The 54,702-nt window shown below is 40.0% G+C and overlaps 2 protein-coding genes across 4 annotated transcripts; both read left to right on the top strand.

Moving 5' to 3' along the window:
- The first annotated feature begins 205 nt into the window (after positions 1–205).
- Positions 206–814, top strand: CETN1 (centrin 1). Its single transcript, XM_045527905.1, has one exon. The coding sequence runs from the start codon at positions 208–210 to the stop codon at positions 724–726; it is 519 nt and encodes a 172-aa protein (XP_045383861.1). The 5' UTR covers positions 206–207; the 3' UTR covers positions 727–814.
- Positions 815–12,842: 12,028 nt separating this feature from the next.
- Positions 12,843–54,350, top strand: CLUL1 (clusterin like 1). 3 transcript variants are annotated; one of them, XM_045527901.1, is made up of 11 exons: positions 12,843–12,981; positions 14,945–14,949; positions 18,263–18,380; positions 28,002–28,120; positions 29,517–29,665; positions 33,984–34,151; positions 36,018–36,450; positions 40,730–40,867; positions 45,806–46,020; positions 49,621–49,805; positions 53,959–54,350. In XM_045527901.1, exons 1-11 carry the CDS (start codon positions 12,908–12,910, stop codon positions 53,960–53,962), a joined length of 1,608 nt encoding a protein of 535 aa, XP_045383857.1. In that variant the 5' UTR covers positions 12,843–12,907; the 3' UTR covers positions 53,963–54,350. The 3 variants fall into 3 exon arrangements, with proteins under 3 accessions (XP_045383857.1, XP_045383860.1, XP_045383859.1); XM_045527904.1 differs by lacking the exons at positions 14,945–14,949; positions 18,263–18,380; XM_045527903.1 differs by lacking the exons at positions 12,843–12,981; positions 14,945–14,949; positions 18,263–18,380 and adding an exon at positions 27,014–27,093.
- The last annotated feature ends 352 nt before the right edge of the window (positions 54,351–54,702 follow it).

Here is a 54,702-nt window from a genome sequence, read left to right as displayed (position 1 = left end):
TCCCACAGATATGCTGGCCGAGCGAGGAGAGGCTCCCCGGGCCAGCTCCAGGAAGCGGCCTGGCCTGGCGTGGCGGTGGGCGTGGCCGTGGCGGTGGGCGTGGCCGTGGCCATGGGCTTGGGGAGGCCCCGCGCGGCTCCGGGCGGGGGCGCCCGCGCGCGTGCGCAGTGGCAACGGAGCCATTCTGGTAACAGTCGCGGCGGCAGGATGGCCTCCAGCTTTAAGAAGTCAAACGTAGCGTCCACCAGCCAGAAGAAAAGGGTGGGTCCTAAGCCTGAACTCACTGAAGAGCAGAAGCAAGAAGTCCGGGAAGCGTTCGACCTCTTCGACTCGGACGGCAGCGGGACCATCGACGTGAAGGAGCTGAAGGTGGCCATGAGGGCGCTGGGCTTCGAACCCCGGAAGGAGGAGCTGAAGAAGATGATCGCCGACGTGGACAAGGAGGGCACCGGGAAGATCAGCTTCAACGACTTCCTGGCCGTGATGACGCAGAAGATGGCCGAGAAGGACACCAGAGAAGAAATCTTGAAGGCTTTCAAGCTCTTTGATGACGACGAAACTGGGAAGATCTCTTTCAGGAACCTGAAGCGTGTGGCCAACGAGCTGGGCGAGAACCTCACGGACGAGGAGCTGCAAGAGATGATCGATGAGGCTGATCGCGACGGAGACGGCGAGGTGAACGAGGAGGAGTTCCTTCGGATCATGAAGAAGACCAGCCTTTACTAAAGTCAGCTGAGAGAGAGGTTAAAGTGACTCGCAGGCTTCCCCGCTTCCGTTTTGGGCCACCTGAACTTAGAGGACAGCGGCTGTCGGTTTCTTCTCTACCTATTCTCTTCTCTATTTGTCTAGATCTATTTCCAAATCTCTAACTCAATTATAGTATTTGAAAGATGCTTGTAACTGAGTTTTGTTTTTTAATTCTCAAGAGCAGACCTGGAGCGCACGAAGTTAAACAAAGGGCTCTGAAGCTTGAGTCCACTCACCATTTGCCCTGCACTGGACTTGCAGTGACATCCACTGAACTGGATGCAGGACAGCCTCTTGGGACAAACAAAAATGTGGTTCCCTTGTCACTTCTTTGGTCGTCTTAAATTATCTTGCTTTATATATCATTCCTTAAATTCTAGTCATTTCTCCAGCCTAGTGAGGTGGGATCTGCCTTCAGGTCCCCCTAGCTGGTTTGCTTAATTGATTATCGGTTTGAAGGAAAACAGTGTGGCCATTTACAAACTTATTGGGCTCGAGACTGATACCGTCTAAAGTTTAGGCTTGCCTTAGGTGGTGGAAAATTGTGCAATTTAGACTATTCTCTGGCTTCATACATGCAAATGATTCTTCATTTGTGTGTAAATTATCTATTGGGGGTTACCCAGAGCCAATATGCATACCTAGGCTACAGAATAAAAGTAAATTTTTTATTGGCTGAAGCAAAGTGAAATTGGCTTCAGAGATTATGCTAACTAATAACTTTGAGTAAAGATTTACAAATGTAAGATCTTAGTTTAGGAAATTATAACAAATATCGTAATATTAATAACATTATAAGCTACTTGTCAGTCATTGGAAAGATCAAGTAATATTTTAGTTATTAGGCTACTGTAACATAACCTTTGTCATCTTATTACTGCTTAATTACAAGCCACTATCTCCCTGCTAATTCTTAGAACTTGGTTCTCGGTACTTGATTTTTTTCACCTCTGATACGGAGTTGATGTCAGCGGCTCTGGCATATAAGAAGTTCTCTATTTTAAATCTCAGTAAACTGTTTCACTGCAGCTTGTGTATGTGCTAACAAGACTTGTTTTCTGTTATAAATTAAGCCTTTCTTGCTTTGAAATAAAAGGAGATATTGAATATCTTTTGAATATCCCTTTTGAATATCTACAAATCTGAAATTAGAGAAAATTTAAATAACGTAATTGTGTGAACATAATATAAATCTATCCACTGAGATGGAAGCTTTGACTAATGTTTTGACAATAGGCAACAAAACTATTAAAGAGGCAAGATATTTTGGTCACAAGAAAACCTAAATTAAATCATCATACAAAGTCCCATTAAGATAAAAGCTCAAATTCTGGAAAATTTTTCACTTGCTTTGCCAGCAATTTTACCCTTCAGAGGGTGGTGGATGTAATCAGGGAAAGTACTACTCTGAGCTTAATTCTCATTAACGGGGACTAATTTGTCAAAGCAGTGGTGCTAGCTAGCTGAAGTGATGGGTGTATAAGCATTTGCTGTGAGAGAGGATTTTGCCAAGATGGCTGGCACGGGGCAGGGGAACTCACCCAGGCTGCAGATGCTAACAGTTCAGGTTCAAGGTCTTAGCGTGGACTCAGGTCCAGTCACAGTGGGAACAGATGCAACCTGAGCAACCATCAGCCTGAAGACAAGGGGAGGAGTGGGGCATTTTGGGAAGCAAGAGTTCCTGGCATCCTGGTGACCAATCTTGGCCCAAGGATTGATGTATGAATTAAAGTAGAAATACCAGAAACAAAGAAAGTTGGCAGAAACTAGGAGAAGCAGTCAGAGTCTCAGCCAACTGGACTGGACTCAGCCTTGGCTCCTGGCCCAGAAGAGGATAGAAAAGAAAACCAGGAACCTGAGCTGAAGCCCTGCAGTCAGGCTGGCCACACACCATGGGGTCTGCAGCATAGTAATTAAAGGAGTACCCTGAGGGCAAAATCCATCCCAAACAAGGAAAGGAGGCTCCGGAATATTTCTGAATCCCACTCACTGATAAGGAAGAGCCTCCCAAAGCACTTAATGGTGCATTTATCTGCTTCCCAATTGGCTCATACTCTGGAGAAGGAGAGGGTCAAGGGTGGAGAGTAGGATGGACAGAACAAGCCTAAACTGGCATGAAAGGTTGGGAAGAACTAAAAATGTAATTTTCACAGGGCTATCAAAACTGGTCCCAATAAAGAAGAATCAGGAAACATATCAAAGAAACCCATGGGATGTGTAGGGACCTCATGGAAGAGTTCTTGCTTTCTAATGATCTATGTGACAGATGAAAAGCAGACCATAGGGTTAAGGGTGAAATTGTATGACAGTATCAAGGTTGTACTAATAAATTATTAAGAAGGCTAGGCCGGGCGTGGTGCCTCACGCCTGTAATCCTAGCACTCTGGGAGGCGGAGGCGGGCGGATCGTTGAGCTCAGGAGTTCGAGACCAGCCTGAGCAAGAGCGAGACCCTGTCTCTACTAAAAATAGAAAGAAATTATATGGACAGCTAAAAATATATGTAGAAAAAATTAGCCGGGCATGGTGGCGCATGCCTGTAGTCCCAGCTACTCGGGAGGCTGAGGGAGAAGGATCGCTTGAGCCCAGGAGTTAGAGGTTGCTGTGAGCTAGGCTGATGCCACGGCACTCATTCTAGCCTGGGCAACAGAGTGAGACTCTGTCTCAAAAAAAAAAAAAAGCTAATGCCCCAAATAAGAAGAGGACATTAAAGGGAATTTTTCCCCCTAAGGATATCTTAGTTACATTTAAAATAAGAAGATACAGGGAAGGGATAGGTCCAACTGTTGAGATTGTTGCAGGTGGGTTTCATGGGAAGCAGACTCTTAGTCTGAGACTCGTATGCAAGAATTAATTTGAGTGTGGTTTTCAGATCACCCGGTGGAGGAGGGAAGAAACCAGGACTGGGTGGAGAGAGAAGTTGGGCTAGGACCAAGTTACAACAAAGGCCTCAGCTGATTCCATGGGGAGCTCTGGAGCTAGGATGGCTTGCCCCAAGGAGATGTCCTAAATTGGGACAAGGAAGTTGGGCCTTTAAAACTTCTCACAGACTGTCATCGGGCATGAGCTGTCCCCAGGAAAGGGGGATGACCTCCAGCAAGGTGGCCCTCTTTGGCAATCACTGGGAGGGTGGACCCAGCTGCAAAGGGCCAGGTGTCCACACTCCCAGCACCTGGGGGCGTGAGTGCTTCGGTTCTAAAGTGCAGGGCCAGGAGGCGGGGGTGTGGGCAGCGGAATCTGAGCAGTGCCCACAGCTTCCACTACAGTCCACCTCTTGTACCACTTGGATCCACTGGCTTTGTATAACCTCTGGGAGAAGCTAATGCAGGATTCTAATGAACCTCTCTCTCTTCCTGAGGGAAGGTTTTGAAAGGAAAGTTAGAGGGACAAACTACATCCCCTGCCATAGCAACTGGTCTCTGGGACACAAACAGTGCTCATCATCTCCCACAGCTACCTGGCAGCTTACCAGGTGGGATGACCCAGAGCCCCCAGGCACCCTACCCTCTCAGGCTGCAGCTGCTGCACTTGTTCCCTTTGCCCTGAAAATTGAGGGAAGGTGTACCAGAGACACTCGAGTGTATTACCTGGGTGCCAAACGTGCTCTTCCCATGCCCTGCCTGCAGCTCCACCCCTCCTGATTTTGGGTGTAAGCTTGGGTGTAAGCTTTCCTTAACTGTTGCTCTCTCAGGCGTAAGAAACCTATTAATATGATTGGGTGGGACACAGTTTGAAATTTAATTAGAATCTTCTTGTCCCCACTGGTGGTAGTATTCTCACCCTGGGGCCAAGATCTCTAAATGCACAGAGTCTGAAGTTGTGGGCATGGAAAGCCCAAATTAAAGAGTAAATGACTGGGAGTTATGGTAAGAACCATTTCCACCCCTGGTTTGCCGGACTCATGTGTTCTACCTAAGAGATCTCACACCATGAAACAGTCATTGATTTAGAGTGTATGCTACATCCTGGAGTATTGGCACCACGCGCTCACTGGTTGTCATGTGAAACCTGGCGCCTCAGGAGCATGTTCAACAGGCTTTTCCATTGCTCTATCAACATGGTATAGGATCGGTGGATTTCATGGTCATATGCCCATGTGAAGTGCTGCATACTTTACACTTTTCTGTAAAGTGGGTCCTTTGGGCCAATGCAAAGTTATATTAGAGCTTTTGTCAATAGAATAAATACTCAGATAAGGTGCTGGCTGAAGCTCTGCAAGCAGAAAAGGCAAGCCTGTGACTGCAATAAGTGTCAAGTTCAGTCAAGATGAGTCACTGCTCTTTCCAGGATAGAAGGGATCCAGTGAAGACCACTTGACACTAAGAGGCCAGTTGGTCTCCTCGAGGGACATACTGTTCTGCATTCATCGTCCTTGCTGAATAAGAGCCCCTGCTGTTGGGCTCACACACAGCCTTGGTCTCTGCCACAATGGCTACTCCATTCATGTGCCTATTGTGTCCATGCTAGGGTGGCCATAATCACTGAATACATTGTTGCTATTATTATTTTGAATAATCTAGTATCTATTAGAGCAATTAAAATTAAGAAAAAATAAAAGATTTCATTTTTCTTTTATTCCATTTCTAATGCTATTCTTTAGGTAGATCTGAGTTTCTGACATATATTAATATAATTTGCCTTCTCTCTTGAAGAATTTCTTTTAACATTTCTTGCAAGGCAGGAAATTCCCCTAGTTTTTGCTTGTCTGAGAAAGTCTTTGTTTCTTTTTCACTTGGAAGGATAATTTCATTGGATACAGAATCCTAGGTTGGTGTTTTTCTCTTTCAACACTTTAAATATTTCACTCTACTTTCTTCTTGCTTGCGTGGTTTCTGAAGAGAAGTCTGATGTAAATCTCATCCTTGTCTCCCTACAGGTAAGGTGTTTGCACACCCCTGGCTCCCTTCAAGAATTTCTCTTTGTCTTGATTTTCTACAGTTTGAATATGACATAACTATGTGGAGATTTTTGGGTATTTATCCTGCCAGGTGTTGCCTAAGCTTCTTGGATCTGTGGTATGTGTCTGTCATTAATTTGGGAAAATTCTCAGCCATTATTACTTCAACTATTTCTTCCATTCCTTTTTCTTTTTTGTATTGTGCCAACTTTTTTATTGATACATAATATTTGTGCGTATTTTTGAAGTACACGTGATATTTTGTTACATGTATATAATGTGTAATGATCAAGTCAGGATATTTAGTATATCCATCTCCTCAAGTGTCTATCATTTCTATGTGTCGGGAACATTTCAAATCCTCTCTTCTAGGTATTTTGAAATATACAACACATCGTTGTTAACTATAGTAACCCTACTCTGCTATCAAACATTAAAACTTATTGCTTCTATCTAACTGTATGTTTGCACCCATTAACCTATCTCTCTTCATCCCTCCCCCACTCACCCACCCTTCCCAGCCTCTGGCATCTATCATTCTACTCTCTTCCTTAATGAGATCAACTTTTTCTCACTCCCACATATGAGTGAGAACTTACAATACTTGTCTTTCTGTGTTTGGCTTATTTCACTTAACATAAGGACTTTCACTTCCATCCATGTTGCTGCAAATGGCATGATTTCCTTCTTTTTATGGCTCAATAGTATTCCATTGTGTATATATACCACATTCTCTTTATCTATTCATCTGTTGATGGACACAGGTGGATTCTGCGTCTGTTACTGTGAATAGTGCTGCAGTAAACATGGCGGTGCAGGTATCTCCCTTTGATACACTGAGTTCCTTTCCTTTGAGTAAACACCCAGTAGTGGAAATGCTGGATTATATGGTGATTCTATTTTTAGCTTTTTGAGAAACCACCATACTGTTTTCCATAGTGGCTATACTAATTTACATTCCCACCAACAATGTACAGGTATTTCCTTTCCTCCATATCGTTGCAACATTGTTATTTTTTTGTCTTTTTAGTAATAGCCCTTCTAACTGGGGTAACATCATATCTGACTGTGGTTGTGATTTGCATTTCCCTGATGATTAGTGATGTCGGAGAGTATTTTTTCATATACCTGTTGGCCATTTACCTATCTTCTTTTGAGAACTGTCTGTTCATATCCTTTGCCCACTTTTTATGTTCTTTTGTCTTTTTCTTCTCCCTCTGGTCTTCCCCTCACACATATGTTACAACTTTTGTAATTGTTCCATGGTTCTTGCACATTCTGTTCTTTTTCATTCTTTCTTCTCTTTGCATTCAGTTTTGGAAATTTCTGTTGACATGTTCAAGCTCATTGATTCCTCCTCTGGCTACGTTCGTCTATTAATGATCCCATCAAAGGCAGTCTTCATTCTGTTGCAGTGTTTTTTATTTCTAGTATTTCCTTTTAATTCTTTCCTAGAGTTTCCATCTTTGCTTTTGTACACATCTGTTCTTTCATGTTGTCCACTTTTTCCATTACAGCCCTAGGCATATTAATCAGTTATTTTAAATTCCTGGCCTGCTAATTTCAAAACCTCTGTCATATCTGAATCTGGTTCTATGCTTGGTTTGTCTCCTCAGACCATGTTTTTGTCTTTTAATAGGCCTTATAATTTTTTGTTGAAAGCCAGACATGATATATCAGATAAAAGTAACTGAGGGAAAGAGGCCTTTAATATGAGGGTTTATGTTTATCTGGCTTGCACTTAGGCTGTGATTACTGTTTACTGTAGCTCTGGTATCAGAGATTAACTTTCCTCTGGTGTCCTTGTTTTTTTCTCCCCTGTTATATTTAGGTTTTCCTAGAGTTTCCTTAAATAGGGTGCCAGGCTTGCAGTTCTCTTAGCTGCAGTTATACAGGAGCCCTTTGATGCGGTGGGAAGGTGGGGGGAAAAGTAAGTATTCAATAGTCCCTTAATTGAATCTCAGTCTTATAGTGAGTGTGAGTTGGATACTTCCCTTTTCCTTTCCCCACAGTACAGCAGCCTGGAGTTGAGTGTATCCATTTGCCCAGGTTGACCAGGCTTTGGTAAAACCCAGTCTACTGACCACTGGTGAAATGGTTTCCCTGGGGTCAGGCCTTGTTAAGGAGAAGAGGGAGCTTTGGGGGTATTTAAAAATGGTTATCTTTTCAGTCAGGCGCTGAAAAGAGGCCGAGATGGGTGGATCATTTGAGCTCAGGAGTTCGAGACCAGCCTGAGCAAGAGTGAGACTCTGTCTCTACTAAAAATAGAAAGAAATTATATGGACAACTAAAATATATGTAGAAAAAATGAGCCAGGCATGGTAGCGCATGCCTGTAGTCCCAGCTACTCAGGAGGCTGAGGCAGGAGGATCGCTTGAGCCCAGGAGTTTGAGGTTGCTGTGAGCTAGGCTGACGCCACGGCACTCTAGCCTGGGCAACAGAGTGAGGCTCTCTGTCTCAAAAAAAAAAGAAGAAGAAGAAAAGAAAATGGCTGTCTTCCCCTCCCTCTATTGGAAGCATAGGAGAATTTTTTTTGATCTTCACCCTAAGAATCAGGTGACGTTCCTGAAGGTAAAACTCAGCAAACTCTGAGGACATCCCCACACAGGGTCCCCTGGATTTTTTTTTTTAACTCTCAAGCTAGTGCACACTGAGCCTTTAAAAATTTGTCAGTTATAGTTTAAAGTGTTTCTACCTAGGCGGGCTGCGGCTACAGGTGTCTCCTCCTGGGCTTCTGCTCCCAGTAAGCTGTGATCCCCCCATGCGCCTTGTCTATATCGTTATATTGAAGTGATTTTCTTGTAGACAGCATGTGGTAGGTCATATTTTTAATCCACTCTGTCAATCTCAGTCTTTTCATTGGTGTCCTTAGACCATATATATTCAATGTAGATATTGATATGTAACGGCTTAAATCTGCTATTTTATTTTTTTCTTTCTCTTTGTTCTCTCCATTTTTCATTTTTCTATTTTCTTTTTCCTGCCTTCATATTGGCTACATGAACACTTTTTATCATTTTTTTTTATTTCTCTATAGTGTTTTTGAGTTATTTGTATAGCTTTTTAGTGGTTGCTCTAAGTGCTTCATTATATGTATCTAACTTACACAGTACACTGGTGTCATCATTTTACCAGGTCATGTGAAGTATAGAAATCTTTCTTCTCTTTACATCCCTTTACACCATTTATAGAACCAGATTAGTGTTATAATTTTTGCTTTATCCATAAAATAATTTAGAAAACTCAAAAGGAGAAGGAAAGCTTGTTGTATTTACCCATATTTTTGCCTACCAAGTTATTTCTTCCTTCTTAATGTCCCATAGTTCCTTCTTTTATCATATTATTTTTGTTTGGAGAACTTCCTTCCCTTACCATTCTTTTAGGGCGGATATGCTAGTGACAAATTCTCTTAGCTTTCTTTCCTCTGAGACTGTTTTCATTTCCCCTTTTATTCTTGAAATTCACTGGATATAGGAGTCTGGGCTAATATTTCTTTCCTTTTGTCACTTTTGTAAGTGTGCAATGTGCTACCAAAATAAAAACTCTGCTGGGCGTGGTAGCTCACACCTGTAATCCTACCACTCTGGGAGGCTGAAGCGGGATTGCTTGAGCTCAGGAGTTCGAAACCAGCCTGAGTAAGAGTGAGAGCCTGTCTCTACCAAAAAGAAAAAAAATCAGCCGGGCAATGCAGTGCATGCCTGTAGTCCCAGCTACTCAGGAGGCTGAGGCAGGAGGATCACTTGAGCCCAGGAGTTGGAGGTTGCAGTGAGCTATGATGCTGACACTGCACTCTACTCAGGACAGCAGAGTATGACTCTCTCAACAACAGCAACAACATAAATGGACTGTGCTTCATAGGATTATGTTCCCATCATTAAGGGTGCAGAGGCATGGATTAGATGAACATTTTGCCAAAATGCCATAGGTACTTCAGGCATTGATGCTGTGATGCCATGCCAGGCAACTCCATTTCAACATGGGTTTCTAAGGATGTAAAGTGAAATAGAATGTATTTAGATAAAGAGTCTTTAGAGCCAGATTTCATTTTGATGTTAACAATCACACAAAATTACTTTTCCTACATAAGAACACTTTATTACTACAGTTGATGATGGCTACTTATAGGAAATGTGTCTGCCTTGTTAGTTTCTTTCCGGATAGATCTATAATTCAAGGTGGTACTATAAAGTGATATATGTGATTTTAACAATAACACTTACAATAGCAATTATTCTGCCATACCATGCACTATCTAGGAGCTCCTACATATTCTATTATCTCCATTTTACAAAAGGGGAAACTGACGCATGGGTAAATTAAGTAATTTGTTCAAGGTCACATAGCTAGTGTGTGCTAAAGGAAGAGTTTGAACCTGGTCTGTCTGGCTCCAGGGTCCAGGCTCAAAACCAATATACTGGGCCGGACGTGGTGGCTCACGCCTGTAATCCTAGCACTCTGGGAGGCCGAGGCGGGCAGATCGTTTGAGCTCAAGAGTTTGAGACCAGCCTGAGCAAGAGTGAGACCCCGTCTCTACTAAAAATAGAAAGAAATTATCTGGCCAACTAAAAATATATATATAAAAAAAATTAGCCGGGCATGGTGGTGCATGCCTGTAGTCCCAGCTACTCGGGAGGCTGAGGCAGGAGGATTGCTTGAGCCCAGGAGTTTGAGGTTGCTGTGAGCTAGGCTGATGCCACTCTACTCAGGGCAACGGAGTGAGACTCTGTCTCAAAAAAAAAAAAACCCAATATACTGAGCTGAGCAAGGTGGCTCATGCCTATATCCTAGCACTTTGGGAGGCCGAGGAAGGAGGATCACTTGAGACCAGGAGTTCAAGACCAGCCTGAGCTAGAGTGAGATCCCTGTCTCTACAAAAAATAGAAAAACTTAGCTGGGCATGGTGACACATGCTTGTAGTCCCAGCTACTCAGGAGGCTGAGGAAGGAGGGTCCCTTGAGGCCAGGAGTCTGAGGTTGCAGTGAGCTGTGATGATGCCACTGTACTGTAGAACTGCCAGCAGAGTGAGATTCGACTCAAAAAAAAAAAAAAAAAAGCAACCAAAAAACCCAATGAACAAAAAAACCACTACCCTAATTATTTAACTTAACCAACTTGTCAGACCCATCTAATTCAATAAATATCCCCTTCAAAGTTCATACACTTAACCAATGGTATTGCTGGTCTCAGAACATTTTTGGAAGTCTTCTTTTGGAGACAACCTGAAAACTTCCAGTACATTCTTCTGAACATTCTCAAGAGGCAAATCTTTCTCCATTGAGACTGGACTTAATTTTTTGAAATAGCTTCAAGTTGTTTGTAGTCAAATCTGATAAAGTGTCTGGAAAAGTTAGGTATTGTCATTTGTGGTTTAAAACAGTAAATGGCACCTGAATGATTAGCCTAATTTCTTTGAGTGGTTTGTAAACTGACTTTGAAGGCACTTCCAAAAGAGAAGTACCAGAAAGGTGGTGGCTGGGAACAGCATCGTTGGAATAAGGCTCCTTTTTTTTTTTTTTTTTTTTTTGAGACAGAGTCTTACTCTGTTGCCTGGGCTAGAGTGAGTGCTGTAGTGTCAGCCTAGCTCACAGCAACCTCAAACTCCTGGGCTCAAGCAATCCTCCTGCCTCAGCCTCCCGAGTAGCTGGGACTATAGGCATGCACCACCATGTCTGGCTAATTTTTTCTGTATATATTTTTAGTTGTCCATATAATTTCTTTCTATTTTTAGTAGAGACCGGATCTCGCTCTTGCTCAGGCTGGTCTCAAACTCCTGACCTCAAGTGATCCTCCTGCCTCAGCCTCCCAGAGTGCTAGGATTACAGGCGTGAGCCACTGCGCCCAGCCTGGAATAAGTCTCTAATCACCAAAGCTACCCAGTATTTTGAAGGAACCACATTCACTTGATGTGTGCATCTGGTGATGTTATTTTCAAAGTTATATACTACACAGATGCATTATTTGCTGTAAGAGAACTGTTCTCACATTTATTAAGACATAAAAAGGGGAGAGAAAAGGCACCGAATAGAGATTCTCATGCATCAAGGGCTCAAATAGCATAGACCTTCATTAGGTGACATTAGGGAGAAAAGACACAGGCTTTGTCCTCTCAGGTAAAAGTAACAAAGTCATCAGCTTCCTAGTGAGACAGACCTGGGTTTGAGGCTCCGCACAACCATTTCCTGGCTTGTCTTGGGAAAAATGACTTCTCTGAGCCTCAGTGCCTTCATCTGTGAAATAGGAGGAATTATATTTCCTTGTCAGGATGTTGTCAGAATCAGAAATAATTTATATAAAGTAATCCAACACACAGCAGGTCGATAAAGGGAAGATATTAAAAATAATAATAGGTAAAGTGAACCAAAAAAAGATAAAGCAGGTAAGTAAATACATCTTTCTCACATGTAAAGTATAATAATCTCAGGAAAACATGCCGGCGGATCCAACATCCACCATCCAGGACTACTGGATAGGAGGTTGGGGACCCAGCAGGGGGAAAATATTTAAAAATTTTATGGCCCCTTAGCGAGGGTGGACTTGCAATTCATACTGGCTTCCTGCCGTCTAGCGGCCTCTTCCATCATCCAGCGTTTATAAACCTTTGGCCCAGGACCAGAGTCTGGCGTGTACAGTTACCCTGATTTGATTAATTCACATTGTATGCCTGTATCAAAACATCACACGTATCCTAGAAATATATACAACCACTAACTGCCCAAAATAATTTTTTAAAAAGAAACTGGCATGTACAGATGCGCTTGGCGGCTCCATCACAGCACCACACAAAGGACTGGGCAGCTGGCACGTGACACTGAAATCCGGCCACCGCCCATGCATTAAGCCCAGTGCCAGGCACAGGGAGCAACTGCTCAGAGGTACCTTTTACTTGGCACATAGACACCAACTGCTTTTTTCCCCTCTTGCTTTACCTAACGTGCACAAGTCGTTGTATATATTACCTGTTGTCCTGCCATAGCAATGTGTTTTTGCTTGTTTTTATTTTTTAAGTGCGTTAGGTGGGCAAGTTTGAAAAATCAGGCATTTCACATAAGCATCCATATTTCTGGCTGCTTTTGAAAAAACTGCATGTTCTTTCCACAGTAAGTTCACATTCCTTCCTGACAACCATCAACATTTAGCTGAAGCGCGAGGGCCTCTGCTCACTTCAGACAGTGCAGGTTCTCCGCAAGCCTTCGCCACTCTGTCACCTGCTGGGACCTGACCACGAATTGGGTTTCCCAACCTGGGTGTTGCTAATACCCAGAGCTATGGGCTCTGACTTCCAGCTGGTGGCATCGATGCCTCCAGGGGGCAGCACTCAAGTGCATCTTACGAATGACAGGTGGGGGACAACATCCTTCGGGACACAGAGATTTCCCCTTACCATTGTGGGCGATTTCTCCAGAAAGGCAGAGAACCCCACTCTCAAGGCAGGCAGGGCACGCTCCACATGCCCGGCCTCCCCGGCGTGGGCAGAAGAGTGTCACACACACACATACACACACCCCGCCACCCCCTCCCCATTCTTGCCAGGGAGAGTGGAAATACCGTTGGCAGCTTCAGAGGCTGCCAGCAAAACTCAGGCAATCTCCTGGGCTATTCCAATCCACTTCTCTTTTTCTAAACAGCCAGGAGGAGGAGGTAGAGGCAGGGAGACATACCATCCCTACTGAACCACTGGCAAAAAAACAAGCCGAAAAAGAATCACTCTGACATCCAAGTATCAATGCTCGGGAAGTTCACAGAATTCTCAGCCCAACTTGATAAACTCAGCATTCACAGAAACCGTGATGGGCCCCCTGATTTCTTTCCACGTCCTGCTGGGTCCTGGTTAACCCGGGTTAATGGAGTGAAGAGCTGCATACACTATTCACGGCTATGTTAAGCCGATTACTCTAGCTTAGCCTACTTTTAACACACAGATCTCTCCAGCGGACAACGTGATGCTGCTATCTGTTTTTCTCTCCCTGGAACTTTTCTCTGGACACCGAAAACAGAAATACTAATAAAGCCACTTTTACCTGTCTCATGCAAGGACAGGATTTTCAAACTCAACACTGATGCAACCCCTCAGTCCTGACAGTGAAGGGTGAGGAAGTCTCTAAAAATATGCGGCAGCACAATTACCAAGAAGAGATGAGATGTTGTTACCTAATAAAAATGCCATAAATATGGAATGATGAACTACCATGGGACATGAATCCATAGAAAAGGACACGTTGGAATGTGGGATAGTAAAAATCACTTAAACTTTGTGTGACCTTGAAGAAAGTCACGATGATCTGTTTTTCGAGGTCCCTCAAATAGTGCATGAGGCATGGCTGTTTCCTAAGTCTTACTATTGAACTGAATTTAGACACTTGCCAGCTCTTCCTTTCTTGGACAGCCTAGAGCCTCTCTTGAGTCCAAAGGTTGCCCGAGTTCCCTTATACTCAACATCCTTTAGGCAGTATCAGCTAATGAAACAATTAATTCCATGGAGGCATCTTGCTTGTGGCAGTGGTACAGACGTCCCTCTCTCTTTGATAATTTAGAACAGTGGTGAGCAGAGGGTCAGATCACCCTGGGGTGGTGTCACAGCTGAAAGAGTGGCTGTGGCACTGAGTTCTTGGATGGCTTTCTACAGCTGGTGCAGATTTTCCATGGGCTCACCTTTAAATTAAAAGAATTTCTGCACTTTCAAGAATTTGAAAACAAAGCCATGTGTGAGAATTATGAGATCCACTCATATGCCCTTGCAAGAAATAGGTTGCATTCCTTCTTTTGCACTTAAAAAAGAGCACCTCCTTTTTTTTCCAGAACGCCATATATGTAAATGATCCCAAATTAATCTTTAGCATGTGCCCATGTTGTTCCGATTTACTATACTTCAAAAATATGTCCACTGTTTTCTTTTTAACAGCTTTTGGAAACTTTTTCAGAAATTGAAATATATGAGCAAATTAGCAAAATGAGTACAATGATTAGCAAGTACCATTCAACAAGCACTAATAGTTTAACTACTTCTACAACACACAAAAAGTATGATTACAATAGATTTTATAATGCTACATAAAGTTTCTTATTTAACTTCACTTTTAATTAGCAAAACACAATTGAATTACCTATAGAGAAGCAAACTAATATAGTTGCCAGAATAGTATTTTTATAGGTCTTTAAGTGTTTTGCTTTTAAGGTAATTATGTGATACAGTAGAAAGAATAAAGAGACTTGGATTAGATAGAATTCTGGGTTTCTCATAGCTTTGTGATATAGGGCAAATTACTTAACATCTCTGATCCTTGTTTTATTTACCTATAAAATAGGGTTGGTAATGCTCATATTATAGGGCTGAAAGGATTAACTGAGGTTCTATGCAAAACGTCTAACATGGTACCTGATACAGTATAAGGTGCTCAATAAAGGTAGTTCTCATTATTAGTAGTTTTTTTCAGGTGATGGTCATTTAAAATGTTTAGGTAATTTTTTAAATTTTAGAAATAGTTGATTTTCAAATGATTAAAATGAGCTGGGCAAGATGGCATGTGCCTGTAGTCCCAGCTACTTGGGAGGCTGAGGTGGGAGGATTGCTTGAGCCCAGGAGTTCAAGACCAGCCTGGGCAACATAGCAAGACCCCATCTCAAAAACAAAAAAATGGTCAAATGCTTTATTTTAATAATGTATTTTTATCACCAAATTTATTTTTATCATCAAAAATATCAGTGACTCTCAGGGGGATGGAGGGGGCATGGGCAATATATATAACCTGAACTTTTGTGCCCCCATAATAAGCTGAAATAAAAACAAAAGAAACTTGATCATAAAAAAAAATCAGTGACTACCATAAACATAAAATATATAATGATTTAAATCATAAGTATTTACTAAATTATTTCCCTTAATATCACATCACATAGACAACTCTTAATTTGGGGGGCTAGTTTGTCTATTCTTCTTCAGCACAAACTGTTATTTGGTGGATTATCATTTGCATGTTGTCACTGAACCCAGTAGTTGGATTTTATTTTTTAATTTTCTACAGTAGCATTAGCCTTTCCTAGCAAGCATCAAGGAATCCGTTTGTCCATTTGTTTTCTAGAATCTCTCACTAATTATAAATACTATATACTGCTAAATATTTCTGGACTTACTTAAAAGAATACATAAATCAGTCTCTACATGATGTTTCTTGCTGTAAAAGGAGCTTATCTGGTTGAAGAACCAGGCAGTTGTATTGCATATCAAGTTTCCATAGTTCAGCTGCAAAAAGTCTTATGTTCTTCTCAACCATTTTCTTGCTTAACGTATGCAGAGATTTAAAATGGTCAGTGGTGCAATACTTGTGTCTGTATATTTCTCATGTAGATTATGAGAACGAGGGACTTGGAGTTTACAGAGGAGAAGGCCGACAAGGTATTTGGAACTATATCCAGAAACCTGAGGAAATTTGTGGCAAGACAGGCTTGTTATTTCTAGAAATACGCTACAGTACGTTTTGATTTTATACCTGAGGAACTAATTAGATTAAGTATTTTTATAAGGATTGGGATTAAGAGAAAACTGGCAGTGAAGGGTTTGTCTTAGGACTTCTTCATTGGTTCATCAGTGAAGTTACCAGATCCCAGTTAGAAAAGGTTTCAAGTTTTACAAAACTCAAGATAACTGTCAAAGAGCTATAATAACTTAATCATCTTGGAATAATACCTCTCAATGAGGCTATATCGTAAAGAATCAAAATCTACATTTTCCAGTTAACACTAATCATAGGGTGACCAACTGCCCCAGTTTACTTGGGACTAAGCGTTTCTCTGGCTGAGGGGTTATCAGTGCTAAAATCAGGACAGTCCTAGGCAAACCAGGACAGTTGGTCACCCTACTCAATGGCCTCATCTGTCTCATTAAAGTTACCTCGTGCCTCAAAAAAATTGCCTGGCTTGCCTGACTCCAGACAGTCAATGAGCTTTTATTAATTGCCTACTGTGTGCCAGGATCTGGAGACGATGTTGTTCAACTGCTAGACAAGCATCACTAATTGAAATATTTTATGGTTCTCAAGTTTTGTGTCTGGTGCTGATAGTTCCACATGGATGCTTTTATTTCCAGGTTTCTGTTGCTTCTGGAGCTATTAGCCTGAATGCAGCAAGACAGGATGATTGAAATTAACCTTTTCAGTTAATTTTGTCCTGGTTGTGCTATTGTCATCTACATTAGATAGATCAAGAAATGTATAAAAACAATTGTGAGCTGGGCACAGTGGCTCACGCCTGTAATCCCAAGGCTTTGGGAGGCCAAGACAGGGTGATCGCTTGAGCCCAGGAGTTCAGGACCAGCCTGGGCAACATAGTAAGACCCCCATCTTTAAAAAAATAAAATTAGCCAGGTATGGTGGCATGTGCCTGTAGGTCTAGCTACTCAAGAGGCTAAGTAAGGCAGGAGGATTGCTTAAGCCCAGGAGTTCTAAGCTGAAGTGAGCTATGATTATGCAACTGCACTCCAGAGGGAGACCTTGTACCACAAAAAAAAATTGTGCATGACTGTGAATGAAAATAGGGCAAAGATAGCTAATAAACAGCTTACCTGCCTGCCTGTCTTCTCTCAAATACTAAGTTAAATGTAGTATATGCCCTAACATTGTAGCTCACTCTTCCACAAAGATTTATTGAATGCTTACTCTGGACCAAACCCTGTGCTAGGTGCTGGGGCTACAAGGATGAGTGAAAAATGGTCCTGCCCTCAAGAACATTCCATTTAGCAGGGAGATAAACATTTGTGCTAGCTGATCTCTGTTTGTCACCCTCTCCCCCAGATCTATTCTCCACCATTCTCTGCCCTGCTCTGTGCCCCAAGGATTGGATCTCTGTGAGCTGCGTCACTGAACTCCATGCTCCTTGGCTGCCGATCGAGTTCAGCCAACGGGATGTATTGGTTTGGCATGGCAGCTCTGGCAGTCCCTCTGCAATTGCAATTTCCTTCTCCAAGGCTCCAGCACTCACTGGGCTCTGGTATCTAACAATTGATTTCCTTAATTCTGCCCACTTCTGAAAACAGTCCCTTCATATTATAAAATTATTGTCATAATTTTCTCTGAGTGTCCTTCTGTTTCCTGTGCAGACCCCAACTGATTCAACAGGAAAACAAACTATTGAAATAAAAAAGGTGAGTGCAATAATAGAGGTATACACAAATATTAATAGAATGGTGCAATTAATGGTGCCCAGAGAGTGGAGAGAAGGAAATGCCTTTTGAGCTGAACACTGATAAGTAAGAAGTAGGAGAAAGACCTGGAAGGGGCAATGTAGGGCATGGAGAGAAAATAAACCATGGTGCAGTCACGCAACGTTCGCAGTTAGGGCATCTGCAGCTCAAAGTGTGCGGAAGGAAGTAGCCGGAGATCGTGCAGAGAGATAGGCCAGGGTCAGGCTGTGTCAGTATGGTAAGCAACTTCGTTCATTACACACACATAAAACAATAATTTAATATGCGAACTATGAACTTAAAATCTAAAGTAAAACTTGACAACATGGATAAAGATGATTGGTCTCAGTACAATCATTTGAAATACTTATGTTAATTTAGAATGATCTTTGTTTTGGCTTTTAAAAAATATTGATGTTTTACAAATTTTTTTTTTTTTTTGAGACAGCGTCTTACTCTGTTGCCCGGACTAGAGTGCTGTGGCGTCAGCCTAGCTCACAGCAACCTCACACTCCTGGGCTCAAGCAATCCTCCTGCCTCAGCCTTCCAAGTAGCTGGGACTACAGGCATGCGCCACCATGCCCAGCTAATTTTTTCTATATATTTTTAGTTGTCCAGTTAATTTCTTTCTATTTTTTAGTAGAGACGGGGTCTCGCTCTTGCTCAGGCTGGTCTCGAACTCCTGAGCTCAAAGGATCCTCCTGCCTCAGCTTCCCAGAGAGCTAGGATTACAGGCCTGAGCCACCGTGCCCGGCCTACAAATTCTGTTATATTAGTTGCTTGAGCTCCCATTTTGTAATGTGCTATTATTATTAAGCATTATTACATCACGGCATTCCTCAAATAGTTTTTATAAATGAGTTTTAATTTGAAGAAAGAACATTCTACACAGTCATGGAAAGTGTCAAAAATGAGGACAGAGCACACATATGAGGAAAATGTGCATGGTATCCCCCCAACCCCCGCCCGCCGCCCGCGCACGGTGTTTTACATCGTGTACTTTCGAATAATAATTCCAGGGTACTGTCCTTTTATTTTCTTTCTTATTCTGTGTTTTAATGAATTTCAACGGAACCCAAATGTCCCCTAGTTTTTCTGCCTTCCAGGATCACACTGCCCTTTAATACTCAAGCAAGAACAATTCAAGTCCTTACCCTGTGGATCATTGGAGGGACAGTCCCCTTCCCCAGCTGGCACGTGGCACCTCCGTGAACTGCTTCCCGGGCGCTCCGGGATCGGGGTGCTGCCTTGGAATGTGCTACCACCAAGGTACAGGCCCAAGGGCCAGGAGGAAGGCCACAGTCCCCTACCCCTCCGTCCCCAGGGTGTGCCCAGCCTGACGTCTAAGCCCCCACCACAGGGCTCGGCTCTAGGGGCAAAGTAGCAGGGAGGAAACGACGCCCTTTGGCACCCTCTCTCCGAGGGAACCCGGGACCACCCCGCTCCGGGGCCCCAGCGCACCTCACAGCCCGGGAGTCCAGCTTCTCCTCAGGTGGGAGTCCTTGCTTCGCGGCCTTTCTCCCCGGGTCCCCGGGCCCAGCTCTGACCCTCCGGTCGCCCCGCGCCAACCCCTCACTCCCCCTCAGCCTCCCCAGCCGCAGCCGACACCGCAGTCACCGCCACGGGAACCCGCGCCCTCGGCCTTCTGCCCCGGCTCTCTCCACACTGACCACTGGCCTCCTTTGGGGGCAGGCTTTTCTCAAATGAAAGCGATTTCATCAAAGATTTAGAGATGAAAAGAAAAATATATTACAATAAAAAATAAAACACCGAGGCGGGCGGATCGCTCGAGGTCAGGAGTTCGAGACCAGCCTGAGCAAGAGTGAGATCCCCGTCTCTACTAAAAAACAGAAAGAAATTATCTGGCCAACTAAAATTATATAGAAAAAATTAGCCGGGCATATGGTGGCGCATGCCTGTAGTCCCAGCTACTCGGGAGGCTGAGGCAGGAGGATCGCTTGAGCCCAGGAGTTTGAGGTTGCTGTGAGCTAGGCTGACGCCACGGCACTCACTCTAGCCCGGGCAACACAGCGAGACTCTGTCTCAAAATACATACATACATAAATAAATAAATGAATGAATGAATGAATGAAAGAAACACGCACACACACAAACAAAAATAAATTAAAGTGAGGTGTGATTGCTCCCAGCGTGTTTAGAGCAGAAATGTTCTCGGGCCTCTCTTTAGCCTTCCCCCCATTTAAACCCCCACCATGGCAAGGCCAGTTCACCTTCAGTTCCCACCACTTTGCCGTGTTAATGGACTATTCGTAATCATTTAAATAGGTCTTCCTAAAACCTCTTTTGTACCCTTTGTGCACTTTACCCAATTGCCCCTTCATCTGTGGAAGATAACTAGATGTCAGGAAAAAAGAAAGCAAGTCTACAGTCATACCCAGTCCTTGAACTGTCATGTGCACCTGAGTAGTTTGTCAACTGCGCAGTGCAGAATGAGGACCTGCAGCCCCTGCACCTAGAAAACACTGGTGAGGACTGGGAGCCGCTGCATGGGTGCCAGCCCAAAGCACAGTGAGGTATTCTGTTTGAGGCTGCCCCTTGCCCCTGTGTCTTGCCCTGTGCCCTGGGGAGGTTGACCCTTGAGTCACCTCAGCCTGCTGGCTTCCTGGCGTCCCCCTAGAGTCCTGGCTCTGGCACTCCCTGGGCTCCAGAATCACCATTTCCTTCCCTTGCCCTCTCATAGCTAGTAAGCCCCATCCTTAATGTCTCTTCATTTGAACCATAGGAGATGAATTCTGTTTTATTCTGGGACCCCAACAAATGCACAGGCCAAAGTAGGTGATGCAAAAATCCCCTAGGGATTATCTGATCTTGGTGATCCAGGAGGTGTTTTCTTGTTGGTTTGTTTTTTAATGTAGACATGTAATTTTAAAAATTATTCACTTTCACCTACTATAAGAAAGTCATATTAATTCAAAATTCTGATTTAAAAAAAAAACAAAACTTCCATGACATTTTGGCTACCAAGCTACCCAGTACTAAAGCTTTGTCAAGCATGGTGAGTTATCTGTCCCTGTTAACCTGAGCAAGTCTCTCGCCTCCTTTCAGATGAAAATCTGGCAATCACCAAAGAGCTTTCGTAAGGCCTCTTGATCTGCTTATAAGATATGCATGTAATTTCTTAGGCCAATATAATAATCTAAGTCTGTTGTCCTCATCTTCCAAAAACCTACAGTCAGTACACAAGAAGAATTTTTTTTCCAGATATAGGTTGACATCCCTTATCTGAAATGCTTGAAACCAGAAGTGTTTTGGATTATAGATTTTTTTTCAGATTTTGGAATATTTGCATATACATAATGAGATATCTTGGGGGTGGGACCCAAGACTAAACATGAAGTTAATTTATGTTTCATAGATACCTTTATATACGTAGCATGAAGGTAACTTTATACCATAATTTTAATAATTTTGTGCATGAAACAAAGTTTGTGTGCATTGAACCATCAGAAAGCAAAGTGTCCCTATCTCAGCCACCCATGTGAACAATCTGGGGTTGTTTGGCATCACCATCATTTCTGATTTTACATGTTATCAATAAGCAATCATTTTCTTACATTTATTCACACATAAGCAGTTAAGAATAAAAAATATGACATATATATCCAGCAAGTGTAGAAAAGTTATATTGCAGCTGAAGGGGGCTAGGAGGGTTTTTTTCCCCTTGGGGATGCAACTGAACTGTGTTATGTGCCTGTGTTTTGACTGTGACCCATCACATGTGGTCAGGTGTGGGATTTTCCACTTTATGGTGTCATGTTAGCACTCAAAAAGTTTTGGATTTTAGGCCAGGCATGGTGGCTCACACCTGTAATCCTAGCACTGTGGGAGGCTGAGGCAGGAGGATTGCTTAAGCTCAGGAGTTCGAGACCAGCCTGAGAAAGAGCGAGACCCCCTCTCTACTAAAAATAGAAAAATTACCTGGGCGTCATGGTGCACACCTGTAGTCCCAGCTACTCGGGAGGCTGAGGCAGGAGGATTGCTTAAGCACAGGAATTTGAGGCTGTCGTGAGCTATGATGAAATGGTTGCACTCTACCCAGGGCAACAGAGCAAGACTCTCTAAAAATAAGGTTTTGGAAAAAAAGATTTCAGATTTCTGTATTAGGGATGCTCCACCTGAATAGAAAATCTGATTTGCTGAGGATAAATTTCACAAGTCAAGTGATATATTCTGACATTATTTGTATGCTCCTGTTTGTATTTTCTTAGTTAACTTGACTTGCAACTACTTAGCCAATTATGGATGAAAAGATGCAACTTAAATGTTACCGTACAACTGATAGTATAATTCCTCTCTCCATCGGTCACTGGGATGGGCTACAGTTATCATCAGATGCTTACAGTATTTTACACATCCTATTGTCATGGAGATCAAAACCCAAATTAAAATGCATTTGCCAGAGTCGTAATAATGTAGCCAGAATTTAAAGAAAAAATTGATTTTTAACTATGTATCATTCCACTTGTTTAATCTACCGATTTCTACATACTGTAGCTTGCTCAATAACAAAGCTCAGCACTTCTGAAGCTACTGACTCACATGGGCCTGTATATTGCACAGGCCCAGATGCAACACATCTGGCAGTCAGCTTGGGTTGGCCACTGGGTTGAAGATACAAGTCTGGGATAATTCCCAAATGTCTAGATCTGGTGACAGGGAGATAGGGCAGGGTGAGCTTGAGGAGAAAAAGCTGGATTAGGAGCTGTTGAACCTGGAATCCCTGCGGGTCACGCCAGCAGAGAGACAGCAGTAGAAGGTTGGCCCTGTCTGTCTGTAGCTCTGGGTAACATCATCCAAAGAGGGTGAGAGGCAGTGAAAAGAGGCTCAAAGCTGATCCCATCTCACTTTCAAATAAAAAAATCCTGACTTCTTACCCTGCCTCCTACACAGTCTGTGCTTTTCCGCCTAACATAGCACTTCTCCCCTCCCTGCACTCTGCCGCACTGGCCTCTTTTCTGAACCTTAAACTTGCCACGTTGGTTCCCGCCCTTGCACTTGCTCTTCTGTCTGCGAGGAACGCTCTTCCTCAGATCCTGGGAGAGGTGCGGCGTCTTTCCGGCAGGGCCAGCTTCATGCTCGTGCGGCCTGCACCCCTCACTCAGAAGGGCTCTGTACTTGGTGCAGGGCTCTGCTGTTGCCATCTTGAAATTCTTAATAATCTTTGAACACCGGGCCTGCATTTTCACTTTGTGCTGGGCCCTGAAAATTCCTAGTTCTGCTTTCAGGGACCATATTGGAAGTCCTCTCCTCAGGGGGTCCTCTCTTGGCCACCTACTCTAAAGAAACCCCTCCCCTGCTAAGTTACTCGCTAGCACATTACTCCCATTTAATTTTCTTTATAACAGTTTTCATTCTTTCATACATTCTCACTTACGTATTCAGTTGTGTATTGTCTAGTCCCCTCTCGTTGGAGTGCAACGTGAGCACTCAGAAAGCAGAGACCACTGTGTCCTCAGTGTGTGACACATCATAGACGCCCGATGATCTGAGAGCAAAAATTGTTGGAAGCAGGATGGTCACTCTGCTGGGTATAATGGAAATTTAGAATGTATTTGATATTGATATACCTCCTGATCAATAATTAAATTTGTGTGGTGCTGATTTAAACAAATAAATTCTGGCTTCACAATGAGGTTAAGTGGAATACAATTTCCTCATATTATAGTCAAAATTTGATCTTTTCCATGAAAGATTTTGAAGTCTGGATTCAACGCCTACTTTTGCTACCTATGTTATATGAGTCTAAAATAATAATTTTAGTTTAGTCTGAATTTTTTAAAGAGGTTATTGATCTACCTTCCAACTACATTGTACTCTATGGCTCCATGAAACATTTTCATTTGTATGAACCGGTTTGACTTGCTCAGCAGCTCTATCCCAGACATACCGTAGCTGTAATTTCTCATTTTACAGATCTCTTCAACTCAGTGCGCTCCAGCTATCTGGAAGCTTGGCGAGAATAAGCGAATGATAATCACAGAACTTCAGAGCTGAGAGCTACAGTGGAGATTATTTCTTTCAACACTGTCATTTTTAGATGAGGACACTGAGGTCTGAGAACACAGGGCAATGAGACGACAGTGTGGTAGGGATTTTGCTGGAACTTGATCCCTTAGATCAGTGATCTTTCTACTCTGCCATTGGACCTTTCTAGCAAGTGAGTTATCCAACTTTTTTTTGCAAAAAGGGCCATTTTTAAGTGAGGATTTACACTCTACTTCTAAAATTTTGCTTATTATTGTAAATCGTCTCCTTTACTAAATGAATTGCTGAATGAGTGAGGATAAGGAAAGAAGGAATTAAAAAGGAAGGGAGGAAGGGACGGAGGAAAGAAGGAAGGGAGTCAGGAAAGGAGGGAGGGAGAGAGGAAATGTCAGATGAAATGAATTACTATTATAATCTACATGAATAATTTGTTTAGATCTTTATGTGTCTGTCTTTCATTTTGCTTCTCATATGCACATGCTCCTCGACTTTCCCCCCCATGGGCTGGGGGAGGAGGACTGCCTCTTGCTACTGTGGAGCGACTTCCACCAGCGGAACACTCCTGGCCTCTCGCCCTTGCATTTCTCACTCTACAAAGCAGAAGTATCATTTGATTCATATTATTAGTCCGTGGATCTCAGTTATGCAGAACTCATTAGGGATTTGCTCTCTTTCCCTACCTTTCTTTCTTTTTTTTTAATTTTTATTCTTTTTTTTTTTTTTTGGTCAAGTGAAGCAGTGGGAGTGGAGAAGGAACAAAGGAATCTGTAACTGGTTGTGATCAATTAGTTGTAAACACCACTGCACTCGGACCAACCTTTCCCTCTCTGAACTTACTGGTACAAGATAGCAAAACCTAACTTGTCTACAGGTCACGTGCAGGACTCGTGGGTTGCACGACTGCAGGGACCATTGACATGAAGTTGGCCCCATATAGGACACAACATGAGCAGGTTCCTGGTCTGCTCCCAGCCACGCGCCCAGTGGGAACCCTAGACGTTGTCTGGCTATGCCAGTGGCAGGGTAGGCAAATCTAATTTAGAGGAGACATACTAGTGAGTCTGTTATGGCCACACATCTAAGACACTCTGTCCAAGCCTGAGCTTAGCAACAATAAACTTGACATTTTGAAGTCCATCTGTCTGACTGCTCTGTTTCGCAGCTGATACCACAGGCAACCTCTTGCCATCTTTCTTAATTAAGATGTCCTTGCTTCTAGGTCTCCCTAATTACCAACCAGCTATCTATAATATTTTATAACCCACTTAAATCTTGAGCATAATGATGTCATAATTATGGAAGTGACCGGATTTGCATGAAGTATTGCTTATTCTTAAGAACAAAATAGCAACTGTGAAAACAGATGAAGTAATCAGAGGAAAAACCTTTTTGGAAGCTTCAAAACATTTTAAAAGCAATTAGGACTAGTTAGCAATGAAGTTCTGTTCTCAGAAATTGCACTTAAAGGAGGAACATGGATTAAAGAAAAAAATCTGCTACTAGAGGGTGAGCCACTGGACTTCCTAAAAACTGGTTCTATTTTCAATGAAATTTGGGTGTGTTGAAAATGAATGTGCAGATGGCAACCATGACTTCAAACAGACCCCAACTTGGACAGCAGCACACTAATGAGCAAGGGTGCATGGAGTCAGAGTAGAGCTGGACGATTTCTTACGACTGACTTTTCCAGAACTCTGCTCTTCTCTTCGTGAGAAAAAGACCCAAAATTCTGCTTCCTCCACTGACCAACCAGGCATCTTGCAGGATAGGACACATCTGTTTAGAGGTGTGGATTGTAGTTGCTCAAAAGCGACATTAGGCTACTTAAAATAATAATAGTACAAGTTTTCCTTTGAGCTGGTCTGTTTTCCAACACAGCTAAGAGGTTTCCAGCTGAAACAGAGAAGTCGTGGAGAATGAAGACAGCTGAAATGGGGTGTGGGCTGGACCTGCAGTGTGTCCTGGAATTGCTCTCTGTGCCCGAGTGTCACAGAGAGACACTCCAGACTGCATATTGCCCAGGGACAAGGACCAACTTCTAAGGGCCCTGGAAAGGCAGGTGGATCAGTTCAGAATTGTCAAGGTCGGACTCACTTAGAAAAGTACTGAGCACATAATAACTATTGATTGGCTAATTCCTCAAAGCCTTCAAATGGGGTCCAGGATGATCTCGAAACTTCAGTGACCAGAAAAACATCATCACTGTAGATTCTAGAGCTGGCTATCATGACTAACAGCTCTCCAAGTTGTTTTTATTTTTTATTTATTTTTTATTTTTGGAGCCAGTGGGGAATTACAAAATAATTTTTTACAAAATAATTTTTTCAACATAATTTTTTACAAAATAATTTCTTTACAAAATAATTTTTTACAAAATAAATTTGTGAAATTTTGTAATGAATATTTTGTAAATAAAGTTATGTTTGCTACAATTTTCCATTTCCCCTATGACTTTTGGGATGCCCTGTATATCTTAAATGGAAACATCTTTTTTTTAAATTTTAAGGCTTTAATGAGTCCTTTCTTTTTCTTTTTCTTTTGATACCAGCTTATTATAAGTAACATGATAATCTATATTATTGTTGTCCCACACTAACTATATATTTTTATTAAATACCAGCTAAATATGTGGTTTTAAAAAAGACATAGTTTAAAAAAAGACTTTCATTTTTAGCCAATCTTGGCAAAGTATTTTTAAATAAACAATTACCTTTGATGTCAGTGTCATTTTTATTATTTATGTACTTAATATTATCATAAGAATTAGTTATTTGTAAATAATGTAAACTTTATCTCTGGAAAAATACTTGAAAATATTAAACTCTCTTGGAATTACTAGGTAAGACTTAAACTGAAAATGAATCACTGGGAAATTTTAAGTGTTGATTCCTAAATAAAATAAAAATACCCTTTTCTAATTATATCTTATGATACCTTTATTGTATCTTACAACATTTAAAATATATTACTTTTTTATTTCAAAATACTAGAGGGGTAATGAGTACTTTCAAAACATGTTTGGGTAAAATAAGGAAGCCCAAGGTCATTGTTCCTGATCATGTACACAGCCTGCCCTCTAGTGTTTCTTTCTGAAACCCTGACAAATTGTAGACCATACTCTTAATCTCAAAATGTTGGGTTAATAGGATTAGGAACTGTGTCATCAAATTAATAGAACAAGGCTAAATCCCTGACACGGATGAAAATTAAAGCAGAGAAAAGTGAAGGTTCTTCCAGAAGCTGGTGGCAACTTCACCGGGGATATATTGCAAAGTTAGTGGTAAATACACTGTATTAAAAAGTTTAATTTGATAAGTAGGGTATTAATAGAGAGGGAAGTTGAAATGATGTATGTAAAATGTGATAACTATGTAACTACTAGTACAGTTGTTATTTTATTATAGTATTAGAAAGATGTTCTAAGTGTTGATTAAATAATGGAGATTTTTGGTTTTTAAAAAAATAGCAAATATACATAAAGCAAATAAATATCCCTGTTGGGGGAAATTAAGATCATCTCTCTTATATTATGGATTTAACTTTATTAAAGTATACAGTTGTTCTCATTTATGTAACATTTCTTTGTAGAGTTTTAAACCTTTGTATCTGGAATATTTTAAACTAATATATATCACATTAAACTTAGAGGGAAATTTATCTGAGAAGAAAAACATGTGTACACTATATAGTGTGATGGGTTTTATAAGAAGTATCAGAAAAATGTGTGAAGCTGTTTCTGCTCTCATGAAAAAATAAGCAGTGAATCACCCTAGGTAAAAACTCACTTGAAGACTAAGAATTTTGGAGGAAAAAAAAATCCCTCTAACATATTCTAATTAATTCTGTGTTTAGAGATGTTTACTGTTGGCGGGGAAATAAAATGCAGTTTGGGCTCTATGGGGCTGTGATGCACGCTCTCCGTTGCCTTGGATTTCAAGTACTTCAGATGATGACCTTATTTAACTGTCAAGAAGAATGTAAACTAATAGGGACTGGGGTTTGTTTGTTTTTAACTTATATTTCAAGCTTCCTTATGTCTCAGGCACATTAGCATAAGTTGTCTAAAGTCATAAAGAAAAATTGACACAAAAATGCTTTGGAGCACCATGTGTTTTCAATTGATGCTGACCGACGCTAACCTAATGGAAGTCATTTGATGTGGGTTTATTTTTCCTTTGCAGTAACAGCGGGAACATGAAGCCGCCACTCTTGGTGTTTATTGTGTATCTGCTATGGTTGAAAGATTGTCACTGTGCACCTACTTGGAAGGATAAAACTGCTGTCAGTGGAAACCTGAAGAGTATGTTGGTTTCTTATCTGTGCTGTGTCCTGTTTGCGTGTTGGCATGTCCTGCTGGCATCTATAGTGAGCTGCAGTTGAGAGATAACCACATTCACTACGTTTCACGGTGAAACGTTCTCCAGGCACTTAAATCGAGTCGTCATGATGCCAAACATCTGGATAAAAATAGAAAATTCCAATCAAGTCTCTGCAAGCGTTCACATTTCCAGATGTTTGTATCGTGTAGATAAAACTTGCCAGTTTTTTGACTGCGTTTTTTTATCATCCAGATGGTTGGTGTCATCTCAGCACGGCTTTAATGAACAGTGAAATACTTTTCTAGCGTTTGAAAAATTTAAACGATTAGAGTAATCTGTGCAATTATTCTTAAGCTAGTGAAAAAGTGGGTTATACATAATTTCATTGAATGTGATTGTTCTGTGGCCATTAACTTGCAACCTGTGCTTGGTGATATATGCTTTGGGTACTTAACACTTAGGAGATAACTTAGCTAAAATATAGCTCACTTGGGGTCCATAATTAAATCCAGAGGCAAGAGTAAGCTCCTTAGAAGGCCAGATTGGCTATTGTGAAGTGAGAATGACAATGAATTTTTTATTAAAGGTGTATAAGGGCTAGCTGTGCTGGGTCACACCTGTAGTCCTAGCACCTTGGGAGGATGAGGCAAGAGGATCACTTGAGCCCAGGAGTTTGAGAACAGCCTGGGCAACATAGCAAGACCCCTGTCTCTATAAAAAATTTAAAAATTAGCTGAGCGTGGTGGCGCACACCTACAGTCCCAGCTACTCCAGAGGCTGAAGCGGGAGGATCGTTTGAGTCCAGGAGTTCAAGGTTACAGTGAGCTATGATCCTGCTACTGCACTCCAGCCTGGCTAACAGAGCCAGATCCCGGCTCTAAAAAAAAAAAAAGAATGGTGTGTGAGAAAACACCCACTAGGTTATTAAGGCATCTCATATTATATGAGATACTTTCTAGGTTTGATGCCTCCTTGGAAAGTAATTGAAACTGAAAGAAAGAGAAATTGTTCACTGTGTTTGAGATCCCCAGCTGGGCATTTATAATAAATTGTTTGTGAAGAAAATTTAAAATTTTCTCTAATATAAACACACTTAAGTTAAAGAAAAAAATGGATAAATGAAAACAGGGCCAGACGAAAATGACAAGAATGAGGTTAAGTGAACTCTGACTCGTTTGGGAGCTCACGAGTGAGGAACAGAAGGGATTGTCCACGTGGCAGCCGACAGCTAATTCATTACGATCTGCTTTCAGAGTATGAGGCTATGAAAGAACAATTAAGCCTCTATTTAGGGGACATGAAAGGTTGGTGAACTCATTGTTTTGTAATAGGGTCAGGTCTCAGAGAAAAATCTGCACAGAAAAAACTGTCTTTCAGGTTTTTCTGAGGATGGGGAGATAGATGTGGACCAAGAGGTGAAGAAGGCCTTGATGGGTATTAAACAGATGAAAATCATGATGGAAAAAAAAGAGGAGGAACACACCAATCTAATGAAAACCCTGAAGAAATGCAAAGCAGAAAAGCAGGTACAGCAATTAAAAATAATATCTATTCTTAAACAGATCTGGACCATAAACACTGTACTTGTTAGTGCAATTGGTGAATTACTTATTTTTCCTAATAATATATTTTCTGGAGGGCTGCTTTTATTAGAGGAAAAGTTTGAAGGAAACTTCAAATTTCTTCAAAGAACCATGTTCCTTGTAGAATAGGCCTTTGCAGGACTCCAAACCCAGGAATTTGGGGAATTCATCTCTGAGAAATGCTGCTTTCTCAAAAATACTTTATTCTTAATCCTTTCTGAGTTAGGATATTGAGTCAGAAGCACTCAGGGAGTTTTTGGCTAGATTAGTGGTCTCCAAAGTTTTTGATCTGTCCACTCTATTATGAAAAAAATTGTTAGCACTCATTCCTAACTATATGCATATTAATTTATTCATAAATTAGATACATGAATTGCTATTAATATCTCAAGGCACAATAGACATTTGGGGTGAGATTCATCATTAGGATGGATGTAAATCCATATTTCAAATAATCTTCTAGACATTTTGAAACTTTTAACCGACTTGCCAAATCTCATTAGATCATCATAGTTCTACTTTGTCACATGGCACATAAAGACCTCATGACCAACTGTCAGCTCTGCTGTTCGTATTTTGTCCAATTGAGCTTAAATTAGTCATTTTTTTAATCTGTTGGGTCTTTTTTTTTTTTTTGTCAAGAATCTTTTCAAGGCTTCTGTCTATTTAGTGAAGGTTGGTTAAAACTAGATAATAAAATCCATCAGTCCACCTGAGTCCTTTTAAACGGCAATTCATTGCAATTGGCTTCAAGTGAACAGAGAGGGAGCCATGGCCAATGAATGCCACGTGCGATGTCTAACATAAGCACCTCAAGGGAGTACTAGTGTAAATTAAATAATGCATCAGCCTAATCCATTTTTTAAAATTCAAATAGCTTTGCTTAATAGCATTAGCACTAATTATGTATTTTACCAATGCAGAATATATATTATATTCAAATGTCCTTGGATAGATATTAAAAATTATTCCTATGCTACAGTATAAAGTTCAATAACTTTCTAAACTATAGACATTGCATAGCTTATAGTTTAATAACATTAACAATTAACATAACACTCAAAACAATTAAATTTTGTTAAAGGGTTATTTTCCAATATTACCCTTAAATTAAAGAGGAAATAAAGGGGGGCGGGTGGTGGGGAAGAAAAAATAAATAAATAAAGAGGAAATAAAAACTATCACAAAAGTAATTTGCAAAATATTTAAAATTTTAATGTTAAGAGTAAATTACTTTTTATTTATTTTTATTTTTTAAAAAAATGTTAAATTGTGGTAAAATACACATAACATAAAATTTGCCATCTTGACCATTTTAAGTGGACCATTCAGTAGTGTTAAATACATTTACAATGTCGGACAACCAGTCTCCAGAATTCTTTGCATCATGCAAAAAACTGAGTCTATACAGATTAAACAAGGCCCCATTGACCCTCAGCCAATTTTTTAGTTAAAAAACAAACAAGTAGAAGTTCTAATACTTCCTACTTATACCTATATGTCTAAAGTTGGGGACCACCAAATTCTAGATGGCTGCCTGCATCACTTTATTTCTGCACATCATGGCCTCTGGGAGTCCATTATGCAACTGGTGTGTCAGCCTGTCACCAGACCGGTTGATGTTGCAGCCACACCTACCACCCGAGGCAGGCAGATTTCCTGGCAAGGAAAGGAGATTGCCTGACCAGCAGCTGCAAGCCATCCTCCCTTTTGGCAGCAATCAAAAGATTTTGAGGAAGTCTAAAATAGCTCCTCATCAGAAAAATGTGGAAGCCCCTGCAGCTGGGCTCTCCCCTGGTGGGCTTGTGAGCCCAGCCATCTGGGAATTGTGACACTAGATATCACTAATAGACCCTTTAAACAACACGTTATCACACGGAGTGCTTTGAACATCTGGGTAAGCTGTTACTTTCATTTTACAGCTAAGAAAACTGGATTGTGAGATGTTAATTAACATGCTACTGCAATATTGTAACGAATGAACTGGGAGAAAGTCAGCAGACCACATGATTTTCTGTTTTTCTGTTTCCTGAGCCTCCTGGCAAGGGAAACAGGGTATGGGATTATAGAAAGAAGATTCCAGTTCAGGGCAGGTCAAGTAAACAAATGTTGGGGCCGTTCTAGCTCTGAAGAATCCCAGAAACTAGTAGAATTTTTATTTATTCTTAAAAACCTACTTATTTTATAAAAAGTCATTGAATTATGCCGTTAAGTTTAGGGCAATTAGAAAGTTAATTTTTTTAAAAAACCTGTTTTTCCCTGAGTCTCCCTCCATAAAATTACTTTAAACCTAGAATAAAGGTCAGTTTAGACAAATTATGAGTTGGCAAACAGGGTGTTGGCACCATTATGTCTCCCAGTCCTGGGCTCCACCTATCCTCGGGTGACCCAGAGTCCTCACCGTCCCCTTCCTCATCCTCTCTCTGTTACTATTTAAGTGAGAACATCTGAAACCCACTCTTCGTAAAGTGGGAAGCCCTAGAGTAGCTTAGGGTGATTTGCCCCCACACCGGGTTTACATGGTACTTTTGATGAGCTGTAAACTATAGGAATAGAGTTTCAAGCATGGGCTCGTCAGTGGGTGGAATATTTAGCAGGAAATGGAAGGAATGGAGAAGACTTCTTAAACCAGAGACCTACTTCCTCCATGGCAACATTTTATTTCCAGAACTTGGGACGTGCGATTTGGTAAATGGTTTTTGTTATACTTCTGCAGGATGAATGGAAGGAAGTGTGAGCATACTAATTATAACAATGTGCCGGGTGCCTTGCTTGTTCATCTTCTTTAATGTAAAAACCTTGAGAAGTAGGTCCTGTTATTCCTACTTGCTAATGAGGAGACTGAGGCTTAGAGAGACTAAGTAATTTGCTGAAGGGTACACAGTAACTGCAGCTTGGAATTGGGAATATTAGGATTTTGATTTATGAGGACAATGAGTGTAATATTTAGAATTGGGACTCACTGAGAAAAGCCCGCGGGCATTGTTGCCTGTCATGGTGAAATCACCATTCTTAAGAAGACGTAGGGTTGCAAAATTGTTCTGCAAAGCTCAAGGACACACATATGCACACACACACAAACACACAATCCTGTCTGGGTCACAATGTGCATTTTGGCAGGCTAGGGCCCTGCCAGTTTTCTCACATGGTCCGTAGCAAATGCTATCTGGATTAGCTGGAAATAGAACTTTTGTTTCTACTATTAATTAAACTCTACAGTGAGGGCACCTGAAAAATCCCAGCCAGGCAGGGAAGATGAGGAAGACTGTCAGTCCTCAGGTAATTCTTTGGGCTTAATACGCCAGAAAGGGTGATTTTTTTTTTTTCTTTTCCATTGGGTAAAAATGCACAATAAATTGGTTTGAAGTATATAAACTCTTCTCCCACATGCGTTTTTATTTAAAGGAGTCGCCTTTAGCTCTGAGGCTGTCTCCTTATGGACGGATCCATTATACCCCTCGTTCTCCTGAACCATATCTCTGGCACAGAAGGGGCCGGGCTTCAGAAGTCCACACTAGCCGGGAGACCGGGGGTGAGGGGCAGGGGCACAAGAAGAAAGGCCTGTTGTGCCATGGTGCCGGCCTGTGGGGAACTCCGGGAGAGGGCAGAGGCCCGCAGGGACAGGTGCCACTGCTGCTGGGTTCCTTCCCACCCCAGCAGGACCTGGCCAAGTTCAGCAAGCACCCCAAGGCAGAATGCTTGGAACACAGACGAGAAAAATGAAGATGGTCCAAAGACGGCATCTCTGCAATTGAAATGTAACTCAACAGGAAAATTTGATTTGATATGCAAGAATTGCACTTTCTTGCGATGTTTAAGAACATATAACAATTAAAGTCAGCATAAATAAAAGAAAGAAAATGCGTCAGCTTTATGAACTTTAAAGCCCAACTTGCAATCTCCCATGGACTAGACATGAAGACAGACAAGTCAACAAGCAAATCACAGTCGTTCCCCAGATAGGGATGGTGTCTTTGTTGTGGGCTCACCCACATCTAGTGTGACGTCTGTCACATAGCAAACACTCAATAAATACTTGTTGAAGGAATGAACAGATGAATAAGATTTGCAGTCTTGCATAGGGATCAGCCAGTGCTCTTAATCAAACAGAAAGCATTAGAGATCTGTCAGCTGCCAGGGGTCTGAAGGAGAAAAACTGAAGAAATAGTTTAGAATATGCACATTTCAAAGGGTCGAATCCATTAAGGTATGCATAGAATCATGAGATGGAAATAGGACTTTTGTTTCTACTTTTAATTAGGAGGCCCTAAAACTTATGAATGAAGTTCAAGAACATCTGGAAGAAGAAGAGAGGCTATGCCAAGTGTCTTTGGCGGATTCCTGGGATGAATGCAGGTCTTGCCTGGAAAGTAACTGCATGAGATTTTATACAACATGCCAACCTAGTAGGTCCTCTGTGAAAAATACGGTAAGAGAAATATAGAGCTCAAGATTTCATAGTTCTTAAGGCACCTACTTCAGCTTTTTTATTAATTTATATTAATATTTGGAATAGAGATAGGCCAATAGAATATTGGCATTTTGCATTCTAGCATCCGACACTAATGCTTATGTACCATCACCTGTGTATACGCAATTTATAAGTTACAACATCCATTCAGTGTTTATCCTTCCTTTTAATAACACTGTATGTATCTCTCTTAGAAACACCCTGACTTTCTGCCTTGTATTTGTTATTCATGAACATGCTCCCACTAGATTGTAAGCTCTTTAAGGGCAGGGGTCATATCTTATTTGTCTTCATTTGAGCATTGTAGGTATCCAATAAACATTTATTGAATTGCATTTTGAATCATAGTATTGCAGTCTCTGATTTCAGTCTGCTTTAATTTTTTACCCTGGAGGCCAAATATTTGAAGACATTCTCTACCTCCTGAATCTCTCCTTCAATGTGCTTGCCCTCTCATATGTAGCATGCGCATGCATATGCATACAAATATACACCCTTTCACATCCCTTTTGCCCTATCCATGTATGTCCTGTAGGACAGGCATGCTTTCTTTTTTGTCCCCTGTGGCTATCTTCTGGGCAGAGGGAATCACAGACGGTGGTGACCTGAATAGGATGAGCTATGCCCCATAAAAGGCTCCAATTGGCCTGGATTTCCCTCCCCTTTCATGAAGTGAGCCGGATTAAGTGAATTAAGTGGAATTTCACTCTCCATATTAGAGCAGGCACTAATTAGCGTATGCTCCTGGCTTGGCAATGCCATACTCAATTACAAAGGGAGCAACCACTAGGATAATGAATGTGCCAAGTCAATTTGCCTCCACTGTTCATTGCATCTGCTCTATTTTTAGAGCCACTGTCACTCTTTCATACACCAGAATGTGGTGGAATGAGCACCAGCTGGAAGTCCAGAGATTTGGGGGCCATTCTCATGTGGGCCACTTGTGTGATCTTATGAATGTTTCTTGGGGCTTTAAAGTTTTGTTTTGGTGGATACAGTCAAGTAAACAGAAGCTGGCAGAGGGAAAGGCAAGTAATCCACCCATATTACTTTCTGAGAAAGGCATGAGTCCTCTAAAAATCCTTGGAGAATTCTTTAAAGAGCACAGAGCAGTAATGTTCAATAGTTGATTAACAATAAACACATCCATATCACTATCATATAAGGGCAACTATGGTCTGCCTAGACCTAGGTGCCACACAGATGAAGCAGAGCATAGTGTGACTGCTGGAATATCTTCTTCCACTGAGTGATTCCAGAAATTCTACAATTACAGCTTCATTCCTTTGACTATAGCCAAGGAGGACTTTGATCACTGCTAATATGTAACCTATTAAGCTGTATTGGGCATCTAGTTGAATGTAGATGTGTTTTCTGTCCATAGGCTAATTTACAAGACGGGAAAGAGAAAAGTATAAAGACACTAAAATGACATTCCACTAAAAATTATTTTTTTTAAAAAAGAACTAAGACAGAGGTGAAAAACAAGAGCCCTCTTCACAGTTTTTAGGCAACCTCCACGGTGCCCTAAAGGCAATGGCATGCCAACTGTCACCAGCTTGCCAACAGTATTGAAAACTTGACCTCTTCAGGCCACTGATTGGCAAACATAAACCAGGAGGAATTTCAGATCCTATTTCCTCAAAGTCAAATCCAGGCACAAGAGTGTTAATAAATTATTTTAAAATTAATCACCTTTTCCTAGCCTGCCCAGAATTGTTCTTGATTTGGAATGACTACTGTAAGTTGACTTTAAAATTTGCAATGAAAAATGATCCAGAAAGAAAATAAATGTTTATTTTATTTCTGTCCCCCACCCCACAGATTGAACAGTTTTTTAAGAAGATATATCAATTTCTATTTCCTCTCCATGAAGATGATGAAGCAGACCTCCCCGTCAGTGAAAAGTCCATTGAGGAAGATGCGCAATTGACCCAAATGGAGGACGTGTTCAGCCAGTTGACTGTGGATGTGAAATCTCTCTTTAACAGGAGTTTTAACGTCTTTAAACAGATGCAGCAAGAATTTGACCAGACCTTTCAATTATATTTCATGTCAGATACAGACTCAGTTGAGTCTTACTTTTTTCCAGCTCTATCCAAAGAGCCAACGAAAAACACAGATCTTGTGCAAAGTTGGGACCTTCCCAACTTCTTCCAGCTGTTTTGCAATTTCAGCCTGTCTATTTACGAAAGTGTCAGTGCAACAATTAGTGAGACACTGAATGCAATAGAAGATTTACCAAAACAAGACAAAGGCAAGTATTAAAAGATTACTTTTACTTAAATATCTGAAGTCAAGTTGTGTGCAGCTTTGGAAATGGTAGACTTTCTGAGTAATTTCATAGTGTTTCTTGAAGTGACAATTTATGGATAATCAAAGTTTCAGAGCCTCTTAAAAGAAGCTTTGAAATCTGCCAAACACCATTCCTCTTCTTTCGTTGTTGAAAACTCTAGTGCTGTTCTCTTTTTAGAGCTCATTTTCAAAGCCAAAAGAAGAAAATGCTATTAGGGTGAGAACTTGAAAATAAAAACAATCCCCTCCTTTATTAATATGTAGATGTCCAGCTCTATCCTGCCTGAACATCAGGGAATTGCTTTAAAATAGGTCTAGAATCCTCAACTCCCAGTTTGTGAAGACAGTATCACATATAAGCAGAGCAATTTAGCCTTCACACCCTTCTCTGAATCACTATTATTCTTTAACTCATAAAGTTCATGCACGAAACCATATAAAGTTTATGCATAAATCCAAAACTACAGAAATATTACATAAGAATTACCTTCTATCAATACTAATCATGTCTCATAATATTCCACGTTAGCAAAACAATGCTGCCTTATGTTTTAAGGCAGGAGATATCTTCTTTGGTCTTTACAGAGTAGCTCAGACACAATATTTCAGAAATGAGAGCTGCCAGTGTGGGCCAAATGCATTTCCTTGGTTATTGTATTGACCACTAAGCCGAGTAAAAGGCTACTCCCCTCTGAGATGAAAAATAAAGTGGGCTCCTTCTAGCTGACTGTTTTCCACTTATATCAGCTGTAGCTAGCAACATCTGAATCAGAGTTTCAAAACTGCCATGACATTGCATATTTGTCCTCTATAGAGTAGGGGCTTACCTCATATGTTTCAGAAACTAAAGCCAGGAAACGATGCATTGTATCTGTCCGGCCTTATTGTTCCACAAACAGAGAACAGCTATTGTTATTGGAATTGTTGGGTTCTATTTTACGGACAAATAGACTTTTCTTGTAAGTCAGGTGGTTTGTCTGGTATTCCATTCTAAGGTTCCAAATTCATCAAATCTTCAGGAGAAACATCAGGCAGGTAGACTGAATCTATTCATGCTGGCGTGGTATCAAATAATTTTTGCCTGACCTTTTGAATAGATATCAATTGTCTTAGAATAATATTCAGAATTTAGAGCAAAATAGTGCCACTCCTTCATATGGTGTAGCAACCTTACACATGTTGCTACATTCAAACGTGCACAGGACAGGTAGTGATTCAGACACACGTCAAAATCTAAATAATTTCCCAAACACTCAACTCCCTCCCACCCATCAACTAAGAATGTGGGTTTCCACCATCTGCCTCAGCTTCCTCCTCATGCACACAGCTGGGGACCGGCCCCTATTCTCAGCTGCTCATGCACACCCTGCCCCTCAGTGACAACCTAGATAGCCACGATCCCTTGTAAATGTAAATATTAAAAAATAAAAAAAGCCCCCAAGCAAACAAGGCCTGTGTTACCCTATTATATTCTTCTTTCTCCAATATCCCTCCCCTAGCTAGGCAGTACATAGAAAGCTCAGCAGAGGAGACATTCTCTTCCCAGATGAGCACATGTGGACTATTTATCAAGAGTAGTCAGGCAGGGGCTGTAGGACATTCATATGTGGTTTCCATCACTTTTCTGAACAGGTGGTTGATGAGGAATAAGCCTATTGCCCCTAGAAAATCTGCCTAATGAGTTGACATTTTGAGCTTTGCCCTTGTGGTAGACTCAATAACTACTGCCCAAAGATATCCACACCCTAATCACCAGAACCTGTGAGTTTGCATTACATGGCAAAGAGAATGTAGGGTTGTAGATGGAATTAAGGTTGCTTATCCACTGACTTTAAAACAGGGAGATTATTCTGGATTATTGGAGTGGGTTCAATGTAATCACAAAGGTCCTTAAAAGTGGAAGAAGGAGGCAGAAGAGAATCAACAGAGATGGCGGCAAGAGAAGGACTGAGCCTTACTTTGCCAGCCTTGAAGGGAGAGGAAGGGGCCATGAGTCAAGGAATGTAGGTGGGGTCTAGAAGCTGAGAATGGCATGGGAAAAGGTTCTCTGAAGGGTTCTCAGAAAACCAGCCCTGCCAAGCCCTGATTTGAAGGTGTCTTGAATTCAGAAGTCTGAAGTAGGTCTCACTTCAGACTTCTGCCCTAGAAGACTGTAAAATAATGAATTTGTGCTGTTTCACACCACTAAATTTGTAGCAATCTGTTAAGCAGCAATAGAAAACCAATACACACCTCTCATCAGTTACAACTTCCATTTACTGAGCCAGTCCTGTGTGTCTGCCAGCCCTCACAGATGGGCCCATTGGTCACGATAGTCCTAAGAGCCAAAATTAGAAAAATAGCTAAAACTGAATAATGAACACCATTTTAAAAAGAGAGGCAATAATAAAAATATCTTGATATTTAATGTTATTTTTTATTTTATTGAGTGTGCTTTCATTTTAGTCTCCATATGGAAGAATTTCTTTCCTACCTTGGTCTTTCTAGATCTCAGTTCTTAAATAACTCTTGCAATTGTCTTCACTTGTTTTATAAATCCCTAGAAAGAACAGATGAGATCATGTTCGATGGTAGCTTAATAAAGTGCTGAATGCCAGGAAATCTGTTTCTAATCCTGCCTTAGAGAGTGTTTGCTGACCTTAATTTTCCTGTAGGCGAAACAGACAAGCAAGTGGGGAGAGTGAATGATTTATGTCAATGATGGTACCAGAAGTAGCTGCCTAGAAGTGCTCTGAGGTTCTGTCGTGGCTTGACTGAGTGAGGTGATAGATTGTGCCGTGGGTGCAAGATGGGGAACTGGTGTCATATGCACCTGGAATTTGCCATCCTGGATCTATGTACTGGGTATTAGTCTAGATGCTCGGAATAAAACAATGATTATGACACAGCCCCTGACTTCTAGGAGCTCAGTCCAGAGAAAGGAAAACAGATTAGTGGACAATTACATCACTATATCTTAAGTGAAATGTCAGAAGAAGGTATAGAAAAATGACAAAGTTAAAATGGCAAGACCAAGTCCCTTCCCTCAAGAGGCTCAGAGTCTAATGAGAAAGATAAGAAAACAAACACTACATAAAACAGGGACAAATTCTATAGTGGAACTACTCACAGGAGTCATGTGGGGCGGAGAGGAGGGTCCTGGAGGCAGCTGAGAAGAAATGACTTTCTAGTCACCAAAGGAGATGGTTGTCTTACATACCAGACGGTCTGACAGTGGTTCGTTGTTTTTAAACAATGGACTTCACAATTTATCTCAAAATAAAATGTTTTATTTTTAAATATTGAGGATTTAATATAACAGAAAACTATTAAGTTGTAAATTAGCAATAAATTTTTCCTAATGTCAAATGCTTCATTTGGGAACTGCCAATTTTCTGTTGGGTAGACTTCTCTTTTACACTAATATTTTCATATGTATTGTTAATTCTCTTAGAAAAAAATGGGTTCTCAAAATATGATCTGCTTTAGCCATTTTTCTAAATCTTTGACCACTGTTTGTAACATTATGCATACTATATATATGAAGTACAAAAAAAGTAATAAAATAAATACCTATCACCCAGTTTAAGAAGCAGATATTTCCAATGTCTTTGGAACTCCAATGTAATTCCCAATTATAGCATTAAAAATTTTAAATGTTTGTGCTTAACAGGTAAGGGAAAAATAAATAAATAAATAAAAATAAAAATTATAAATAAGTATTAGAAGTTTTTTAAATAGAGAGAAGTCCAAAGAAAAAGTGGCTCCTAATCACCTATTTACTTAACCCTATTGACATCAGAAAAAAAATGATAAAAATAAGACTCACTAACTTTAAAATAATTCAAATATACAAAGGAACAAAATAAATGAAAGCCAACTATTCCCACCCCATCAAGTCCCTCTTGCAAAAGATAGTTACTATTAATAATCCTCATGATTTCTTCTAGAAATAAAATTACATGCATTACTATGTGTGTGTGTGTGTGTGTGTGTGTGTGTGTGTGTGTGTGTGTGTGTGTTTGTGTGTGTATGTACTGATAATACATTTCTAGTAGTGAGATTCCTGGAGTCAAGGATATGTGCAATTTTTAATAGGTGTGAAATTGTCCTAGGAAATGATTGCACCAACACGCACTCCTGTGTTTGAATACAGGAAAAAGATTTGGAAAGCACTGGTAAGAAAAAGCAGTGACATTGTCTCTACTCTATTCAAGTGCAAACTCTAATGACACTAATGCGTATATGATGTGTCCCCGCAGGCCCTGAGCAGGGAGGCCTGATTTCAAAGATGTTACCTGCACAGGACAGAAGACTCTGTGGGGAACTTGGCCAGAATTTGTCGAGATGTTTCCAATTTCACGAAAGATGCCAAAAATGTCAGGATTACCTATCTGAAGGTAAGCAACTACTATTTTCTCAGGATTTCAATAGTATTTTGGACAGAAGGCAAAATTTCACTTTCTCAAGCATTGTGGGTTCATTTGCCTTCCGTAAGTACTTTTTCACGTGATCATTTCCATCTGGGGGTGTTCAATGCAGATTTATACATTTTTATTCGTCCAAAGTATGTCATTCTTTCACTTTCTTTAATTCTTTAATTGTTCTTGTGCAATTTTTTATTGATTAAAGACCAAAAAACCACTAATATATCCAAAAGAGGTAAACAATGAGCAAATTAGGGCAACTCCTCCCTTCTCACTACAAAGGAAATAAAAAACCCACTAATGAAGGAAATCTTTCCATTGTGTAAATCAATGCTTAGCCACGTGAGATATTTGTTTGAAAGTGGCACTTATTCGTTTTAATTGCTGGTTTAATTGTCTAATTTAATTTAAATAGGGAAAGTGGCTTCTGCTTCTAAGCCCCAAGAAGGCTGTCCCTCCTAGACTTGGCCAAGAGTGGCCTTTCTCCTTCCTTCCCTGGCCGGAAATCCTCCTCCTTTTCCTCTGTCCCTCCCCTCCTCCCCTTTTCCTTCTCCTGACTAAAGTTACTCCTCCTACCTCACCAGGGCCATCTGGCAGACTGTCTTACAAAATACAATAAGAGCTTTTGATTCCTATTTTTCTGCATTTTATCTTGCTAAAGCCCTAGAGGAAGGAAATTTAGAAAGTGTGGCTAATGGCTTGGAGTAGGAGGTTTCAAGACACATTTAGAAGAACACAAATTAATATCTTGATAAATTATCCTACCACACTAGCTTGTGATTTGGGGCAAGTTGTTTAGGCGTCTAGGCCTCAATTGAGTAATCTGTAAATAAAGGACCTGAGATAATCTTTGAGTTCTAACAAAATTATTCTATAAAGCAAGTTCAGGAAAGATCAGATTATAATTTGTTAGCTGTACAATAATAGCTCTTGTGCCCTTACATCCCTCAAAGTAAAGACCACTGGAGTAGTATTTACATCTACAGAAACAGCAAAGAGGCTGGGTGCAGTGGCTCACACCTGTAATCCCAGCACTCTGGGAGGCCGAGGTGGGAGGATCGCTCGAGGTCAGGAGTTCAACACCAGCCTGAGCAAGAGCAAGACCCCTGTCTCTACTAAAAAATAGAAAGAAATTAACCGGACAACTAATAACATATATAGAAAAAGTCAGCTGGGTGTGGTGGCGCATGCCTGTAGTCCCAGCTACTCGGAAGGCTGAGGCAGGAGGATCGCTTGAACCCAGGAGTTTGAGGTTGCTGTGAGCTAGGCTGATGCCATGGCACTCTAGCTCGGGCAACAGAGTGAGACTCTGTCTCCAAAAAAAAAAAAGAAAGAAAGAAAGAAAGAAACAGCAAAGAGCACAGCCCTCGGAAACTCCCAGTTGGCTCTCTCCTCAAGCCTCTAACAATGAATGATTTGCAACAAATTTAGCTATTTAGAGAAAAGGGAGAATAGAACTTTTATGCTCTTGAACAACATAATATAGAAAACATTGGTTTGTAACATGTCATCAGATACACCATAATACTAATAAAGGTTATCTTTGGGTTTTAAAATTAAGGATGATTTTTTTCCTTTCTGTATTTTCCAAACTTTTTACCATAAACATACAGATGCTCCTTGACTTACAATGGGGTTGGTATCCTGATAAACCCATTATAAGTTGAAAAATCATTTAAGTCAAACCATTGCAAATCGGGGACCATTTGTGCATATATGTATATGTGATATTAAAACTTGTTAGAGATGTCTAAAACTGGTTTGATTTTTTTTTATATACTATGACTTTTATTTAATCACTCTGCTCAAGGAACCTGTGCTTACAGATTAATATTGTTTATTAATGAAATAGGCCTTTCTATTAATGCATTGCAGATGCTTCTAAACATCTAAATGCTTTGCAACTCAATAGGAGTAGGTTCCCATTCTAATTTTTTTGTCCAATTAAACCACAAAAAATAGAATTTAATAGAGCCTGTTAAATTAGATCAGTATTTGTATAGTTACTGTATCTTTTTAGAGTCAATAATACTCTTCTCCTTTTGTTTAAACATCGCCAGCCTGGGCTCTTCTTTAGAATTCTCAGGTTAGCTGGGCTTGTGAGGGGGGCCAGTTTATGGAGGCCACAGAACAAGGGCAAGGAGTGATCTTTCCCTCTTCCACTTTATTCTCTCTCATTTTCTTCCCACCTCAGCAGTTGCTCATCTCTCCCCCTTCTTTTTAAAGCAGGGTCCATTATATAAATGGACTTGTCTACTGCTGCACATCCCTCTAAGGACAAATTTCCTTTCCATGGATGCATCTACCCCACCTTAGAATGTATATTAGAGAATTTTGACGTCTAGAATCTGTCATGGCAGAAAAAGGTTTGGAAAGCTTTGCTCTAAGTAGCTTTGATTATATAGAAACTGGACCTTTGTGTTGGATTACCTAGAGCAGATGGTCTTATTTCTCCTGAATTGCCAACTGGATGACTCAGCCTCTGTTTCATCATGTGGAAGATGAGAATAATAGATCTACTTTATCCAGGTCTTTTGAGGATTAAATGTCTGAAGTATCAATGATTCTCATTATTCAAGTATTCGTTTTTTTAAATCACAGTTGCAAGGTTGCGTACAGAAACAAATGATTTTATAACAGAAAAATATACACCAACATACTGATCACTTACAAAAATAGTTCCACTCAAGCATCCCATCTATGTATCATTAACATCTGTTTCCTTCTAGTCAGTTAAAATATTGGATGAATAATCCCTGATTGTCACAAGATGATACAGAATAAATCAGACAATACAGTATAAATGTATCTGATAATCAGTGTGTGTCAGATTATGGATACAGTATACATCAGATAATACAGTAAAAATGCAATGTAAATTGACTGTTACAAAGGTAAAAGATAAAGAATGTCCTAATGTGCTCCCCTACTGTTTAAAACTGTTATCATAAAATGCATTTTGTTATAAATGTATAAAGAATGATATAATAAAAACCTGTGTGCCTACCACCCAGATTAAGAAATAAAACATTTCCACCCACTGTGTGGGGGGAAATAAAACAAGCCCCCACTGTGTCCCCCTTTACATCACATCCTTTCATCCTCTCAAAAAGGAAACTATTATTTTGACGTTAGTGCTTATTATTTCCTTGCATTTCTTTATACTTATAGCATGTATTTATATATATGTGCATATATATAATAGATACACACATATACCATACATAGCAAATGTTTTACATGTTTTTAATTTTTTATTGTCAAGGTATAATTTTTAAACTTAAAAATATGACTCATACAAATATAAAATGAGCACATGTCAAAAATTAGTTTAACTTAGTAATGAAGGGACCACTGGGGTGTTAGAGGTGGGCAAAAAAATATATAAGGAAGACTGGAGCATTCATAGTCAAGGAGAGACAGAATGCTGCAATAAGATTACAAAATTAGACACGGAACTAGTTAATAAACTAAAGGGCAATAAAACTGTAACTTTTGCAGTTTTCTTTTCTCTTTTTTTTGAGACAGAGTCTCACTCTGTTGCCCAGGCTAGAGTGGGGCCTCGCTGACAGCAACCTCAAACTCCTGGGCTCAAGCAATCCTCCTGCCTCAGCCTCCCAAGTAGCTGGGACTACAGGCATGCGCCACCATGCCCAACTAATTTTTTTCTATATATATTTTTAGCTGTCCATATCATTTCTTTCTATTTTTAGTAGAGATGGGGTCTTGCTCTTGCTCAGGCTCGTCTTGAACTCCTGAGCTCAAACAATCCTCCTGCCTCGGCCTCCCAGAGTGCTAGGATTACAGGCGTGAGCCACCGCGCCCAGCCGCAGTTATCTTTTCTATCAGACCAAAATAATTTACGTCTCTACTGGACAAAAAACATTTGCAACTTTTCAATCCATAATTTATATCTAACTTCATAGAGTCCGGCCCTAATCAATAGTAAATATTCAGGCCAACAAAGGATCTTTTCTGTACGGAATTAAGTGATCTTTGGATGGGCCTCTTAGACAATAATTTAGTATGACATTGAAAGGACATGCAGCCATTCTTTTGTTTTCTTTCCAAGTTCTGGATAATTTTTCTTAATAATATAAATGTTATTACTTATGTATTCTTTTGCAGCTTAGTGTTTCACTCTGTAGTTTGCAAGTTTAGCCATGTGAATACATGCTCTTCTAGTTCATTAATTCACTGTTGTTATGTTGGTCTGTGTAGGCATATCACAATTTATTTATGCATTCTCTAGCTGAAGTACATTTGTTTCCAAAGTTTTGCTAACAAATCTCATACATTTTATCAAACAATAATTTTGTCTCTTCAATCAACATTTACTTTGATCGAATACTAAACACACAGCTATAATTATAATCTCATATTTTATAAATATAAGATAAAATAGTTTGCAAAAAATCAGAAATCTTTTTCCCTTCACTATTTACTATATATTTTTTGGTCCCAATTTTAAGTGGATTCACTATATGTGGTTCTTTTCCTCTTTGCCCATGCTAATTACTGGTACTGGACATACACGTCCAAATTCAAAATAGTAGTTTCCTTTTGAGAGGTTAAAGGGGATGCGATGTGAAAAGTGTATGGTAGGGGCTTCTTCTGTTCTGGGGTGTTTTTTTAAAACCTAGGTGGTAGGCACATGGGGTTTATAACAAGAAGTTCTGTCTCCAGCCCAGTTTCTGTTATGTAAAACCATATAATTAAAAATTAAACTGGATCTCGTTTGCAACTGATATAGGCAATATTAGTAATTACTCCAGAAAAACAGGAATAAACTAGGAGCTCTCACAGGCAAAGGGGAAACCAGAAAGTGCAAGGGCTGAGCGTTAAGCCCTTGTCGCCCTCCTCCAAGTTTCATGGACCTTTCCCTTCACCAAGTTACTTTCTTCTTGCTAGACTGTCCCGATGTACCTGCACTACACACAGAATTACAGGAGGCCCTTCGGCTGGTCAACGTATCCAGTGAGCAGTACACCCAGATTCTCCAGATGACCCAGCAGCACGTGGGGGACACCGCCTATCTGATGGCCAGGATGAGACGGCAGTTTGGCTGGGTGTCTGAACTGGCAAACCACGTTCCAGAAACCGAGATCATCTTTCGTTCAGTAAAGGTAAAGGCAAGACCCCAGGGCAGCTCCGGAGATTACACATGCACACCTTGATTTTTCTGTTACTTATTAATTACATCTGAATTTGAAAACAAGCTGTGAGGAGTATTCATGTGTCTGTTGTGATTGTATTCAGGCTGACTTGATTTAATGTAGTTCATGGTCTTTAGAAAACAAGAAACTCTCCAAAGAAAATAAATTTAAAACGCAAAATGCTTTCTAGGCCAGAGATTGCTAATTCTGCTTGTAGTTATAGCGGGTATGCCTGATAGAGGCAACCTTGAAGAAATCTGGCCAAACGTCTCTCTTTTTAAGTTTTCGAGAGAGAAGACTTACAGATAAAGTAATTTGAGCTTAGGCTGGGCGCGGTGGCTCACGCCTGTAATCCTAGCACTCTGGGAGGCCGAGGTGGGAGGATCGCTCAAGGTCAGGAGTTCGAGACCAGCCTGAGCTAGAGCGAGACCCCGTCTCTACTAAAAATAGAAAGAAATGATCTGGACAGCTAAAATTATATATATATAGAAAAAAATTAGCCAGGCATGGTGGCGCATGCTTATAGTCCCAGCTACTTGGGAGGTTGAGGCAGAAGGATTGCTTAAGTCCAGGAATTTGAGGTTGCTGTGAGCTTGATGCCATGGCACTCTAGCCTGGGCAACAGAGCGAGACTCTGTCTCAAAAAATAAATAAATAAATAAAATAAAAAGTAATTTGAGTTTAATTTTTGATTCTGAAACTTACCAGCTAAGTAAGCTTGGAAAAGTCCCTTAGCTTTTCTATGCCTCAGTTTTTCCACCTGTAAAGGGGGAATAATAATAGCTATCGTAAAATGTATGTCTATAAAGTGATAGTACAGGTTCCTTATACAAAGCAAGAGCCCCATAAATTATAGCTCTTATTAATTTTTGACACAATAAAGCTGCTGCATTATCTTGAGAATTAGACATATGTATACATTAATCTTCACATAAAGACTTTTTAATTTCAGCATATTATGGGGGTACAAATGTTTAGGTTACATATATTGCCTTTGCCCCACCCGCATCAGAGCTTCAAGCGTGTCCATCCCCCAGACGGTGTGCATTGTACCCACGTAAAGACATGTTGTCATCTTAAATTGTACCTATACCATGACTGCCGCATTCAATTACTCTTTTTGCATAACGATAAACGGTGACTTTCTTTCCTGAGACATTTCTCCCCCCACCCCACATACACACACATTACATTAATAGCCAAGGGCACCAGGGTAGTGATTCCTGATGACAAAAAAGAACTGGATACAAAAATCACTGGGCAGAGCATGGAAGATGCAATATTCTGTGCAGTATGTGATGTTGGCACCCTACCCTTTTACCAGTTCCTGCTGGGTTGGTGCTGGTGCTAACTGCTTATTCCTGCAACCTTCGCCTAAGGACTGCCCCCTGGGCACTTACACTCCGCACCTCCCTGCAGGATCAGGCTGGAATAGAGGTCATCTGAAGCCACATCCTTGCTTAATTTCTTTCTCTTCTCTAGTTTGCTTTCCTCATCCACTTAAAAGTTTCACCTGAGAGCATCCCTTTATAAACCACTTATGTCAGAATCTCAGGCTCTGCTTCCAGGGAATTGGAACTATGATATTCTATAATCCAGCACTTTGCTCTTTTTGAAACTACAAAGTTGTGGGCCATGCATGGTTTGAGAATTAAGTTTAGAAAGTCACAAGCACATTAAAAAACAAAATCAATAAAACACAAAAAATAGAATAGGATAGACTAGAACAGAAAATGTTAGCATGCATTGTATTTAATAAGCCGTATGCGTGGCATGAAACTTTCACTTCGTTTTGTGTATGTATATGTGTGTGTGTGTACAGACATAATGTGTGTAAATATATATACACATATATAGACATGTGTGTTTGGAGTCATGATGTAAAATGTATCTGTTACTGTAGACCACAGGGAAAGGGTTTTGAAAGCCACTGTTCTAATCCCTGCTGACTCTCTGATTCTATTACTTCATTAGATCATATTCTAGGAGGGTAAAATAATTCAATATATTTGATCATCCTCATATATAGACTTTAAGTTTAATGAAGAAAAATTCTTACCTTGAAGAATAAAATTTTAAGAAAAATTTTAGTAGTGTTTTTAACCTTTAGAAAGCTACAGCCAATATTTAATTGTTTCTATCATTATCAGTATTTTCTATCCTATGCTGCAATTTACTTCCATTTTAGTGTCTCTGAGTAACACTAACAGATTTGTCTAAAATTCTTTATATTCATAACAAAGGCCCCTCTATATAAAAACCTGCACGTGAAATAAAATTATGGCTGCCAATTACATATTTTTATAATAATCATCACTAAAGAGAACTTACTATGTGTCAAGCAGTGTTTTAAGAACTTTCTTCATATATCTGATCATTTAATGCCCTCCAGGACCCTATGAGGTAAGTAGTATTATTTTCCCAATTTTTCAGATGAGGCACAAAGGAGTTTAAACAACTTATTGAAGTTCCACACAGCTAGTAAGTGGTAGAACTGAAATTCAAACTCAGGCAGCCTTTATCCAGAATCAGCAGGCCCGACCACTTTGCTAAACTACCTGTAAAAGTTATTTTTCTCGAAACAGCTTTTATTTCATCGCACAAATGAAAGTGCAAACCCATAAAAGAGCAAGTACTTAAGAGAAGCCTTGTGTAAGAAATATACAGATTCTAGCAAATGAGAACAGTTATGGCCCCTGGTTGTAGAAATAAATAGTTACATGGGTGCTTGCTTTGTAATTATTAAACTAGACACAAATGCTTTATGCAGTTATGTGTGTTATATTCACTAAAAGAGAAGGGAAAAAAGTTATGCTAGCTATTCCTTTGTCAGCTAGAATTAAGGAATTACCAGGTTTAATTTGGCCTCCCAATGTTTTGGCTTTAGTTTTTCTGATAAGGGAATTTATTTGAAAATATTCCCAAAATAGTTCTCTTAAGGTCACATCAAGTCATATGCTAGTTCTGTTTTATTTAAATGGCTAAAATCAAAGTACAGATATACACACTTGAGAATTCATTAAGGGAGTAACCAATGTGCATTTCACATGATGAATTCTTGCCAAGATCACACATCCAACCATAAATTGAAAATTTGCTAGGAAAACTCAGTACAAAACTTGTTGTGGCATAGACAGAACATTCTTCCTACTCACTCACGTTTCCCAGCTCCCCCGCAGCTAAGTGTTGTAATGTGCCAAATTCTGGCCAATGAAACATGAGCAAAAATGACAAGGGTATTTCTAGGCTGAGTTAGTGAAGAGCCTATGTGTGCATCTATTCTTTGTCTCCGCTGAGGGCACAAAGAAAACCATGAGTTCATTTGCTACAGCCATGAAATTAAATGCATCTGTCAAGCAGGGTTCTGAGTGTCTACTGGTATGGAGTCCTTGTGATGGACACATAACATGAGTGAGAAATAAATTTTTGTTGTATGAAGCCCCTGGAATATTGGGGCTAATCTGTTACCTCAGCACAACCTAGCCTATCCTGACTAATGTGGTATTAAATTAATAGTGGATGTGTATTGGGACTTAGTAAATCTTTTATTGTATAATCCTTCTTCTCTAGATAGTTCCAAGTGTTCATGAAGATAATTTTTCCAAACCAGATGAAACAACAATAGACTTAAGCATCCTGCCTTCTTCTAATTTCACACTCAAGAGCCCTCTGGAAGAAAATGATGAGAGTTCTAACTTCATTGGCTACATAGTGGCGAAAGCTCTACAACATTTTAAGGAACATTTTAAAAATTGGTAAGCAGAGTACTTGATTAGGAATGCTTTGTTGATAGTAATAGATGATTCCTGAAAGGGAAAATCAAAACTAGTTTTTAAATGCCTGGAAACTATGTTCAACCTCATTAATAATCAAAGACATGAAAACAGACAAGATAGCATTTTCTGCCTGTCAAATTTGCAAATTAAAAAATCTCCACAAAATCCTGATAGAAGTGTAATGAAATGGGAATTCTTATGTTATTGTATTGATGGGAACACAAACTAGTTTTGCCTTTTTGAAAAGCTATTTAATTATGTATATGAACAGGCATAAAATTTCTTTTTTTTATTTTGGCATATTATGGGGGTACAAATGTTTAGGCTATGTATATTGCCTACCCCCTCCCTTCCCCCCCGAGTCAGAGCTTCAAGCGTGTCCATCCCCTAGACGGTGCGCATTGCACTCATTATGTGTGTATATACCCATCCCCTCCTCCTCGCTCCTATCTGCCTTAGTGTTATTCCTGTATGTGCACTTAGGTGTTGATAAATGAAACCAATTTGATGGTGAGTACATGTGGTGCTTATTTTTCCATTCTTGGGATACTTCACTTAGTAGAATGGGTTCCAGCTCTATCCAGGAAAATACAAGAGGTGCTATATCACCATAAAATTTCTTTTTGATATAGTAATTCCACTTCTGGAATCAATCCTAAAGAATAAATCTAAATTGATTAAAAGTTCCATCTCTAAGATCTATATTTGCAAAATTATTTAAAATATTAAAACGTTAAAAAATAAAATTAATGGTCCAAAATAAGAGTGTGGTTAAGTAGATTATAGCTAAATACATTCAGTACATTTAAGGAACCCATTAAAAATATTTATAAAATTTAAATAATAACTTGCCAACTAATTTAACAAGACCTTGATTATAAACCCATGTTTGATATAATATTATTATCATCATTTTACAGAAAAGGAACCTGAGGCTCATAGTCCAAGGTCAAATGAACTACTCAAGTCGGTAGCAGGTAGAACCAGAATTTGAACTCAGTTCCCCCTGACTCATAATCACCACACTGAACTGCTTCCTGTTAGGACATTTGGTCAAAAAAAACAAGATACAAAAATCTTGGTAATATGACCAATCTTAAAGAATAATTAAGTTTTTGTTCTAAGTTGTCATTCATAAAGGACCATGAATGTCTAATTAAGCTACATATTACTAGATTTTCTGCCTTTCCCCTTATCTCTGAGTTTTGAGGGCCTTTATTTCTAGTTATGTCAGTCAAACAACCGATATCTTTTTAGCATCTACTAAGTTAAGGCACAAGACCCAGTACTATGGAGAAAAAAAATGAGAAATTGGACAAGATCTTGTCCCAAAGGAGCTTCCTATCCAGCAGGGGGCACAAGACAGACAGACACACACACACACACACACACACACACACACACACACACACACACACACAGACACAAGACACACACATAAGTGTAATTCAAGGCAGGATTTAGTGAATGCACAAGGGCCGGCTCTGGGAGTTCAGGGAGGATTGTTTACTTTCCAGCAGGGGAGAAATTTCTGAGCTGGATGTACTGCATTCCTTTCCCTCTCTTCCCTTCTCACTCATTTTCTATCTTCTCCCATCCTTTCCTCCTCTCCCTTCCTCTTTCTCCTCCTTCCTCCCACTCTCTCTTCTACCTTCCTTTCTTAAAAATAGATCAATTAATTAAAAACATTTATGTAGCTATACACACACACAGTGTGGAAGTGGGAGGGGAGAATGTTCAAAAAAGGGGTAAAGTGTGAGCAAACAGGGCAAGAAAAAGTAAGAGGAGAGCATCTAGGTGCCAGGGATGTTGGGAAGTCCTGTCAAACTGGTCCCGCCCATTACGGGGCCTTTGAACTTCCCTGTGTCTGGGAACCTCCCACCCTATGTGAGTTTGGGTTCTTTATTTAGCTGCAGGCAACCAAGACCAACTCAGCTAAAAGAAATGGAAGGATACTGTCTGACTCGTCAAATCAAAGGGGAAGCTGGACCACCATGCCTGAGCAGGGCAGGAACCAGGTAACTCAGGAGTCTGGGAGCAGGGAACCCATGAACAGCTTCTTTGGGGCACAGTGGTCAGGGTGAAGCAGCTGCAGTTGTTTTCAGTCTTCAGGTCACTCTGCTCAAGACCTGACTTGCAGGAAGGAATCTGACTGGCTGGGCTGGGTCACGTGTGTCTACCTCTAGACCACAGCAGAGGGGCTTCATGGCTGGTAGTCCCAATACACTACCTCTTTGTCTTGGTAACTGAATCATCCTATGACTTAGTTCAAATTGTCACTTCCTCAGGGATGACATGTCCTCTTGACCCCTAGACCAGGCTGGGGCCCCCTTTCATATATGATCATAACACCATGCAGCACTCAACTCTTCTGATTTTCACATTTACCGGTGTGGCTCTTTGATGAATGTCCATCTCCACCACTGGACCATACGCTCCAGGAAGGTGGCCACCATTTGAGGCTGTTTGCTCTCCACATCATCCCAGGGGCCTAGGACCATGCCTGGCACAGAGCAGACCCTCAATATTTGTTGAATAAATAAATTAATACACACATGTGTGAATGAATAGAATACAACCAGAATGACAGTAGATGAAGATGGAAAGCCAAGCTGGGAAGAGGTCAGGAGGATTTTGAATGGCAGGCTGTGGAGTGAGTTCTGTGGCACTGGTGAGACCCCATAGGTTTTTGAGAAATGAAACAATGTGCTAGTACTCATGTTGGTACTGACCATGCTATAAGCCAAATCAAAATATTTTCAATAAAATCACCTCTTCACAGATGTTGGAATGACATGGTTGCAATGATGATGGGAAATGAGATATTGGGTAATTGAGAGATTGAGCAAATTATTTACCAATAAGGCACACAAAGTTATCTTTCACAAAGGCAATGTTAATTTTTTCTTTTTAACTTAGTTTTAAATTCTAAAAGTAACAAAATCACAATTTTGAAAAATTTAGAAGACAAATATGATTCATAACCCCATCATTTTAACAAAAACATTTCTGTCACTTGCTTATTTTCCTTATTCCTATTTTCCACTTAGTTTCTTAGATTGAATACCAAGAAATAGAATTGCTTGTTTAAAGGTTATTAACATTTTATTGTTCTTAATATATATTTTTATATATAGCCAAGTTTAATAACAGCAATGTCTGAAGTATGAGTTTCTCATATGCTAACATTTCAATTTTTTAAAAATCTTCAATAATGAAAATTTTTATAATTTTATGTTTTTTATTACTTGTGAGAATAAACATTTTTCTGAGTTTGCTTACTACCTGAATTTCTTGTGTGTGTGTGTCTCTGTGTGTGTGTGTGCATCCTATTCAATATAGTGGATACAATTTTGTCCGTGTTCTGATCAGATCAATATGTAGCAGGCTTCCAAACCTGACAAAGGTGAAAGAGAAAGATACTAAGGAAAACAAAAGGAAAGATGGCAGAAAAGGATCACCCTGGCATTTTCAATCATGTAAACATTTGTTAGATACCCTAGCTGCAGGTTATGTAGCTTGCTAAAACATGAACTCCAATTTTATAGGGTGAAAGATTTTTAGAGCCGTCTTCTGGAATTGTTATCTAGTAATCTAGCATCCGAAGTGCCTGGAGTTCCTGACTGGTTTGCAATGTATTTTATTTCCCCATTCCAAACTTTCACAGCTGCCGGCCCTGGGATCAACAGTTACAGGCTGTAACACAATGTCTCATATATCCTGTGTATTTAATCAGCCTTTGTTGAGTTTTTACCATCATCATCATTGTTAAAGGCACACATTAAAAATTTGTTGAATAAAGTTGAGTCATGAGTAACAGAAGTTTATTGGGCAAACACTGTGTGCACGCAGAATATAGAAAAAACAGTTTGTTTTCACATCAGAGGAAGGGACCACCTTGAGGTTCAACAAACTAGGCGACTGTGAAGATTTCTTCAAACAGCAATGTTAGGAGTATCCATACATAATGGCTTTTCCATTATTTTACTATATACAGTAGTAATCTTTCCAAAAGCCAAGGGCCTCTCTTCTATTATTCAGCTTGAACTTTTACTCCAAGAAAAAAAAATATGCTGAGTCTATAAGTAATTTATTAGTATTTTGATTATTGCTGCTTTTTTTTTTTTTTAAGGTAAGAAGATCTAATGCATCCTATATTTTGGCAAGTAGACTTACCTCTTCAGCTGAAACTTGAAAATCCTGAAATACATAAGGATAATGCAATAAACATAGCTGCAGAAAAGTATGTTAGTTATGTATTATCAATTACTGTTATTAATAATTTACTTACTTTGGTAGTTTACTAGCTACTCAAATAGAGTTAAAATAAAAATTCTTTTCTAAAAAATCAAATGTACATATGTATGTACTACATTTTATGGTACACTGGTAGTTCTTTGTGTGTCAAATAAATATTAAATCTCCTATGTGTCTATGTTCTATCATTTCTACAAACATATCACTTGCTAATTAACAAAAAGTTCTTTCAGTTTGCTTTCGCATTTGAAATATAATTGAGTTTTTGAAAAAAATCTATAATTCATTCCTTTGTTTCGTAAAAACCAATAGCTTCTACATAGTTTTTATTTGGCAGTGTGTGGTAAAATGTATTGGGTTATTAAGTATGAAATATCCGATTTCCTTAAGTACTAAGTTTGACAGTTGATATCTCTGACATTTCACTTTGACACGTCTTGTTTTATGTTTATTGTGAAGGTACATCCTCAGTGTTTCAGATGCACATTTTGGCTTGTGATTATCTTTCAAATTTTTTTTACAGCAATTTTTGTGAAACCATGGATAAGTCAAAAATTCTTGTTATTTTTGAATATGAGTTCTGTTGTGGAAACAATGCAGTGCAGACAGTTTGAAATAT

The sequence above is a fragment of the Lemur catta genome, chromosome 16 (assembly GCF_020740605.2).
Source record: "Lemur catta isolate mLemCat1 chromosome 16, mLemCat1.pri, whole genome shotgun sequence".
NCBI lineage: Eukaryota > Metazoa > Chordata > Mammalia > Primates > Lemuridae > Lemur > Lemur catta.
Note: the sequence above shows the minus strand (reverse complement) of the source record. Positions and strands in the feature narration are given on the sequence as shown.

What these genes read in the sequence shown, in the direction of transcription:
- CETN1 (XM_045527905.1), top strand. Translation starts at nt 208, where the DNA reads ATGGCCTCCAGCTTTAAGAAGTCAAACGTAGCGTCCACCAGCCAGAAG.
- CLUL1 (XM_045527901.1), top strand. Translation starts at nt 12,908, where the DNA reads ATGGGCTCTGACTTCCAGCTGGTGGCATCGATGCCTCCAGGGGGCAGC. An exon ending in TGTCAGTGGAAACCTGAAGA is followed by an intron (nt 28,121 to 29,516) that starts GTATGTTGGTTT and finishes ACTGTCTTTCAG; the next exon opens with GTTTTTCTGAGGATGGGGAG. An exon ending in TTTACCAAAACAAGACAAAG is followed by an intron (nt 36,451 to 40,729) that starts GCAAGTATTAAA and finishes GTGTCCCCGCAG; the next exon opens with GCCCTGAGCAGGGAGGCCTG.